At 48.6% G+C, this 70,064-nt stretch overlaps 3 protein-coding genes across 3 annotated transcripts; 2 read left to right on the top strand and 1 right to left on the bottom strand.

Moving 5' to 3' along the window:
* Positions 1–25,861: 25,861 nt before the first annotated feature.
* On the bottom strand, positions 25,862–33,647 carry SLC2A10 (solute carrier family 2 member 10). The gene is made up of 5 exons (XM_065754644.1): positions 33,578–33,647; positions 28,369–29,730; positions 27,252–27,374; positions 26,518–26,653; positions 25,862–26,056 (listed from the first exon to the last, which is right to left on the bottom strand). The coding sequence occupies exons 1-5, from the start codon at positions 33,645–33,647 to the stop codon at positions 25,960–25,962; spliced, it is 1,788 nt and encodes a 595-aa protein (XP_065610716.1). The 3' UTR covers positions 25,862–25,959.
* A 3,291-nt stretch (positions 33,648–36,938) lies between these two features.
* TP53RK (TP53 regulating kinase) lies at positions 36,939–38,389 on the top strand. Its single transcript, XM_065754494.1, is given in 4 exon segments — positions 36,939–37,050; positions 37,053–37,256; positions 37,259–37,657; positions 37,774–38,389. Coding segments are annotated over 4 exon segments (1,194 nt in total). The 3' UTR covers positions 38,253–38,389.
* Positions 38,390–43,938: 5,549 nt separating this feature from the next.
* On the top strand, positions 43,939–67,869 carry SLC13A3 (solute carrier family 13 member 3). The gene is made up of 13 exons (XM_065754104.1): positions 43,939–44,049; positions 51,675–51,940; positions 52,131–52,294; positions 56,254–56,320; positions 56,949–57,134; positions 57,722–57,847; positions 60,508–60,603; positions 62,355–62,459; positions 63,464–63,561; positions 64,712–64,824; positions 65,152–65,313; positions 65,628–65,765; positions 66,323–67,869. Exons 1-13 carry the CDS (start codon positions 43,939–43,941, stop codon positions 66,506–66,508), a joined length of 1,818 nt encoding a protein of 605 aa, XP_065610176.1. The 3' UTR covers positions 66,509–67,869.
* Positions 67,870–70,064: the final 2,195 nt, after the last annotated feature.

Genomic DNA, 70,064 nt, shown 5'->3' with positions numbered 1-70,064 from the left:
AGATGTGGGTTTGTTAGGAAAAATGACTGCTTGCATTAATATTACTTCCAAAATTCTGTTTTTCTCCTCATTGTTTTGTGAAAAAGAACCATTTCTGGCACCTTCTGCAGAAAGCAAAAAAATAAGGAAAATGGGTTTCAAATTATGGCTTTGGTTCTGATTTTGGTTGGTTTTGTCTCCTTTCTTTCCTGCTATCTTGCTCCTCTACTTTCCTCTCTTTTGTGCACTGAAGGAGGGAGGAGGCAGAGGGAAGGACTGAGCACTTGCCACACAAAGTAAAAACCATGCGTTTTACTTTTGAAACAACCTTAATAAAAAAAAAAAAAAAAAAACTTGAAATAACCTTAATAAAAAAAAATGCAAATAATAATTAGGAAAATAGCTTTCTCAGAAAGAAGAGTTGAGAAAATTTCCAGACTGCTAATCTGGAAATAAATGCTTGTAAAATGCTCGAACACTCAGCATCACCCTGGGATTAGAAGGTCCCTCCTGTGGGGCAGCCTGGGTGGGAAGGGTCCTCTGGCTGCCACCAGCCCAAGGGACAGGGACACATTCTGCCTGGGGCCGACACTGTACTCCCAATGCAAGTGCTGAATAGTCTCCTGGTTAACCCCAATGGCCTGAATATCTTACAGCTCTATACTGGGGACACTGGGATACAGGTAGCTCCCAGGCAAGGACCAGTATAGAGGAAAGGAAAATAAACTTCTTAGTTTCAAACACATTTCTGAGCATGAGCCACATGCATGCCATATGTCTGTGCACTGTATGAGTGCACGTTTGTGTGTAACCCATGTGCTTGAATTCAGTTAGCATCAGCAAGCACTTGTGCACAGGGTGTGAATATGCAGGTGTTGTGCACGTGCTTTGGGCTGCGCTGCAGTTTGGGGCTCAGGTTGTGAGCTCTGGAGGCCCTTGGTGCAAGCTCATGTCTGCCTCTGTGGCTGCAGGGGATAGATGGGAGTAAACAAACAGCTGGGATTGTATGGCTGGGAGGGTGGAAAAGCTTCACTCTGGCTTCATCTTCTGAGTTTTGTTGGGAGGATATTCTTTGTAGTGTGCAAAGAAGGAAAAGAGGCAGCAGCTAATCCACATATCCCTGCAGCTCTTTTACCAGTTGTGTAAGAATTGCCTTGTGGGGGGGAACTTTCTGCCCCCAGTAGGTGAAGCTTGTGCTGCTGTCTGAAGTTTGCTAACCCGAAGATGAGAGATAAAGGCTCTGAATTCAATTCAAAGTGTCGATATGTAACTTCATAACAAATGAAACATTTTTCAATTAGTGGTAATATGAAACAAAAGAGTGGGAAATAGAAATGGCAATCTTTTTAGGTAACCTGAAGGCCATTTCCAAGAGGCACTGTGCATTAACAAAACAGTGAAAATTTTTACATCACTATTTTCCCCTGTGCCCATAATAGCATAAAATAAAAAGATTTTAGATAAGATTTCATTCAGTGAATCAATTGTGAAACCACACAGAGCCTTAGTGGGCATTCAGTCCTCAATCTAATGGAAATTTTTACGAGGATGTCGATGCTAAGTTGATTCTTATAGCGGAAAGCACATACAAAGGATCCAATTACAGCTGGAAACCTTTTGCTTTCTAAGAGATGTTATTAACCCCTCAAGCACTGAATATGCAAAGGGTTAGTGAAAAGTTTGCTGATGAACTGGATGCTGGCTTATATTTCATTGCTTCCCCCCTGCCCCTGTAAGCTCATTTTTCCTCTTTCCTTCTGTGAATAGAAAATAATACCTGATGCTTGTGGTAATTAACAGTCATAGTGAAGCATGGAGCAAGCATACTGGATCCTAGAGGGAAGACAGAAGTTCTATTATCTGTAGGAAATGTCTGCCTATAAGTTTGTAACCTCAAAAGGACATCATGAATATGGCTAGCATAGATAAAATGCTTGTGTCTTATGCCAGGGAGTCTTCAACATCTGGGGAATTTGTAAGGTGGAAATAGGACCAGAAGAAGGGTCATAGCATCACCTCCTGGAACCTGTGCCAAAGCACCAGTGTGTGCACTGGGTTCCTCTGGTCCATCCTTGAGGCCATGTGCCAGAGCTGACACTGGCAGGTCAGGGGGTGCCCCCTGGTTATGGCTCTCCCCTCTGTTGTGTGAGCAGCAGCAAACTTCACAGTGGGTTTTAAAGCAATACACTTGGAGCCTGAATGCGCAGGCTTCGAGTTCTACTGTTACAAGCCCATAGGCAGCTTTTCCTATTTTATATTAAAATTTTCATTACTTCATTGACAGTGCAGAAGCACTCTGCCTCCTGAAGTCTCAGACGTGTGCCTCCTGCTGTGAGTGACAAGCACAGCTCAGGAGCTGATCTCCAGCAAAGGGCTCACGAGAGGGAAGACTGTGAGGTGTTTGTCCCAGGTCTGCACACACCACGTACATAGATATGAGCAGCTGTCCCTAAACGTGCATTGTACCCAGAAATGAAAAAGGGAAAATGTGTGGCTGGTTGTACGAGCAAACTCAGAGCTGTTCCCACTTCTGGTCTGGTCTAACATAACATCATAGCTGTATGATGCATGGCAGGGAGTGACTGTGGCAGAAGTGTTTATCAACTTATCTCCTAACTGAGACCCAGGAGATGGAGGACCAGCCACAGGTTTCAACTCTGCATCAAGATTTCAAATGCTTCAAAGTTTAGGGAACATTTATTTTCTGAATGAGTGGTGATGCAGTGGCACTGCTGCCCAGGGAGGTGGTGAAGCCACAGTGCCTGGAGGTGTTCAAGAACTGTGGGAAAGCAGCACTTGGGAACATGGACAGTGAGTGTGGTGGAATGGATTGGGGTTGGACTTGGGGATCTTAGAGGTCTTTTAAAATCTGAATGAGAGTTTCTTATGAACAATACAGGCCTAGACAAAATGCAGGCCTCAGGTTGGCTTTGTCCTCATCACCTGTGGTGCTGGAGAGGAGGAAGGCTGGCATGTGAGCTCATCTGCTTCCATGGGGACTTGTTGGTCTCCTATTTCCCACTCCTCTATTTCTTTGCCTTGTCTGAGTCATGCATCTTGGGCCCACTTATGCTCCTGTGATTGAAATGTAAAACAATCTTCAGTGTAGCATGTACCTATGAACCTCATTTTTCTGTTCAAAATGGCTTGCTGGGATTTTGCGTCAAGCCACTCATCAGGCTTAATTTGGGCCAGCTTACATGGCCCAGTGTTGCTGTTTTAAGCTTAAACATTTTAAACAGTGCTGTCCTTACTTGGGCGCACCAGCAGCATCAAAGTCTCTGTCAACACTCAATAAATAAGATATCACACAGGCTGTAACTTTTAACGATAAATACTGCCTGTATCCTGTGATATGCTTTTTGGAGGAAGCGATGAAGCACATTGCCTTTGTATCCAAGGTGTGACTATCCTGCAACTAAGAGCTGCTATATTTAGGAGGCAGCCAACTGCAGCAGCGATGGGGAGTGCTGAGGTGGCTGTAACTGATACCCCAAAATGGAGGTCAGTAATTTGACCCTTCTGCTCAGCAGCCAAACAGCTGAGCCTTGTTGTTGTCTTCTTAGACTAATTACAAGAGCAGGAGGGCTGATGCCTGTTTAGAAGTGCTCTCATCAAATTGCTATAAATTACTTGTTTCTAAAAAATATCTTGATAACAAAAATGCTACGTTCCTCATGTGCGAGACAGACTCAGTGTTTCTGCCGAGGCGTCATGCATGGCTGTTACTTTCTCCATCTTTTTACTTATTTTAATTTAATAGAGAAGTTTATTATGAGGAAAATGCTAAAAATTGAGATTTCCAAGCAAATATTATCTTTCAGATATTCTTTGAATATTCTCAGTAACACCATGAAACAATCTACTTGAATTGAAATGTGTTTTATAAAGTCAAACAGCTTTGATTTCCCTGCCCAGTTTTGGATTGAGAGATGGAACACATTTGTTAGAATTTGGATTTTTCAAGCAAAACATCAGAAGAAGTTCTGGTAATAATAATAATAATAAATAGTAGGAAAATATCTTTTTGACATAGCCCAGTCCCAAAACTTTTTTAAGTGATCGGAAGGGTCTTTGGGATTGCAGCAGACATAATATGCAGTTAAAAAGCCCTAGCAAGCTCCTACTGAGGATGGTGTGCAGCTGTGCAGCCCTGGGGCTGCAGCTTATGGCAGTAGAACCCAAATAGGAGAGCAACTTGCTCATCATCAAGGTGCCCTGGTCGCTCCTTCAGTGTCCTTGCAAGAGGTGATGGGGATATTTCTCAATATTTTGCTTTTTTATGCATCTGAATGAATCCACTGCTGGAGTTTTCATCACTTAATTTCAGTAACATTCTAGATATGATTTTGGCAACAAGAGAACCTCATACTTAGCTATTCTACCCTGCACCATCCCCAGCCTTGAACAGGATTCAGGTGCATGGACAAGAGTAAGCAGAAATTCTCCAAACAGCAAAACCTAAGTGTGATAAATGTGCAAGGATCACACATGCGATTTCAGAAGAAATATCTGCTCTGCTTCCATCACACATTTAGTACACTGACTTTTCACATTGCTGGATTTCTTATTGGGCTTGTCTATCCTGTGCTTTGAACGAACTTCAGCTCTAATATTGTAAAGTGCACCTTGTGCTGCAGCTTTGCTGTCATTAATTGCCCTGTGTGAGCGTTGCTTTGTTGAGTTGCCAAGGTATGTAGGATATAATGCATTGAGCTTGTTTTCTTTTCCTACCCTCCTGGCCCTGAGCCAAAGAAACGCCTTCACCTCATCACCTGCAGCTCTCCCTTCTAATATCTCTTATTTTAAATTAACCCTCACATTTTCTCTCAGGCATGGCAGGAATTTTACAGCTCTAGCACTTTGGAGAGATGGCTTTGACAGTGCTAGGACTTGTCCCTCCAAATGTCAGTGGTCTCAGCTTCCTTTCTGCTGCATGTGCATAGGTGAAAACGCTGATTCCCAATTATATATAACCCAAATACAATGGGTTGTACAGGGAGAAATACTGGACTAGGACAAACTACACAGAATAGCAGCCCAATTGATGTCTAAGTGCAGGGGTGAGGAGTCATGCATCTGCTATACAATTACAGTACGTATTCAGCATGATTTAACAAACACTATTTAAGGAGAAATGCATTGAGAGGTGGAAGCTGTCCTGTCTGTTTAGGGCCAAGACACTGCCATGGGACAGCTGAGCAAAGCTCACAAGGACTCTTCTCTTGTCAGACTCAGGTTGCGAAGAGTTGGTACCAGAGATACACAGACCAAAAGTGAGACAACCCACAACTCATAGATAACAGACTCAGTTGAGGATTTAATCTCATCAGCAGCATGTTTTGTTGGTGGCTGGATTCCTGTCCCATGGATGAGATGCTAAGGGCTGTGCTTCAGCGAAGGTGTTGTTAGCAGAGACCATGATCTGCCCCATTCTCAGGATATTTCCCTCTGGTTCCAGGATTGTTGTGAGCCTGGGGTGGGCACAAATGGAGCCAGAGCTCAATGTATCTCCTGTCTATACACACTTGCACTTCATCTTCCTACTTGATAATCCTGGCAAAAGTCTTGCAAGGAATCGAGGGTGTACTACTGGTGGCTACGCTGAGTTAGCTTTCTAATACTGACAATCGGGACGGGGTTGGATTGAACGTGGGTATGGAAAGTTTTTCTGTACCATGCTGGGCAGATATATGTTTGGATTCTCTTCTTGTTTATGTATTTTTCTTGGCCCCTGCAACCACATCTGCATTGTGATTAAGAAGTATTTAATTAACATACAAAAATAAAATTAAAAACTGTAATAGTTATTGTAAAAATAAAACTGTACCAAACCACTCAGGCAAACAGCACCCTGGGGACTTGGTAAGCTTGGAAAAGCTGAAAAAATACAACTACAACTGTAACAACTTCTCCTGAGAGGGGTACAACAGGCTAGAAAAATATAACCCACCCTCTACTGCAGCCAGCAGCCACCCTGAGGGCACAGCATCAGGGAAAATGAACCACACACCTAATGCTAAAGCAAGAAGTGCCTTCCCCCTGCTTGCCACCAAGCCTAGGAGCACAACCAGCCAGTAAAGCCAACGTGGGGTCATGATGTCAGGGGATGTGGCCCTTCTGCTTTTTGTCTTGGTCACCCAGGTGCCAGAACAGCATAGCGGGCCCAGGATGTGGACCACAGCTCTTACACTCCAGTACAGTAGCTCTTCACTGCGTTCTTGTATTTTTTAGCCTTTTTTTTTTTTTTTTAAACCCAAATAGAAGTTTTTCCTTTTCTTTCCTGGCAGAGGGTGGGATTAAAACGCTTTGAACAGAATTAGTAAGAGAGCATGAGAAGCAGAGAAGGGCTTAGAGCAGGAAGCCCAGGTCAGGGAGATGGGCTTTGCAATTAGTCCTGCATGCTGTGAGGCTGGGTCTTGTCATTATCTCTCAAAGACCACAGTCTTATCTTAAGCCCTTTGAAAGCCCATTCTGCCCCAGGCCTCTCTGCCCTGGGTGTTTCCACTGTCCAAAGGCTCGTGGTCACCCTGGGGGACAGCAGTGGTGCTGGACACAGCCTCCCTGGCTCTGGGAGGAGCTGGGCCATGATGTGAGGGCTGAGAATGCGTCGAGGACCCTTTCTGTTTGGCAGAAAAATCATAGAAACATTGAGGTTGGAAAAGACCTCTAAGACAATCTTGCCCAACTGTCCACCTATCAATATTGCCCACTGACCATGTCCCTAACTACCACAACAGAGAGCTCTCCTGTGCCCAAAACTGCTTCTGTTATCCGATGACTTCTGGCCCATCATGGTGCCTCCGGGCTCATTCATGCACCAATGTCTCTTTCTTAACGGAGTGATTTAAACCTCTCTAAGTCCTGAATACATAAACTCTTCTAAATTGCTATAGTCACATTTTTACTCCCCTTAAAAAGCAAGTGTAAATTCCTCGTGGCCAGCCACTTTTTATGGATCCCTTCAGTGCTTTTCTGAGTTGCAAGGTCCTTGGGCCCCAGCCATGAGTATCAGGTTTGCAGCAACTGAATTATTTTCATGATTAAAGATAGTAAAGGGTTTACAGGCTCTTTTTCATAGAATTCTCTCTTGGTTGCAGTTGTCTTGAGCTCTGTTGTATTTCACAGAAAATGAGATGGGAGTTCATGCCAAAGCTAAAGGTTCATTTCAAAACCACAGTAGAATTGTGAATATAATGATATAAATTAGGCTTTGTTTTTTCTGCTAGTAGCTCTGGTAGCAGAGTGCCTATCTCCCACACCTGGGAACAAACTGTAACATGAACAATTCTCCTCCTTGCAGAAGAACTAAATTTAATGCTTCTTTTCTCTACAAAAAGAGTCATCACTTATCCATGCCCACTCCTCTTCTCCCCACTTTGTGCACTGGAAATCATTATATTTTGCATAGTTTTTCACCAAAGTCCTCAGAATTTGTGCCATTAGCTTATTTTACGAATTTCTGCAGGCTGGAATGCTGCTGCTGGAAGAAGATTCAAAGCTGAGTACAGAACAAATAAGAATGGATGAACCCAGGACCATTGACCAGAACAAAAGTCAGTCATTAGTTGTGACAAAAAATAGTAGTGCTTAATGATGCCCCCAGTAGTATACCTGCAGTATTGGGTGCTTTCCAGTTCTGCTCTGGTCTGGAAGCTGGTCTACCAGATGCGTGAATGGAAACTGCCAAAGCCATGTTGTCCTCTGGGGTTTCCCCCTCGGCATCACACTTATGGGCACTGAGCTAGTTATGGAAGCCCTGGAAAATCACCCTTCAGACAGAGCTGCATCCTCTCCAGACAGGTGCTATATTTGGCCTTACTATTCCATGCTACTAGAAAGCAGAGATTTATGAGCCAACTCAATGATATATGATGTTTGGTTCTGGTCCTGACGGCTTGCAGGATCTTGGACCTTAGATTGTTTCTGATCCCTTGGTCTAGCAGTGTTGTGCTGGCATGGCTCCAGGGCTGAATTTAACAAGTCCTGCAGCTCAGGTCAGTAGAACTTTTTAACTACTGACAAATGTGATCTTCCTCTGCTTCTTACCCTTGAGCTGTCTCCATTTATTTTCCTGTCACTGAAATCCCTCATTACTCCTTGTTCAAGCTGTTCACAAACCTTGCTGCATTTCTGCAGCCATTTTTTTTTTCTTCAGGCTGAAACTTTGGTCTGGCCTTATAATTATAGCATTATTAATGTATTTTTATCATTGTTAATTATTTTTACATGCTGAAATTGATTCAATATGCCTGGAGCTGCCATGCTAGAACATGCCTTGATTCTCTTCCAAGCTGGAGCCCTTGCACACCAAACGTGGAGAGTTCCAATGGCTTTAAATCACTCCAAACCTCACCAAGTGATTTAAGTTATTGGAGTGCATTCAAGTTTTTATAAGCCCTCGAATGTGAACCCTGCTTAGATTCTGGGTATGTACAGTGCAGTGGGATCTAAAATGATTTGAGTGCCTGACATATTTTCTAAGCCCTGTATGGCTGGGGAATAATCAAGCTTGACGGGCAGTGCACTGTGCAGGGACCTCGTATGATGGTAACTGTCACATTTTAAAGATGCTTCTAATTCCTTTAAATTCAAACATTCCTACTTCATTTAATGGACTTTGATTAGAGCACGCTGTGTGGCTTGAAGGATCAGCAGTACAATGCATTTCACCCCTGGGCTGGTGAACTGACTCCTGCTGAATGTGGATATCAAGGCAAGCCATGAGCAGCAAGGCTGTGGTCACAGAATGGCAGCTGTGCCAGGAGCCAGGGTGCTGAGCAGAGGGCTGATCCCCACTCAGATCTTCAGATGAGGTCCTAAACCTAAGTCGTATGGTGTCCATCTTGCTCTTCCTGTAATATCATAGAATCATTAAGATTGGAAAAGACCTATAAGATCCCCACATCCAAACCCAACCCACCCCACCATGCCCACTAGCCATGTCCCTCAGTGATACATCTTCACAGTTCTTGAACACCTTCAGGGAGAGAGGCTCCACCACCTGCCAGGGCAGCCTGTGCCACTGCATCTTTCAGAGAAGATCTCTTTCAGAGAAGAAATTTTTCCTAACATTCAGCCTGAACCTCCCCTGGTGCAACTTTCAGCCATCACCTCTCATCTTGTTGCTGTTATCTGGGAGAAGGGACTGACCTCCAACTCACCACAACCTCTTTTCAGGTCATTGTAGAGAACAGTAAGGTCTCCCCTGAGCCTCCTCTTCTCCAGACTGAACCATCCCAGTTCCCTCAGCCATTCGTCCTAAGACCCAGAAGGGTTTGTGTTTCAGAACCCTCACAGCTCCATTGCCCTTCTCTGGACACACTTCAGGGCCTCAATGTCTTTCTTGCAGTGAGGGATCCAACGCACCATGTCCATGCCCCAGACCAAGAAGCCTTTGGGGGATATTTTCTGAGCAGGAGAAGTGCAGGAACAGCAGAGGCCAACAGCTGGACATACTGAAACTTTAGATTATCTTTGTTTTAAGATTTCCTTTCCATCAGAAAGAAGCTGTAAGAAAGTAGGTCTTTGTAAGTTCAGGAGATAAACAAATGATGTTGGAATAGATGAATTGCTGCAGGACAGCACGAGCTGCAGTACCAAGATGCTGACTGCAAGGCTGGTGACAGCAGAACCCAGAGTCCTGCAACATATTTACTCATTTCATATTTTGGTTTTTATGGACAACTGCAAAGCATCCCCACTATAATTCCTTCACCTTGCAATCAAATAGCAAGCTCTTTTTATACTCACAAAGGCAGCTGTTGAGCACATTGCTGTAGTTTGGATCTTGCCTTGATGAATTGTTTCATTTAGTTTGATATCATTAGGTGCATTATCACAGCTTCTATATATGAACTTGTGCAGTAAAACATCTAAGGTTTGTACCCCTAAGACTAATTTCTGCTGCTCTTATTCAGCAAATGACAGCCTTGAGACCTGTGAGTGCTGAGGACCTTAGAAAATTCAGATGCTTTCAGTTATGTGCCTATACGTGGCTTTAATGATCTCATTTTATTAAAAAGGCCGTTTTTAATCCTAATGAACTCAATTCTGCCCCAATAAAATAAATGTAAATCCAAAATAACTTCAAATCAAACAGAAAATCTGAGTTTAGCCACCTATCACAGAGGGCAGAGTTTGGCCTATTATCCTGCCCAAGTCCCATTTCAGCAGCAGGAGATAAAATTATCCATCATCTTAACAGTGACAGTGCAAAACACTAACCACTGTACATTCGAGAAACAGGTTCTTATATCTTAAACAACACATAATTCTCCTTAAAACCTTATTTTATTAAAAAGTTTTAAGAATAATATTAAATATATAAACAACCTTGTTAATTAGATTATATAGTTAATGTACATTGGAACTATGACTTATTGCAGAGTTACTGACCATGAAAGCACATTTTGATCATTCCAGTCTGTAATCCCCTCTTAATCCATCCCCAGCCTGTCAATCAGTGCAATACAATCAGGATATTTATGATCACATCAGGCCAGAGATCTGGAAGAATTTAGCAACTTTGCAGAGCTGAATCCAGAAAAGAAGAAGGGGGGAAAAAATATTTCCACTGGCAAAATGAACTGTTGCCAGGAAAAACATTATTGTTGACTTGGCCCATGTAATTGAATTTTCTACTCAGAAGTAACTTACAAACCAGCAACTAGGAGAAATTATCAATACTGGGAACTCTCATAATAACAAAGCAGAGAGTTTTACCTGGCACAGCACTTTTTTATATCACATTTTTCTTGTTTTCTTTATTCTTTTCTTTTTAATGTAGTGCTGTGGTTTTTTCCTCTCCTAGTTTTTGCCATCATGAAATAATTCAAATCACTGAAGTAGAAGGAAAAAGCATCCCTTTCTCAGGCCCCCTGCCTCACTCCATCCACCACAGCCCCCATTCCAGTGACTGAGCACCTCCCAGCATGAGCTGCATCCCTGGGCACAGGGAAGACTTCTGGATGTCGCTGGGACATCCAATTCCCTGCCCAGGATGGGGGTACCCTCAGGATCCAGACTTCCTTTAAACGTTGGATTAATGTCTCTATACTGCTGAAAGGGATTTGAAATAAGGCAGCATTTATGCAGCATTTATACAGCAATAGGGACAGCGTAGTGTAGGTCTGCAGTAGAAGCTTAAGGATAGTCTTATTTTTGAGGCTGGAATGGTTGTCTTATGGATTATTTCATAGAATAATTAAAAGAATCACTGGAAAAGACCTCTAAGATAACCAAGTCGTCCAGCCTACGTCCACTAGCCACGTCCCTCGGTGCCCATCCCCATTGCCCTGAACACCTCCAGGGACAGTGACCCCACCATTCTCTGAGCAGCTGTGCTTGCTCTTTCAGAGAAGAAATGTTTCCTAATACTCAGCCTGAACCTCCCCTGGTGCAGCCTGAGGCCATCACCTCTCATCCTGTCACTTACTACACGGGAGAAGAAACGAACCTTTGGATACACTCCAGGGCATTACCTTCTTGCTTTGGACATTTTCTTTTTTTATTTATTTTTATTTTTATTCTTTGTTTATTGGAAGAAAATGAAGAAGCAGAACATTTTAGAAAGAAAGATGTAAGATAAATGAGAAAGCAGCTGCCCAAGCACCAGTACAGTTCAGTTTGGGGTGTGGGAATATCAAAGGAGCTTTAGAAACAGTCTAGAAATGTGCTCTCTCCATGAAAGAGTAAATCTTCCATATCAACCTATGATCCTACCTCCCATTGATGGGATTCAATAAATTACCTTCACAACAGACTTGTTATTCTCCTACATTCAAACAGTGGAAGAAACTGAAGCAGGAAGCTGAGCTGTACCCCTCCTCATGCCTTCCCATGGGGTATGTCTTCTTCTGTTTAGGGATACAAATCTGGGGTTTGGTTGCTCAGAACAGCCTACAACAACTTAGTTCTGCACTGTGTACTGTGAAGCAACAAAGGCATTTCTCTCCCCTCTGATGTGCAAACACTGTGATCGAGCTCAATCAATGCCTTTTTCCTCCAAGGCTGAATGAATATAAGCATGTTTCATACTTGTCACGTGGTCATGATTTGTTCTCCTTCCTGGATGGCAAATGGCTCAATTCCATAAAGCGTTTCTTCTGCGTGTACCAGTGATGGGAGCTGTGCTGAGCTTGAGCAGGCAGTTCTCTGCTGAACTTTCCAAATTCTCATTGGCTTTTTAATGAATGTCCCATCTTCAAGCTCAAGGCCGTGGGAGGCTGTGCTCAAAGAACAAGCTTGCTGGGCTCTTGATGTTGACTCCTCCAAGACATGTTTCTCACAGTTGCTACTTCATTGCCTGTGACTTAGAACAATCTCAGGAACATTCTCAATATGAGAAATGGGCACAAATTTCTTAGGTTCTTCAACTATCAAAGAGAAACAAAATAGAAAACAGCAGGGTAATCAATAATCCCAGTGGTTCACCAGGATCCATCTAATAGATTCAGTCAACACCCTGTCCCTGCTCTGATAGCGACAAAGCCCTTGAAATGGAGCATTGTCATGGGATTAGTCTTCAGCTTTAGAAGAAATGCTTTAGCAGCTAGCAGTGTGATGCCATCGTCCTGCTGGCAGTGCTCTGTGTCACTGATACCGTCTGACACAGTCTGTTCAGCCATGGTTTGTTCTCATTAAGCTGTTATACAAAGTGCCCCCTTTTAGGATGCTTTCCTCTATCTCTTTACAGGTGTTGGGGCATCTCTTTAACTGCATGGAGGGTCTTCAATTTTAATTGGGCATTAAAAAAAAATTAAGTAACCAACAATTCTGGACCCTGTGCTGCCCGTAGTGCAACATGGCCACTGCCTTGAGAACACAAAACATGTCAGTTGTAGTTTGTTTCTGTCACAGTAATGTAGTTGTATATGTGCCACTTTCCCAGGAATGTAAATGCTTCGTTAGTTCTGTCCCTGTCCTGAAAAATCTAATATGGCACAAATAAAGTGCGGTGAATGGCTTCATGGAAAGCAGATGTGAGTGGAAGCCTAGACTCCTACCAAGGCTTTAGGGGACTTCAAAGACCGAAAGAAAGAGCTGAACAAAATATTCAACTGTGCCAAATTTTCACTGTTCTTGATGAAAGAGCAAAAGTGAGGAGGAAAAAAAAAAAGAATCTGGCTCCTTGTTTTAATTTTCTAGTAGCCTAAGGCAAGACTTTTTGAAGGAATAAATTACAAGCAAGCAGGGAGAGAGACTGAATGGAGCAACCGACTGCTAGCACTGAACAAAGGGCATTCTTGGAAGGATCTGGTTATAGGGAACCTAGAAGTTGTCAGCTCAGTTATCAGGAGGCAGTCCCCCTCCCTGCTGCTTTTGAGCAATGCCACAGCTCCGCGTGAGCTGACTGCATGCAAATCCTGTCCCTGCGCGGCGGTCCTGAATGCTTGGAAAGTGTCCTCTGCTGAAGCGTTTTGTAGGACAGCCAAGGAGAGAATGCTTTGAAAGCTTGGCACCAGATGGGAACGCGACATAAATGATTGCAAGCTTTAAAGTTGTTTTCCAGAACAAGGCATTTGGGCTGGACTTGGAAATGGTGTAGAATATAGATGATTGCATTCAAGAGGCTAAAACACGCCAACTCTTAAGAAGGAAAAAAATATATATAATTCATTCCTGTTGTTTTGGGTGTCATGTAGTATATAAAGATGAAAAAAAACCAACCCATGCACAGAAAAATCAGATTCTTTCTTCCTCAGATTCTGTGTGACAGCAAAGTCGTGGCTTAACAAAAGCTGGTCAGAAAATGGAGGGAAAATATAAGAGAAACAGAGGTACATTGCTTGTGTCCATTTTTTGTGTTGCAGTCTTGCTTCACCTAAGATCTTTTCTATCTCTAATCCCTTCCAAACTGCCCATGTAGGTTCCACCCATGGTGAAGATGTGGCTGGCACAGCCTCATGGTCGATGCTGTCTAAAGAATGGATCTTACAGTGTCTCCTCTGGTGCTCAGCGCCCAACATCTGGAGGAGGCTCAGTGGGTACCAGTGGTCTCATTGCTCCTGTGCAGGACCGAAGCTTGATCATAAATGCCAGACCATCCTGGTGGAGCACAAAGTTCCAGGAGGTCCCCACATTGGGAACCCCTTTACTGCAGCTTCTCCTTAGGCACAGGACTGCCTTTCACCTTCCAGACCCAGCATCCCACCTGGAAGGGTCTGATCATTTCTTCTGTAGTCTCAAACACAGGTAAACCCTTTCTGGGAAGGAGATGCCAGGCAGTGCCAGCCCGTGATGTGGCAGCAAGACCTCAGTCCCCAAACTCACAGCATTGCTGTACTACCTGTGGCAAACACTGTCCTCCCCACTCCTCCTGCTTCCTCATTCTTCCCTCTCCACCTCCTAAAGACAGATAATTTTTCAGCGGTATTAACCCCCTCTTAGTTGCACAATACAAAGCGTAATTCATGCAGATGCTTATTGTGACTGAACATGACAATGAGCTAATGGTTTGCAGAAACCGTTCTGCGGATGGACGCACAGTTGTAAATTAGCTGCAGGACCTCAAGGCAGATTTACCAAATACAATTGTGCTGCCGCGTCTGAAAATAATTATGTTTGCTTGAGTTTGGGCCAGGCTGCCTAAAGATCCCCCGCAGTGCAATGAGCTGTTGGTGACTTGACCTGCACTTTTAGGTGCATTTCTGGATTTTTCTTCTAAATGTAAATGGCATTTTTCACGGTGGTTATATTTCACGGTGAGGGGGGAACAGAAAATAGGGCAGCAGAAATGAACAGTGGTAGAGAAGAAGGAAAACCTGGTAGGTGCCAACAGCGTCACTGATTTCCCACTCATTTTCCTGCAGTAGCCCAAATACCAGGCTGTATTTGTTCGCTGCTGAAGCCTTCGACCTCAGCCTGCCCTTCTCTCCCCCAGAGCTGACAGTAAGTGAAGAAATGCTGAATTCATTCATCTGCCCGAGATGCCTTTGAAGTCCACCACTAAAAGCTCTATTGTTTTATTAGCTGTTAATGTGGCACGGGGGAATTGCGCTGCGCACAGCGGAGCTGGGGTGTGGGGGGAGCTCTTCCTGGTAATTTGTCACTCTTCAGAAGCATGACACACTCTGCTCTGCAGGCATGCCGGGAAGCTGGAGTGTGGGGCTGAAGCTGGAGCTGCTCTGAGCAGAGTTCCACTGCAGACAGTGGGATCTCAGGGGCTGAGGAACCGGGACAGCTGAGGGCTCACCTCTGCAGCCCTGTGATGGCCAAGGTCACTGCTGCGTCATGGTTTATGGACCAGGAGCCAGCCATGCTGGCCACAGGCTGGTGCAGGATGTGAAGGTGCTTCTCAGAGGGGAAATGTGAGCAGAAAGGCAAGAGGTGGCAGCTGAACATTGCCTCATCCTACATTAAGGTGGTTTGCTAATGAGTGCTTGAAGGCAGTCCACCTAAATCCCTCTGCTACCCTATCCCTATTGTGCTGCTCCCGTTCCAGGCTGCACAGCACATGGACTCACGGCATGCTGCTGCCTTCTGCAGGCTCCTGAGCACCAGCTGCATGCTTCAGAAGGTGCTGCAGTGCCCCTGCTTGCTTGCACAGCTTCCCAGCCAAGTGCAAGCATGTGCTGGGAATGCTGCTGCAAGATAAGACTATTCCCCAGTTGCACCCTGCACAGCAAAATGGTCAGTGACCAACAGTGCCTGAAGAACCATTGCCTTCTCTTGGCTTTCATCACTTTGCATCTCACATCTCACCTGGGTTGAGGGGATGCCTGGTGTGCACAGGCACACTGCAGCTGCAGGCTGGCTTGTTACTGCAGTCATCAGGGGAATCCTGAGGACAGCACAGTGCTTTGCTTGACAGCCTACCTATGCTGCAAGGTGTCATTTTTATCATGAAGCTCATGAGGTGGGTATTCAGATAATTTCCTTCTGTGATGTAAAGCTGCTGCTGTTTGTTCCCGTAGCAGGGGGAAATGAGCCTTGCAGCATTTTCCCATGGCAGAGAGGGGAAGGGTCACGAGGAGCTTGTTCACTAACATCCATAGCGTAGTGTGTGCAATCAATTTGGTCTGCTGTGCCCCCACCTCTGGGCTCAGGCAGACACAGGCAGCGTGGTGGTGGAGCAGAAGGGGACAAGAACTCATCAGCAAAGAGGTCAGAATTCATTTTTAGCAGGGTCATGTAAAACTCAGTGCTTCACAGAGCAACCATGCAGAAGTAGAAAATAGCTCCCACTTCAAGATCCAGATCCTGCAAGGTTTGTGTGCATCCTGCACAAAGCATACACCTTGCTGAGCCAAAGCTATTGGGTTTGAAATGTGTATCTATGTTGAAGCATTTTAAGGTTTATTGTTGCTGGTGTCATTTTGGCTGAGAGGTATCCTTGTGAGATATACATTACAGAACTAAACCCAGTATGTAGCAGAGATTAAGCTGTTCCCAAATAGTTCAAAAGCTGGTGGCCTTTATAGGTTTTCTCCTCGAGGGGCTTTGGCATTCTTATCAACATCTTTGCAACAAGTGTAGTCCAAAGTAATTATCTGTAAACAGCAAAAATATGGCCCAGTGGTTACATGGGAGTTTGGGGACTGGCAAGTTCCTACACTCCCCAGTTTCCCAACTGGGAAGATGCCCTTCTATGTAGAACAAACCCCTGCAGGCAGCACGCACACACAATTCAGGTGGCTCTGGTGGGTTTTAGGCTCATTATTAGGGCAAACCCAGGACTCTGCTCCCCATCAGTAGAGGATTTGCTCCCCAGCAGCCCCAGCTCAAAGCCCTGAAGCTGTGAACTGGAGCCTCTCCTCAGCAGCTCAATAGATTGCTTCCTCACCACTCGTTGTCCAGAAGTTTGAGAGAGATTTGAACCCGATCCCAAATTTCCCTGCTATAATGCTTGGAAAATACATTTAAAGGAGGCATTTACCCAAAATGCTACTCCACAGAAATGGTTCTTTCATCACGTTCCCATTAACCTTAGATTGCTTTTAAGCACTTTCTCTTCCGTGGGAATGAAGCTGAGGAATATTTCCAGCTACTCCAAAAATTTTATTTCAGCTCATGGGAATTAGTCAAACCCGAGCTATCAAATAGAATCCAAACCTGGCTGGCTCTTTGTCTTCCGAAACCACGCTCAGCCCCATTGTTATGTCTCTGAATTCAGAGCCCTACTGCTGAGTATAAAGTAAGGATTTGGGGAAGCTCACCAGCACTTCTCGTGCCAGTGCAGAGCCTGCTCCTGGCTCACTTGCATTTGAGAGCTGTATTGTCCCTTCTGCAGGACAAGGCTCTAAAGCAGAAGGAGGGGATGCGGGTGTCCGTGCCATCTGCTTGGTGTCACCCATGAAGGGCACGTGCTGCATATCACACCTCCCTCCTGGGCGTGGGGTGCTCGCTGCCAAACCACTCCCACATTCAACAGGAGGTGTCATAAATTGGAGCCAAGCAGGGACTTTTCCAATCCCAAATCCCTGCAAATGCCTGAAGCTGTCGCAGCCAGCCGTGTTTCCAGATGGGTAAAATTCCAGGGGTTGATGATGGATTTGATGCATCTCAGATGATGACAGCGGAGGTGCTGACTCCCCCTTTAATTCCTTCCCTTAACAGACAAGGTCCCTGAACCTGACCCCCACTGCTGACATGTGCAGTGCTTGTTTCTCTTCGCAGCCTGTCTGCTTGGCTCTGCTTCCTCCCCCTGCTCCTAGCTCCCCGCTTCTTTCCTGCGGGAAAGATTAGGAAGGATAGGAAGTCGTCTGTGCAGAAGACATCCCCAGCCAAAGTAAATACAGGTCACAAGATTAGGCTTCATTGGAACTTTAAGCCTGGCCCAAGCTAAACAAATGAGCTGTCATGCACTGGTAAAAGATCCAGTATGAGCAAACTGGCATGACTGTGAAAATGGTAAAGCAGCTAATAGGTTTTGCAATATGGAAGTTTTAAGTTTTGTTTTTAATGCCACATTCCTGGGAGTCAAGTCTTGCACCGAGCTTCAAATGCCAGTAACTGTGTGTGCTGGCCCCACTTGCTACCAGGCAAACACCTCCCAGAGAGCAGCAGGATGGCCCTGCAAGGCTGCTCCCTCCCACAGACCCTTCCAGCAGAGAGGTGAGCAGGATGGGGAGAAGCACCCATCTGAGCTCCAGCCCTGGGATCTTGGCTGCTGTTTCTGTGAGCCTGAAGCTCTCTGTGAATTACTGTCTGGGGGAAAAAAGCAGACAAAAGTGAAACCAACACCCCTCGGGCCATTCACATATCTAACTCTTTGATGCCCAAATATCTACATAAAACCTACCAATAGTGTGATGGCAATGGGCACTGCAGGGATTACGTAGTTATTCACACACACAAAAAGGTAATTTAAATGGGAATTGATGCCACCTCCATTTGCACTAGTAGAAATACTTCCTCTTGCAATGAGCAGAACCTGTGCACATAGGGCTCAGTCATTGCCCTGCAGTGCAGTGCTGGCCATGTGAACTCCTCCTGGAGCATTTCTGGACTTGGCTCCTGCATGGTAGAGCCATTCGTGGAGAGGAGCTGGTGCTGTACTGTGCAGAAATCTGTGCTATGTTCACTATTCACCGGTCATCGCCATTGCAAGGAAAAAAGCAACAAGCATTAAATGTCTTGATGGAACAAAAGCCAGGCTTTTAATTTTGTTTTAATGTACCTGACAAAGCTTCAGCGTAGAGCCAAGCCAATCTCATGTAAGTGTGCAAGGGCTGAGACAATTTAAAAAGGAAAATATTTATCCCAACAGAGACCTTGCAGCTTATCAGGTAACTGCAGGCCGTGTTTAGGACATTTTTAACTGGGCATTAAAAGTCTTTTTGACACATGCTTTATTCCCCTACAATAGACCCTAACAGCCCCTCCGAGGCCTTCTACAGCCTTATGTGTAAAATGTAATGGGGATTGGTTTAGAGAGTGGAATTTGACCGGAGAGAGAGGTGAGTATTTGGGGACTACTTAGTCCTCAGTAGTACTTGGGGACTCTTTACTTTGTGGGGCACTTTATTACTCATTAGTGCTTGGGGACGCTGTGTTGTACTCGTTAGCATGCAGCACAGGCTGTCTGGGGGCTTTCTCCATTTAAGCATCTCTGTTGTGTGGCACAGCACGTAGACCTTCCTCCTCCTCCAGGAAGGAGCTGCAGGACCAAGGGCTGCTCAGGGCAGTCGGGGCATCCCCAGAGGTGTTGGCAGCAGAAAAGGACTGCGGAGTCCTGTTAGACACCGGCGTGACACTGCGATATATGGGAACCTCTGTGTTTGCACAACTGAGTACACACAGACAGGAGAGCGAGGAGTGCCTGCAGGGGAACCACTCGTGCTAGTGGGATGCTTGTGTCACTCCAGGTGTTAGCACGGACTGGGAAGTCCTGCCTTCAGCACTGGCCTTCTGCAGAGGGCAGTGCCATGGTGCTGGCAGACCGGCCATGATTTGCTGTGCATGGGCAAAGAAACCACCCAAAATCTTAGATTCGTGGAATCATTAAGGTTAGAAAAGACCTCTAAGATCACCAGGTCCAGACAACAGCCCATCACCAGTATTGCCAACAGAACCATGGCTCCGAGTGCCACCTCTGTGTGTTTCTTGAACACACCCTCACTTCCCTGGGCAGTCTGTCCCAGTGCACCACCACTCTGGGAAGAAATATTTCCTAATGTCCAATCTGAACCTTTCCTGGTGCAGCTTGAGGCCACCACCTCTCACCCTATTTCTGTCACCTGGGAGCAGGGGCAGACCACCACCCCACCACAACTCCTTTGGGGTATTGTAGGAAGTGAGCAGGGTGGCTCAGGCTGGTGGCAGTTTTTCTCACTTTCACTTTTCCCATTAGCTTAAATGATTCCCAGACTTGTGAACTCAGCAAATGAAGATTGAGTTTTCTCCAGCAGGCAAGGTTTACTCCAGGTCTGGAATAGTGCCCGAGCTTCCCAGCGGTCAGGAAAAAGCTTGTGGGGAGCAGATGAGCGACTCCTTTCGTATTTTCCATCCATTGGGAAAAGCTGCATCTGAAAAAATAATAGCTGAACTGGAAAATAAAATTAGACAAGTATGAAAAAATATGGAAACCGTCTCTGACCTGGTATTGGAAAAGAGACTCAACTATTAGAAAGGAGAGAAGCTGCGAGAGGGAATGGACAAGATTTGGCCTCAGTTGGGAATATGGAAGGAATTATTTCATTCTTTTTCCCCTTCTATTTGTTCCCTCTATGGCACTCTGTGTGGCTAACCCTCTGTCTTTGTCATAAATATGTGGCAGAGACAAGTTTTTCGGAGGTCCCCACCAAGCCATCTGTTTTGCATCTGTGGTTATGCATATGTAAATATTATTATTAATAGTAGCAGAAGCAATCATAATGACAGCAGGAATAGAAACACTATTAATAGTGTGAGCGCTGACACTGGTGTTTGTGCTGCTGCTGGCGGTCACGCTGCGTGCTGGGACGGCTCTGCCTCTGGGGAGGACCAGCAGGAGGATACTGCCCCACGGAGCCATCGGTGGGCACAGCCACAGCTGTGTCACCACGGGGCTGTGCTGACCACACACCATGATTCCCTGCAGACACCAAGGACCTTTCCGGGGTGAAGTGGCTCCCGACTGCTGCCAGCTCTGCGCTGTTCCTGCTCCTGTAATAAGAGGGGAAGGATTCACAGTGGGGTGAGCACATCCCAGCAGATCTGAAGTACCTGAATACAGCTGGAAGAGCTCCATGGAAAAGGTAATTGTGTCATTCCTGCTTATTCAGGGACTGATTGGGACCCATTAAGGTTGGGGCATAGAACTGGCTTCTGCATTGCCCGGGTCTAACTCCCAGCACAGGGTATCTCATCCCTGTGAGGTCAGTGGGATTCTGAGGTGTGTGACCTGTGCTAGGAGAGGCACAAGCCAACAACAAAGCACAGCTCAGCACACCATTCTCCTTCTAGTTTCTCCCTGGATCGAGGCAGTACCTTTGCTCTAATGGAAGGAATGCTATTTTGTTCAGCTCCGGTTGTTTTGCTGGACCTGTAGCGCATTACACAGCCCATCCTCTGGTTTGTATTTTTTCCAGTTATCGTGTTTCATGCATCCTGGCCCTCTCATGCAGCCCTGCATCCCCCCAAGCACACAGAGCGGGATGTGAGCCCTGAGCTTGCTGCCCTCAGGTGCAGAGTGCTGTGGGATGCTGTCCCTCATTCCCTGCTTGGCACCCACATCCCATTACCATGGCTGGGGTTAGGGCTCGGGCCGGTGCTGCTGCCCACAAACTTCACATCATCAAGTTTCTGAAGTCAGGCTGGAACCCACCATTTTGGGGAAGGAAATAACCCTTTTTGGGCCATAGCACATCACAGGAGCACAGGCAAGGGTGGGGGCAGCTGCCATTGCTTTTTAGAAACCCACTCTTTGGTAGAGCACCGTAGCTTCTCCCAGTCCTCCTCCCGCAGTGTTGTGGTGAGTGCCCCTGTGCCCATCTGCCTGCATGTGCTGGGGCAGATGGAGTCCTCCTCTCTCTCTTGGAAATCTTCATCCACAGCCATTTAAAACATGAGAAAAAGCACCTGCAGACTTCAGGTGTGCATTCCCCCCACTTGCTCTATCTGCTTCCTGCAGTGACAACAGCTTCCCAGGGCACAAAGAAACCTTTGGGTAAATTCAGGATTTCCTTCTGGTTGTATCCCAAGTGCCTTCTGCTCCAGTAGCTGCTCATCAGTGTCATTGTCCTTACGTTGTCCAGGTCTGAGAGAGGCTTCCACATGAGCTCCTCAATCCATGAGGTGCACAGCTCTGAGTCTCTTTCACAATCTCACATGGGTCACTGAAATCACCAATCCTCACCCATATGATGCGTTTGCCCAAGGTTTGCTCTGCTTAGCAGCACAGCCCCTGCCCTCGTTGCCCAGAGAGCTGCGGGTGCCCCATTCCTGGGGGTGTCCAAGGCCAGACTACTTGGGGCCCTGGGCAGCCTGAGCCAGTGGGGGCAGCCAGCCCATGCAGGTCTTGATCTTTAAGGTCCCTTCCAAGCCAACCATCCTGTGATTCTCTGGCTTTGAGGTGCAAGTGGTGTCTGTGTGTGGGCTGGCAGAACAGCACTATTCCCCAGCAGCTCCTCCAGGGGCAGGGAAGCCCCTTTCCCATCCGTCCCCACACTGGATGGGTGCCTGCATCATTTCAGCACAGCGCAGTGCACACACAGCGCACCCACCTCACAAGAGAGCTCATGGCACAGGCATCTGTCACCAAAACCTGTCTGCACGAAGGGCTGTCTGCACCACCATGGGGAAAGAAAGGCATGACAGCACAATTAGTGAGAGCAAATGAAAGGCTGTTTGAAGAGGAGGAGGTGGGAGGAAAGGGGAGAGCTGCATAAATCCCTGGTGGCGTTTTGGGCTTGACATCAAAACCCCTTAACAGTGTATTACTTCAGCCCCCAATGTGGACAGATGTTGAGCTGTGGCTCAAAGGAAGTCAGAAATCTTTCCTTAGAAAAAATTTGGCTAGGAAACTAAAGAAAATATTGTGAAAGAAAAGGAAATAAAAGCTCACTAAAGGAGATTTATCACTGCCCCAAGCATTTCTGTATCCTCCAGTCTTATGAGGTCTTGGCCTCAGGGGAGGGAAGAGGAGAAGCAGGCTGCCGCTGCTCTAATGGGCCACTCATTCAGAGTGGAGACATTTTTGTCCAGTTTGGTGATGGAGGAGGATGACCCACCCCAGGAGCTCCTCCAGCCCACCCTGAGATCACGCAGTCTGCAGCCTTCCCTGGCACATCCACCTCACGTGGCCCTGACCCTCTGGCACTGCCCTAGCTCAAGCTGGGTGCAAGTGACACTGCACATGGTAGGGATGCCTCCCAGCTCTCTGTCTGAACTGCAAACAACATCCTGAATTCTGCACCAGCTGTGAAAGGTTTGGGTGCTGCAATACGTTTGTGTTTGTCCGCACTTCAAGCTCCTCAATCATGTCTTTTGACCACTCAGTCCTGCCAGGTTCTTCTGGCAAAGTATTTCCCAAAAGAGCTTGGCATCACCCATAACTTGGAGGTTTTGATGTCCATTCCCCTGCCAGTGCCACAAAAGAAGATGTTGAACAAAAACAGACCCAACAGAAATCCTTTCAGAAAGTCCATTGCTGAAAAGGAGGTTCTCATTTGTCATCTAAAAGTGTCCATAAAACCCAGCATTTGCTGCCTACAATACAGAAACAGCTCTCACTAATGTTTTGGTCTCTGGCACTGAAGACCCTCAAAAAGTGCCCGAGCTCCTCATCCTGCCCTGTCCTTCCAGGTCCCCTGCATCTATCTTTGCTATTAAACGCTCTCCACCGCCAGGTTCTCATGTTTGGTTAATGTATTCCCTGCACTGAGATCCTCATGCCCTTTTTTAGCTCTTTTAATTTTCTGTCTGCACTTTACTTGCTGTGTTTGATGGTTTTTCCTGTTCTCCTCATGTGGGAAACCTTTCCACTTTTTAAATGCTGACCTTCTCCCCATGAAACCTCCTTAACCTTCCCAGCGAGGCGGGCAGCGTGTTTTTTAGGACCTCTTAGTTCTCTTTGAGCCGTGGCACATGTTTTACTTGGGCTTTAATAAAGTATTCTTTAATCGCCGCCAGACTGCTCGCAGGCTCCTTGCTCTCTGTCTGCTCTTTCTAGCTCTGTTGCTGCTATTGACTTATCACCTTATTTTTTTCATAGTTCCTTTTCTTAACATTGCAGAGCAGCTCGCTGGATTTATTTGGTGTGCTCCCTCCCGCTCCAGCACTAAATCGGCAGTGCTGTGGTCACCAGCAGGGAGCAGCTCTCCCACAAACACCTTGTGAACAGGTCCTGTGCACAGCCCCTGCCCAGACCCAGAGCAGCAGCTCCCAGCACTGCTGGATCCTGGAGCCTCATTACTGCATCCAAAAGTACTTTTCCTGAAGGATCCCTGAGCAAATCCATGTGCAGGTAGGTGGAGTCTCCCACTATTACACCTGACCCAAATTTCAGCTTCTCTAATCTCATTTTATATTTTCTGATCACTGCACTTATCCCTCTTGGGGTCAGTAACACAGGCCTTGCTCTATCTACATTTTTTCTATTGGGATCTGGGATCTTCCATCTCAAGAGCTCTGTAATGATGCGCACTGAGTATTCAAAGGGCAGCTCAGAGTACCATGGAATTGTTCAGGTTAGAAAGGACCCCTAGAGGTCATCTGGTCCAGCTCCCCTGCAATGAACAGGGACATCTACAGCTCGATCCGGGTGCTCAGCTCATCACCATCCCCGTTATGCTGCTGCTGCCATTCAGAGCAATTAGAAAACCTGCCATCATTTTATTTCGGTAAGCTTCTGGGGTACGCACGGGAACGCCTCAGTTTCGCCTTTGCTTCGTGGCTGAGTAGCGCTCCCACGGGCCCGCCCGCAGCACGTGTGCCCGGTCCCACCTTGTTTATTGCAGCTGCACCATAGGATTCCCCGCTGATCTCACTGTGCACTGACCACATCCATCCAGAGCGCGGGTTTGAATTCCTGCACCCCTGACTTCCCCCCCCGCTTCCCATTCGTGCACTCCCGTGCGCTTTCGGCCGCTTTCAGTGCCACCAGCACCTGGGCCGAGCAGCACGGCCCCGCGGGCGGCCCCGGCTCTGCCTCCCAGCTGCGGGCATCAGCCCGGCGGCGTCCGGCGGTGCAGGCGGCACTGAACGCCCGGCCCGGCCCGGCCGGTTCCGCGGGTTCGTGCTGCCCCCTGGCGGCGGCGGGACGCGCTGCACGCGGCGGCAGAGGGAGCCCGGAGCATCCGCTTCCCGACGATCCGGGGTTATCGCTGCTACAGCCCGGCACTGGTGGGGTTTTGAATGCAGTAAGGGGAAGAGAGCGTCTATTTTCTGTTTTGCAGGAGTCCCTGTGTGCCTTGTGGTGACAGCGTATGCCGTGCACAGGGACTGCAGAAGCATCAGGGCCACTGCTCGATGTCCCACCGTGGGATGCCCGCTGTGGGCAGCTGCAGAGGGGGCTGAGGCCAGGGACTGAGGGCAGAGGGTCACCTTCCAGTGCCTCGTTGAGTTCTCTTTGAGACATGGCTCTGGGTGGTGCAGCCTTGTGGCACTGAACAGCCTAAGGCACATCCCGTGTGTCACCTTGGTGCCAACCAGGGGCCCAGCACAGAGGCCACTGGTCCCTGAGGAGCTACGTCTTCGGGGGAGCATGCTAAGCTTTGGGACATGGTTCCTGAGGGGTTTGGAAGAGGCAGAGTTCGTTGGTCAGCAGCACGGAGGCACCTGGCCAGCAGGGTGCCACTTCTCCTCTCCCACAAGATTTGGGAGCAAGTGGGGTGATGGACGGGTAGTTTTAATACTGTGTATGTGTCAGGAGGAGTCAACAGGGCTTACAGGATTTATCAAAGAACATACAATTGTAGGAGATAGAAAAATTGGGGCAAGTATCAGAATATTGCAGTATTTTTGTACATACAAACCCTGGTTCTGAATGTGGAACATTCTCTGTGCACAAAAGAAAGTATCTCAATATCCACAGTGTGCTCCTATGTATCTGTGGGCAGGGACCATGTGAGATGAGGTGGGTGAGCTGCTGGGCCTGCGGGGTGTTCAGCTACATCAGCCTCTTCTCAGAGCACAGGTTCCTGCACAGACATTATAAAGGCTGGTGGCATGAACGTATGCTGCTGAGTGCTTGACATGTTCCCCCTGCAATCCTGACCCCTCTGGAAAGCACCGAGTACTTCAAAGCACATATCTCACTCAGAAATGAACTGCATGGGTGGAAAGTGGTGTCAGCAAAAATTGTGTTTTATTCCTGCATACAAAACCATTCATCTCTTAAATGATAGCAGACACAAACCATGAACAATAAAGGATGCCAGAGGAAGGACACGCACTCCCTGCACGGGACCAGCAACTCTCCAAGGACACAAGGGACAGCTATGGCTGTGTCCCAAGATCTAAGGCACTGCAGGGAGGGCCGTCTCAGCACAGAGGTCACTGGCTGCAGGCCCCAAGGAGGAACGTCCCGATGTCAGCTCCCCTCTGCTCCTGGTGTCAGGCACTGCTGGCACGCTCCACTCGCTGGTACAGCCCATGTGCACAGCTTGCTCCTCTCGCACGCCTCGGCTTGCAGCCACTTCCTTCCCGCAGCCTGGGGGCAATGCTGGGGGTCAGTTGGGGGTGCAGCTGCTCACACCAGGCTGAGACAGGCCTGGGCTCAGAGTCACCCCTCCTCACCACCTCCTGCCCATCCTCACCACCGCTGCACAACCTCCCTCCATGCCCTGTGTTACACTGGGAAATGTCTCTGTCCCAGAGGAAAAAAAGCAGTCCAGGATCTCAGAGGAAAGGACCACAACACTGACCTCTCCTGAAGTCTGGCCCTGGCTATATCACACTCTGGTCCTGCTCTCCCCTGGCCCACAAGCCCTGCTTTCAGACCTTTTCCTCCCAGCACCACCAGTGGCCTCCAGCAGCACAGCACTGCTCCCACAGCCCACAGCTTTCACAATGATCTCAGCAGCACTGACCAGGCTCAGTGCTGTGGACCTTGGGTCTGCTGGTGGGAAACAGCCAAAGCCAGCACTCGGGTTGGTGCAGCAGCACACGTACCATTTCCTGGAGAACTGCTGGTCTATCTCCTCTAATGACTGTCCTTTTGTTTCCGGAACAAAAAAATAAATGAATATGACAGCCATCACTCCCATCAGCCCATAGAGAAGAAACATCCACGAGAAACCAATGGCATCTGCAGAAAGATTCAAATGGAGGGTCTGTCAAAGGGAAGTCATACCCTGCAATACAAAGAAAACTGGTGGCTTACTGTGGAGTGGTCATTGGTGCTGGCAAGAGCCCTGCCAACAGCAGAAAAAGCCCCTCCAAGGGCATGAAAAGCCACTCCAAGGGCAGGAAAAGCCCCTTGTCTGCTAGGACAAGGAAGTGAGGAGCAGTGAGGGAGAAGGATGACTCACAGCTGCCTTTCCAGCAGCAACACGGAGGGAAGGTGAAGGTGGCTGAGCTTCAGGACCCAGTAGTGCCAACTGAATGCCTCAACTGAGAGCTCTGCCAGCAAGAAACACTGCAAAGCTACTGGTGTGAAGCTGCAAACTCCGTGGTTTCCTGATAGCCTGGTGTTGCAGTACAGCCCTGTGCATGAAGGATGGTTTTTACAAAACAGGTGATGGAGGGGTCAGAATGGGGTCAGCAGTACCTGTCTGCTCTCAGAGGTGGCAGGGTCACTGTCAGGACCCCAGGTTTCAGAGTGCCACTTAGTGTCCCCTCAGCTCGTGGTGGCCACCTGCACTAACCCACCTGTGGGACGTGGAGGGACAGGTATGGACACTTACCAATGAGGTCCAGGAAGGAGAGGCTGATCAGTAGATTGGCTGCCCAGTTAAAGCTGTTGCAGAAAGCAAAGGCTCTTCCTCGTATTCCAGCTGGGTAGATCTCACTGAGGACCAGCCAGGTCACTGCACAGATTAGAAGTGAAAAAAACAGTTGTATGGTTAAGAAACTTCTTTGGGAAATGGAGAAGGAAGGTTTCAGCAAGGTTTTTGACCCAGAACCAAACTCTGGCTTCACCCAGCACCCACTGCTGTTGCTCATGGATCCCAGAGCCAGGTCGCAGCAGGGCGCTCTGAGGCTCCCACGGTCAGCACTCTGTGCAGGATGAGATACCAATGGGGGGTCCAGTGTGCAGAATTTAAAGTGAGGACTTGGCCATTGAGCAGATGGGGGGAAAATGACATATCTGCCACCAGGACATGCTCTTTGTAAAGAATGGAGAAAGGGATAGAGAGACTGTTGCATTTGGGCTAAAATCAGAGCTGAAAGCAGTATGCAACTTAGAGCAGTCTCTCCTATCCTGGGGTTATTTTGCTTGAAATGATTTATGGAGTCACTGCCAAACTCATGGGACTTGCTGTGCACTTATGTTTTTCCTTTGGTTAGATCCTGTTTTCTCCCATCAAAGCATTTAAAACAATAAGTGCTGGAAAACACTGGAACTCATGTGGAAGCAAGAACTAATCTCCATTCTCATCTGATACAAAATGATTTCAGAAAAAGTCCAACTCATACCAAGAAACTTTCTAGGAGTTTTCACTTCCAGCTCTGCTGCCATCTTTCTGAAGAAGCCCCTCTATTTTCCTCATCAGGGTGCTGTGAGCATTAGGTAGTGCTTGTGGGATGCTCTGATTTTGCAAGGAGCGTGACAGGAAATAAAGAACATTACAAGGGTAGTGATAGCATGGGAGATAAGGGGATTGTGATGCCGCCCCAGTCACACAGCAGACAGAGCTGCAAGACCAGGAAATGATTCAGTAGGCTGACGGGGTTTCCAGTTTCCAGACACTCAGCTGCCTGGTAAAGCTGAAGCATAATGAATGTTTCAAGCAGACTATAAAGATCAGCCCCAGTTTTACTCTCTGGGTTAGTGCAAGGATATATAAACACCATACTTACTTGGTCCAAATCCAATTGAGAATGCGCTCACAAAAGCCATCATGCTCAGCAGTGTAATCCAATTTAAAACCATATGTTCTGTCAGGGGAGCACCGCCTAAAGGAGGGTCTGTGCTCTCCTCTGTCTCTCTTTTGGACTGCCCTGCCAAGTCCATTTTCTGAGAGTGGGAAGAACCAGTAATGACCTCACTGCTTTGAGCACTGGCGAGAGCTTTTATGAGGCTTTTGGTGGCAGAAGAACCAGGGCCCGTCTGCGTGTTGCCTTCTTCTAAGTCTGGTGGGACGTGGGAGGACAGAAGTTCCAAGGGGTGCTGGGGCAAGCTGTGGGACACGTTGGGGCCTGCAGTGGCCGTGCAGTCCCTGGTCATGGCCAGCGGGGCGATGCAGCTGGTGATGCCGATGGTGGTGACGGAGATGGCCATCACCACACCGCCAGCGATGAGCAGCGCCCTGCGGCCAGCTTTGTCTGCAAAGGCCATTGCCACGAGCGTGGCCACCACCTTGATCGCCCCCAACCCAACAGAGGCCAGGATGGCAGAGGAGTTGCTCTGAAATCCCACCGAGTGGAAGATTTTGGAGGCGTAGCCCAGCACGTTGGGCTGCCCAGTGAACTGCTGGAAGAGCACCAGGCCCAGTCCCACCAGGGTTCGTCTCCTCATGTTGTTTCTGGTCCTGAAAAGATCAAGAAATGAGTAGTGCTTCTCCCTACAGGGCTCCTGCTTTGCTGTCTCTCTGTCCTCAGTGGTCTGCATTTGAATGAGACCCTTCTGGCAGTCTGAGTCCCATGTGTTTAGTTTAATAGGGTTCACTGGGAGAAAGAGGATGCTGAGGAACTGCATGGCTGCTGGGGCCATGGCAAGTCCAAACATGTACCTCCATCCCTCCTGCGTATCTGCGAAGACGTAATTCAGTGCATAGGACAACAGGATGCCTACAGTGATGCCCACTTCATACAGAGACACCAGCAGCCCTCGCTGATGCGCTGCCACCATTTCTGAGACATAGATGCAGCAGGCCATGGACGACACAGAGATGGCAAAGCCCACCGTCATGCGCCCGATGACCAGCCCAATAAACGACCTTGTCAGTGTGAGAATAAGGCTGCCAAATAATAGGACCACATTGCTGACCAGAATCGCTCTCCTCCGTCCATGGTGGTCAATGAGGATTCCCCCGACCAGAGAGGCAAGGAGTGCTCCTATCAGGAGGGAGCTCACAAGAACCTCCTGCTTGAAGCAGCCGAGACTGAAGTCTGCCTGCAGCTGCAGCAATGCTCCGGAGATAATGCCCAGCTCATAGCCAAATATCAGCCCACCCAGCAGAGAGACAGTTGCAGACAACAGGAGGACCAGCAGTGCACGACCTGGAAAACAAGTAAGTAATGTGAGGTTCAGTTTTATGGCTCTAGCAGAAAGCTATCAGCACACACAGTCTGAAAGAAGCTCTTCCAGGACACCCAAAGCTTTCTATCTACGAAGCTACAATGACAAATTTCCCTCAAATTAATAGGTCACGTGCAGAGGTAACTGCACACACCCTCACCACCCACCAGACCTGCAGATGTTCCCATGGGCTGCAGTGGATTTGGATTCAGAACTGTGAAAATAGATCTGCATTAGCAGTCTTGTTGTTAAGACTTGTATTTAAGCAGCAGGCAGTGGTTTGCTTTTCTGGAGTTGTACATGGGACCCTCCAAGGTCTCTCTTTCTTGGCTGTAGTTACAATAACTTTTCTGGGCAGTGAATGCAGCTTCTACTCGCTGGGTTTTAACTTGCTCTGCATCACCATCATAAAATGTCAGTCCGTGGTCTGCAGCTTAGAACACTTGTAGGAAAAGAAGCATCCCTTGTTAGCAGGGCATCCCACAGGTCTGGGACAGAACTGCCCTGGCCTAGTGCTTACTCTTACTGCCCATTTGCACTTATCCTCCAATTTCATACCTAACTCCTCTTTCGATTCTTGTTTCTGGAGAAAACAGGTGCTGCTGCCCAGTGCCCTTCAGGCAATGCACCTTTCCCCTGAGCTCATCCAAGAAGGCCCTGCTCTTTGCCAAGCGGTCCCTGGACATCCTACATTGACCCACAGAAGCTGATGCTTCTGAACTTTACTTTTATTGTTGTGAAGCATTTATCACAGAAATACGAAGCTACTGAACAACCCTAAGATCCATAGGGGGTGGCACTACACTTAAGATTTAGTGAACCACCATCTTCTTTTCTATTCCCCTCCCTGAGCCCAGGCAAATGGATGCCCAAGCTGGTTAATGATGTTTCATTTCTTTTCTTTCCACTGTGTCTTTCAGATAACTTATGAACAGCAGTAACCATGGCAGACCCTTTCCCTTTAACATCTCCTCATCAGTGAAGTGGTATCCTAGAGGTAGTATGTGATTATGTGGCCAGAAGAACTACCCCAGTGTGCAGATTCCCTCTGAACTGCAGCCCAGTAACAACTCCAGGCTCTAATATCTCACTAAAAATAAAATCTTCAGACCTCGGGATTGTAAGGTAAAGAGCAGGAATGCAAAGCCTGCAGTGAGAGCTGATGAATGCCACATGCACTTCAACCTAAGTTGGAAATTTAAGGAAACTTAATTTTTTTTTTTTCTTTTTAAGAGAAGAGCAGCATTAACTGTTTCACTGCTTGGTACTTTAGAAGGAGGTTGATGTGCTCTTCACAGCTGCAGGGAGGAACAAATGTTGGCATGAGGCAGCGGGAGGTAGGGACTTTTTGTCAAACTTTGCTAAGGCAGTGATGGGGATTTAAATGATATTTCTTGCTGTCTAAGAGGGAAACAACAGAGAGAAAGCCTCTTGCTGACAGGAGCACGACCCCAGCTCCTGCCTGGCCCCTAAGCACTGTGTCTATCCTGAGTACGAGTGAGTGGATTCAGACAGCTCTGGTGGAGTCAAGAGAAACCAAAAGAGCTTTGGTGGAGACGAGGGAGAAACCAAAAGGGTATGGAAATAAATCTGACTTGTAGGAAATAAATAAGAGTGAATGGATAAAGCAGTTGAAAGTGCTGCTCACAAGAGTTTTTCTCCTATCTAGTCTTGCACTCCTGGCATTACTTTGTGGGCATGGCCCTGATTTCTTCACCTCTTCCTCTCCAGCGCTCAGTACTGAGCATTCCCAGCCAGGCAAACTTTCTCAGGCTGATCCAGGTCTGCAGGATGAATTCCTTTACGACCTGAAAGCTCCCTGTTGTCTGCCTCAAATACAAAAAAACGATTCCTTGACCTTGCCTTTCTCATATCGCTGAGCATGCAAGTTTCCTAAGTACTTAAGCTTACTTAAAATAAGAAAAAACAGAAGTGCAAGCAAACCAAACCAAACCCAAAGCGACCAACCCGCCCCAAGCAGCCCTACAAAAACAAGGTGCTTGCTGCACACGCATCTCACCCTGCAGAGAGGATGAAAGGGCGAACATGTGTGAGCCACGAGTTGCACTGCTCAGCATGGCAGGGGGGAGCACACACAGAGCCCCTGCTGCCATGGGGACCCTGGGGCAGTGACAATGACCTCTTTCTCCCAGCCCAGTTCTGAAGGCGCAGGTAGAGCACACTGACATGCAAGTTTGTGCTGTTACACACCAGTTTCCAGCATGTAATACTATCTGTATTCACACATTGGCTTTGTTTAATTAGAAATACTCACTGCTTCAGAAGACCATATGTGGAAAGAATGTGGACACAGCCACCAGACCATGGAAAACTTCCCTCACCATTGCCTACGGGCTTCCCCCCCCCCCCCCCCCAAGCTGAGTTCAATAGGAAGTGTCTCTATTCAGCATGCAGTCACAGCTCTAGGATGGCCAAGTTTGTATTGGTATTTGTTTGGTATCCCTCTGTTTCCTTTGTGCTCCTTAGGCCCCTTCGACCCCTCGCCAGTCCCTCCCGCTATGCCCTGTGTGACTGCCTGCCCTGTTTGGATTGTTCCTTGTACACGTACCACGCAGATAACCTGAAAAAATATTTGCTCAGTGGGAAGTCTTTTCACAAAGTGGGCAAGCCACTCGTTTCAAGCCACCAGCTTGCTGATCCATTCAGCCCTGCTGTAAATACCAGCGCTGACTCAATCAGACGCTGCTAACTTAGGGGGCAGTCCAGAACGCTGGTCGGGATCCAACTGTGTACAGTCTACTCTGAAGCTGTCGAGGCACCTGGGGACTCAGAGCTCGTTAGGACAGAAAGTCCGGTGGGTGCCACACGGGGCTGAGCCGGGCGATCCCGTGCCCGGGGTTGCGCTGCAGGACGGTGCCGGTGCCGGTGTCGGTGCCGGTGCCGGTGCCGGTGTCGGTGCCGGTGCCGGTCCGGCCGCAGCGCAACGCCGGGGACGCGCTCCGTCGCCCCACCGCCGCAGGGCCACCTCCTCCCCGCCCGCTCTCCCCGCACGGCTTTAGGGGCCGTGTCACGGGAAACTGGGGCTGGAAGTGCTAAAAAAGAAACAGAAAACTTGGGCGGGGGGAGAGAGAGGGAGGGAGATGCAGCCCGAAAAGTCGCTACGCTGAAAACTTCCCCTCGTCCCGGGGCACGCCCGCCGCTCTCTGCGGGGCTCTCCGCCCGCAGCCCCCCCCATCCAGCGCGGCCCCGGAACACTCACCCATGGCGCGGCGGCCGAGCCCCGGGAGCGGAGCGGAGCGGCGGGCGCGGAGCGGGGCGGAGCGGAGCGGGGTCCGGCGGCCGGAGCGGGGCCGAGCAGCGCCACGTCGCTCTCGCCCTGCCCCAAACCGGGCCAGCCGGGCCTCGGGGAGGACTGCGGGGTCCCGGCACGGAGCGGGGCTGGGGGGGTGGGGGGGGGGGGGGGGGGGCGAGCGGCGTGCGGTTCCCCGGGGCGATGCGAGCGGCCGCCCCGTTCGGCTCCTTCACCCGGGTCGGTGCGGCTGGAGAACTCTCAGAGAAGTGTGCTGCACGCGTGTGATGCTGAGCGGTCTGAAAGCGGGACACGGCGTTGGCAGCCGGAATGGCAGCGCTGTCCCGGCCACGCCGTCCCGGTCTCGGTCGCACTGCAGCCAGGAGCAGGAGCCTCGCGCACCGCGCAGTGCCGCGCGGAGCTTTGTCTCCGCACTAGAAGGCCTTTATTAGACGGCCCTCGGTAGTTTGATAGAGTTTTTAGGTTTCTGGGCTGGAAAGCCCAAGAAGGGCTGCGAGGAAAGGACTGACCATTTCTCCAAGCTAAAAAGAATAGCATGGCTGACTTTGAGCTCTTACCTTTCTTTTCTGTTGAAAGGAAAGTATCCGTCCCTTGAGCTTGTCCCCTTCCAGCAGCACAGTGCTCCATTAGGCAAAGTGTTCTGGTGTTCAACTTTCCTTGCAACTAACGTCCTCTTTCTGCTCAGTGGAACAGAATTCTTCCTGCTGGCTCCTGCAAGCAAGGCACTGGGACTTGAGCTTGGAGTCAGGGTTTGTTTTCTGAATCTGAGGCTAAATTCATATAATACAAATTCCAGTTTGTAAAATGATGATTTTAGGAAGCTTTATATGCCTAGAAGAGTTAAACCCTTGAACGCAATGGAAACATTCTCTCTCAGTGCTGTTCACTTAAGCCATAGTCACTGGGTGTGTTGTGATGTGGTGAAGTACGTGTGCGTGCTGAGATGTGCACGCGACGCTCCGAAATCTGCTGTCATCTAATGAGCGTGGGGAGCAGAGCAGGGCAGCGTGCTGTCACGGGCTCTGAGACCTCAGAGTCATGCAGCAGCGACTGTGCTGGAGGATTAGTGGGAATGACCATAACCCTGCATTGTGAGCGCTGCCAAAGCTTTTGCACAGTACCGACCGGCTCAGGCTGCATCAGCCACCACTGCACCTGTGGATGCAGTGTAGGCACAGCCCTGTGACACAGCCAGAAGCAAACAGGTTGGGTAAGGAGTAAAAAACACGTGGTGTCTTTAAAGCAGCTTTACAGGGGTCATCCCACATACTAACTTCATGAGGAATTTGGAGAAATATTTAAGGAACCTTTGTTCTGTGGTGCAGAGGTACATGCCATGTCTCTGGAGACCCATGGTACTCTTCCATTTTTTTTTTTTTGCTCCAGTTCATAGTTTTGAGATGATTGAGATGGGCCATACGGGATCACGTGCATCCTTTCACCCCAGTCTGTCAGATCTCGGGCCTGCAGTATGGGCAGCAGCTGATCAAAGGCTTAGCTCTTGTTTCTTCTCAAAGCCATACTGAATATTAAAAGCATTTCAAATCATCTGCCTGATATATAGATTAAAGAAATGCTTCCTGTTCATAGACTTTCAGTGGGAATACAGCAAGCAAAAATACCTCATCTGCAATGGTGTGTCTCGTTCAGTCTGACAGCTGCACAGGGATCATACACCTGATGAAGAATGGCTTCAGACACAAACCCCAGCCTACAGACACCCGTGGTGCTCACAGAAGGACCTCTACAATGAGATTTGTAATTCCTATTAAAGAAGCTTCAATAGCTCTGAAATTGTGGCCAGCTCTCATGACACTCAGATGGAGACCTGCAATTTTCTTTCTTCCCCGAGACCCCGCAGTCTTCAGAATCAGTTGGGTTGACATATCCTGGCCCCATGATCTACAGCCTGCCCGGACAACTGCATCTTTAACTTCACCCCTCAAATGAACTCAGCGTGAGAAGGAAGAAATTATGTTTTCTCCTTGGTCACTCAGCATTTGTTTATCTGCCAGCATAAAGCCACCCCTGACATTTTCTGGAGGCTTCCTGTTCTCTGGCAGGGCAATAAACATTATTAGCAAAGGCAGCAGGGAGGCGAGGACCTGGGGAGCACAGCAGAGCTTTATGATATGTTTGCAAAAGGCGGCCAAAAAGATTACATCAGTATGTGCAGAAATACAGCTGCAGGATTGGCACTGTGCGTGGCTGTGGGTTATGGTCCTCTGAAACCACACCGTGAAAAACTGCTGTGATGTATAGCGAGCATAACTGGAAAAAATCTTTCCTTGTGGGTTTTAAAATACTGTACTTAAAATATTCTCGCTGTAACATTTGTAGTTCCCAGGCATTGTGGGCCTGCTGAGGGCTGTGCTTTGGTCCTGGAGCTGTGTGTGAGAGGGGCTGTATCCACGGGGCCCAGCTCTCACCTCATGTTTCCAGCTTTGCTCTCTCCTGAGATGCTCTCCTCCTCATCTTGAGGCTGTGTGCCTTGGCAGTGCCATTTCTCCATCTGATCCTTATCACACTCTTGGCTGCTGGATGTCAGAGCAGTGAGGGTGCATTCCTGCTGTGCAGCTGAGTAACAAAACACCCTTCCCAAGCCGCAAGTACGTGCTGCCTGATGTGATGGCAGCCTGCACTGGGTGACACAGCCAGGTGTCTGCAGCCAGCTTTGCATGGCTGTGATCACTGGATCTGCTCCCCGTGCCTGAGGGAAGGAGCAGCTGAGAAAGCCCTCATGATCACAATGAAAACAGCAGTGCAAGAGGAAAGAGAGAATCCTGTCCTGGTGCAGAAGCTTTCCTTAACCCCCACCTGACCCTACCCTGACCGAGCTCCATGCCTTTCACTTGGACCCCATCGCTGTCCCCTCCACTCCCTGTGAGGAGCAGCATGGCCACCACGAGGCCTCCCCTCAAGCCCCCTCTTTTCTGGGCCAAATAAACCAGCCACCCCTCACGTCTCTCAGCCTTGTTGCCATTGCAGTTTGGAGCACTGTGACTGCACACACAGGAGCCGTTATCCTGGAGCCTGCACTCGGCAGCGAGCACACCCATCCTCAGTGCTGGGCTGGAGGACCCACCCCACACCTTTTCCATCCTGAAAAATCCAAGGTGTGGAGCGAGAGCCCAGGACTGGCAGGAGGGATGCAGGGAGCCCTGTGGCACGGCAGCAGTTTCCATCAGCTTGGTTTGCTGCACTGCAGTGTTTAACTCAGTTACGTTGTTTTAAAAGGAGCTTACAAACACTTGTCACCAGAACAAAATTACATAATTAAACCATTTACCAGGGACTCTGTGGCTTCAGTGAAATTCTCTGGGGTCATTTAATTTTTCAATAAAAATATTGTATGATACCATAAATATTGTAAATGGCTCTGGATCGCTTCTGAGAGCCATGTCAAATGTTTATTGCAGTCAGAAAGAAACAAATAAAGGAAATCACAGGGAAGATAGCATTCAAATAAATAGAAGAATGGGAAAAAAATAGAGCAAAAATATTTTTTTTTGTATTTTGGCAGATGTTTATGGTCAGCATGGGAGAAGACTGGTGAGTTTACCACAGTAATGAATGGAGGGCATCACAGGTCCTAAACACGTCTGTTGGGGCTGTGCAGGAGTGACTAGATAAAATTAGCCCACAACGCAGGGGAGCCTCTCCTTTCTTTTGTTTGTTTGTGGCATTGGCAAAGCATAAATATGGGGTGCAGGAATAATCTGCTCCCCTGGCCCAGCAGCCAGGATCCCGCAGGGGGAGGGCAGCCCAAGGATGCTGCGAGCAGTCAGAGCACGGGATGGGGCACTCTCACCGGTGACAGCTCGGGAATGTTGTTTGAAGCCGTCCTGAAGCAGTGTAAATATTTGCGAGGCGCGATCCCACCGCGTGAGCAGCAAGTCTGGAATGTGGTAATAAAACATGGACACTCTGGAAAAGAAACAAATATTGTGGAGGAGAAAACAAGGACAAAATGGACCCGTGGCACCGCGAAGGGTGCCGCAGCAATCGCTATTTTCTTTTACAAGGTCTCTTAAATGCGCTCTGTGCAAAGCAGCGCGTTTGCACTGTGCCACGCAGACCCGAGCGCCGCTCCCCAGGCAGCGGGGCCTGCTCGTGCTTCACCCACGTGGAGCCGCGGGCTCGGGGACACCCACGGAGCGAGGACACCAAGTAACCCGGGGTCGGATGCCGGGCTGGGCACGCGTGGCCGCGCCGTCCCGCGGGGACGGTTTGGCGGCGTGACGCAGGAGCGCGCGCGGAGCTCCGCGCTTTCCGGCGGCGGCCGCCGAAGATCGCCGAAGCGCCGAGCGACGGCGCATGCGCGGTGTTGCGGCGGGGCCCGGTAATGGCGGCGGCGGCTGAGGACGGCGGCGGAGTCGAGGCGAGCGCACCGGAGCCCGGCGAGGCCGAGGCGAGCGCACCGGAGCCCGGCGAGGCCGAGGCGCCGCCGCTGCCCGGGCTGCAGCTGGTGCAGCAGGGCGCCGAGGCGCGCGTGTACCGGGGGCGTTTCCTGGGGCGGGCGGCCGTGGCCAAGCTCCGCTTCCCGAAGCGCTACCGGCACCCGGCGCTGGAGGAGCGGCTGAGCCGGCGGCGCACGGCGCAGGAGGCGCGCTCACTGCTGCGCTGCCGCCGGGCAGGTGGGCGCCGCAGGGCCGGGCCGGGCCGCGCTGCCGGTGACGCCGGGCCGGGGGCTGCCGGCTGCACGCGGCCGGGGTTTTCATTTGTTGCCTTGGTTCGTTTCGTTTTGAATTAGGGATCCCGGCTCCGGTGGTGTACTTCGTGGATTATGTGTCCAACTGCATCTATCTTGAAGATATCGTTGGCGCGGTCGCCGTTCAGGACCATATCTACGCCGTGCAGCGGAGCGGCGGCGATGCCAGCAGCCTCCTGGGCTTGGCGGAGAAGATGGGCCAGCTGCTGGCCAGGATGCACGACGAGGACCTCATCCACGGGGACCTCACGACGTCCAACGTGCTGCTGCGGCCGCCCGCCGAGCAGCTGGACTTGGTGCTGATTGACTTTGGGCTCAGCTTTACTTCGGGCCTTCCCGAGGATAAAGGAGTAGATTTGTACGTGCTGGAAAAAGCTTTCCTCAGTACGCATCCCGACACGGAAAGCGTGTTCGAGGCTCTGCTGAAGAGCTACGCGGCCGCCTCGAAGAAATCCGGCCCAGTGCTCAAACGATTGGATGAGGTGCGGCTCAGGGGGAGGAAGAGGTCCATGATTGGGTAACGGAGCGGTGCAGCCGTGCAGAATATTCCCGCGTGGATCTGCGAGTGGGGTTATTTATACTTCCAGTTAGTTTTACTGCGCAGATTGCTATTTTGATAACAGTGTCTTGTATTAAATAAATTGGATTGAATTTCTAACTGTTGTAAAATTTACCGAAATAACTCTGAGGTGTGAGCACGGATGAGGACGCAACTGAAGGTCACACGTTTCAGTACCTAAGGGGAGCCTACAAACAGGAGGGGAGTAAACCCTTGGAAGGGGTAGGTAACAGCAGGACAAGGGGAAATAATTTTAAGTTGAGGGAGGGAAGATTTAGGTTGGATGTCAAGGGGAAGTTCTTTACAATGAGAGTGATGAGGGGCTGGAATGGGCTGCCCGGAGAGGTTGTGGATGACCCTTCCCTAGAGGTGTCCAAGGCCAGATTGGAAGGAGCCCTGGGCAGCCTGGTCTAGTATTAAATGGGGAGGTTGGTGACCCTGCCTGAGGCAGAGGAGTTGGAGATTCATGATCCTTGAGGTCCTTCCAACTGAGCCATTCTGTGATTCTGGCACTTCTTACCTCACTGTTGAATGGCTCTGTTGAGAAGTGGCTTCACACATGGGCCCGTTTCTTTGTGTAGGTAGATCACACCCTGTAATCTTTTCAGCCCATGGACTGTGGATTCCTGGGAGGCAACAGAGGCCTGGGGTACCTCTGGAGCACTGACGAAGCATGATTAAGGAAAATAGTCTTCCTTAGAAGATTTAGTACAAAGGGTTTAAATCCATTGTCGTGGCCTCTACAAGTGTTGAAAATAACTGAAGACTGAGAATTCCAGGACATGGGTAATGGCTGAAATAGAACAGTAAACACAGTTCAGCTGTTTTGTTCAGCAGTAATATTGAGTGTTAGTTTCCAGCTGATATTCTGTCATTAACTATGTACGATTGTTAATGAAGAACGATTTTCTGCTGAGAAACTTCAGTTGAAGCAAGAAGTCTGCAGCGGATTTCTGTTTTGTAGCTTTATATGGCGATCCGCTTGCACTGCGATCGGATTTTTAGGTGATTTTTCCTTACAGTAATTGATTTCTGGAGCGGAGCGGACTGAACGGGCCCAGCAGTGCCCGGTGGGGGTGGTGTTGTCGCCGCGCTGGGGGCAGTGAGGCGCATAAGACGGCATCAGAGAAGGCACATTTAGTTCTTGGCGGTGGCGCAGCGGTGCCGCCGCCGCTCCTTAACTCGGAGTCCCCCGGTTCGCGGCCCGCGTGCTGCAAGTGTCCTAGCGCTGCGGGCTGCCCGTGCCCGGCGCGCATTCACTCCCTTGCCAGAGGAGCGCTGAGCGAGTGCTCGGCTCCGGCGTGGGGCCCGGGTTCCACCGGCTCAGGTACAACAATTTCCCGTTTTATTCCTTTCTTTTTTCCCGTTCTAAGGGATGCCGCAGACGCTCGCTAACCTGAGCACCGCGGCTCTGCCCCACTCACAGCCCTGCAGCGCGGCGTGCTGGGCCGCGCAGGGAGCAAATGCAGCTACGCAGAGTCACTTGAAACTCCTGCAGGGTGCTGGACCCGTGCGACGCAGTGGGAGCAGGTGGATGTGAGCTAATGAGCCCCTGATCAGAGCTCTGCCGCCCAGACCCCCAGCACGCCGCCTTCCCTGCCCACCTCCCCATCTGTACAAACACTGCTCTGCGTGCCTCCCGGCGGTGCCAGGGCTGTGCTATGTTTGCAGAGCCCTTTGAAGCAGTCTGTTTCTAACTACAAGTGTGTTTATTAAAATGCAGCTCTCTCTGCGGGAGCACGGAGTAGAAACAAAGCTGATGAACTGCAAGTTCTTATGGCTAGGATGCTGTAGTGAGTGCTGAGCTGTCTGAGTGGAAAAATCCCAGCAGGTGCATACTGTGGTGGTGTGCTCCCCCCATGCACACACTTCTTACCCCAACTCCCTCCTTCAGCCCTTGCATGGGAAGACTGTGAGCAACAGCACTCATAGCACTTGGGTTAAAACAGATTCGTGACCACAAATCTGTCTCAGACTGGGGGGCTGATAGCAGACACCTAGTTCAACAGGGAAGGGACAGTTGACAGTTGCAAAAAGCAACTTATGACCACGAATCCATCATCTGATGCCATAAATAGCAAGTGGCCCAAGAGCCCCTGAGCTCTCCTGCATGGCAGCATGACAGGATCTTCCCTGGAGCAGGGGTACCCTGGAGGTTGTGTCTGCACAGAGATTCCTTACGCGTTGATGTCAAGACTCCTTGCCAGTACAGATCCTCAGTAAGTGACCAATCGTTTGCTTTAGGCTTTGATAGCTTTGCTAAGATTGTATCTTTGATTGTGCACATATAATTCCCTTAGACATAAGCTACTGACCAAGTGTGGGACTAGGTGTGGATCCAGCTCCTTCCCTCTGTGGTTCGAGCAGTTTAGAAAGCAAGGGGGTCAGCTCTGAACTGCATGACTCAACTGGGGGAGCTCCTGTGTGTTTGGCTTTACCCTGCCCTTCATGCAGTAAGCAGTTGAGTGTATCCAGACATCTGGAATCTTGTTAAGTTGCAAACTTATTTACAATCAAGCTTTGTTAAACATTGTATATATCTATATTAATAAATATATTTGAACTTCTGTCTCACTAGTGTTGTGTAGTGTCACTGCTTCTGTCTGTGACATCCACAGAGAGGAGGCTCCAGACCTGCAGAATACCCACCTGCACCTCCCTGCAGCCCTGCCTGCCACTGGTAGTACCCTGGAGCTGCTCCTTGGGTCACAGCTATGTGTGACACAGGGAGAACAGGTGATGTTTTGCCCCAGCTTACCCAGGTGGACTGTTTGTACCAGCCCTGGGGGGTATGCTGGCCTTCACACATCTGAAAGAGGTCCTTTCTGCCACCGGAGGGGACACAGAATGGTAGGAACATGCAGGGTGAAGGCTTGCATTGCACACAGCCGCTGGGTGTCTCCCTACCATCATCGCCAGCGCTGGAAAAAAAAAGAGTGCATTTGGGAAAAAAACGGTCTTTCAACAGAAAAATATTTGTAGCTGTGAGCTGGTGGACAGCTGGTTGGTCTGCTGCTTCCTACAGCTGAAATGCTGCTACTTTGTTGTTGCAGGAGACCAAGGACAGGCTGCCACAAACAGCTTCGTTTCCAGTGTTTCATTGTTCCAGCAGTCTGCCCTTGGCTTCCCCCAGAGCACAGTGAATACGATGGGAGGGTGGGGTGCAGACAGGCTGGGAAAGGGGGAAAAAGGAAAGAGGGAATGGCAAAGGAAATGGATGTAGAAGAGTTTCATAGGAAGAATTTGCAGTGCTAAGGTTTTGAAAGGAACTGCTGGTTATTGACAAGATTGCATTTTGGGGGTTTGAATGCTGCCAGTGATTCCTCATGTGAAAAAGGGGAGCCAACCTCCCAGCTCGGGTTCACCAGCCCGGTGTTACTTTTCTCAGCAATAACAATAAATAGTGCTTTGCCCACTGATGCCATAAGTACAGAACTACAATAATGGGATCTCTGGAGACCAATGGGTTGTAGACCTCTAAGTCCACTAAGAAGAAAAACAGTTGTAGAAGAAAATGCATACTGCTATGGCAAGAAATAGGAATGAGAATGCAGTTGCATAATCTGGGTATACTGTTACATGACTTTTGAACAGTGCCTCTGCTGCGCAGGCAGTTGCTGTGTGCATATAAGAGCTGGGCATGTAGGTGACACAGCGTGGGTTTTTTTAGTCTGAGCCTTGATGTCTGCAGGAAATGGATATTTCCCAGTTTTGCAAGATGCAAAACACTGATAACCTTTTGCAACCCTCCTCTCCTGTCTGTGCTGATAGGAAACCAAGTCAGTACCATAAAAGCTCATTTGTAGCCCAGAGTTCAGTGTGCGAGGGTCACTACAGGGAGATAAAGCCTCTCCCAGGCCCAGGCACGAGCTGAGTCCCACCACTTCTCTTCCCATACCAGGAGCTGGGGGGCCCACACAATGCTCTTGGCTGGGGAACGGATGGAGAAGAAGCCACCTGAGCAGGGATGTGACTCATGTCTCAGTGGGGAGATGTGCTCCTGCTCCCCTCACCTGCTGCACTGCAGGAATCTGTATCATTGTAAGAGAAAGGACAGGCTGTGGCTTATTGCTCATTTGCAGCTTTTTTGTGCTTGACAGTTTTCACTTTCATGTTGATCTTGAGAGGTCCAGCACGTGGCACGCACTCGTACATATGCTCCCCAGCTGGCTGATGGGCTGATGAGTGGGCTGAACTTGTTTTAAGCTGTCACACCATTCTGATGCCCTGAATTTTGTTTTCAGCTCCTCAGTCATCCACCTGCCCACCCTCTCCATCCTGCACCGCTCTGCCAGTGATGACAATATTGTGACGGCAATGAGGCAGCACAGGAACCTCCTACTCATTTTCCTGTTCCAGTACATTTATATTCCTGGTGTTTAGCAGGGAAAGGCCAGCTAAAAGTCCCCATCACTTTCCTTCGGTCAGCTCTGGGCTCCAAAAGAAGGGCTGTGGGGCTGGAGCCAGGCGGGTGCCGGATCCTCGCTGTGCCAGCAGCCCCAGCAGTGCCCGGCCAATGCTTTTGTGTCCGTTCAGCTCTGAAAGCAGCCGTGGTGCTGATGCTTCAGCCCCTGCCTGGGGTGGGTGTGGGATGGGCTGATTTGTTACCATTTGTGCAAAACTGTCCGTGTTCTGTTAAGGAAGTGGAGGGAACACATGGGGCACGGCTCTGCTGGGGGAGCAGCCCTGGCTCTGTGCTGTACCACCACTCTCTGCCTCGAACTTCTCGCTCCCTCTGTGCCAGCGATTCACGGTGGCTGTAAGCCGAGAGCTTTCCCCGCTGGGCTGCCTGCCTTCCCATCCCATTCACTCGCCTCTAGCGCCTTTGATGAGGCGGGAGTGACCCGCATGGAGGTGGCAGCTCTGCGGAGAGCCGGTTAACTGCGGGAAGGGACAGGTCTCATGGCTGAGCAAGGTTTCTATACACCCTCCGTGTATCTGTGCCCGACTCGCACAGGTTCTGAATATGTTTTAAACGCACTCCGACGATGCTGGTGGAGCACTTAGGCAGAGTTTTTGCCTTCCCTTCTCTCCTCCCTCCTCAGCTGCCTTTAACTCCAACCTTGATGCAAAAAGCAGAGAACGCTGAGCTCCCTCCGCATTTATCAGAGCTTCAGCCCCGGGTGCGTGCCCCTCTCTCAGCGCTGTGCACGGCAGTGCCAGGAGGGGCTGCAGCTCCTGCGTTTCCCCTCCGGCTCAGCCTGAAGCATCCCCTCCGGGTGACCGCAGCCCGTCGGGCTGTACCGGCCCGGCTGCAGTCATATGCTCCTCACTTGATCCCTGAGCCTCACACCGGCGGCGGCCAAATCTTCTTCGTCTTTCCGGTGTTTCCATGGTCCCGTCCCGCTCCGCACCGCCGCGCTTTTGTTGAGCTCTCATTTATTTTTAACAAGCGAACTGCTTCACGCGGCACCGCGGACACGTCGTCGGACATCCGAGTCCCCGCTTCGGCTGAATAACAGAACCACACAACCACGGCAGAGCCGCCGTCGGACGGGATCCCGCCGGGCACCCCGAGCCCCGGGGCGGGGCGGGACGAGGGTGCTCCTCCCGGCGGGCGGGGCGGCCTCGCCGCCCCCTCCCGCATCCATCCCGCCCCGGGATAAAGGCGCGGCGCGGGGCGCGGGGCGTGGGGTGCGGGGCGTGGGATGGCGGCGCTGGGAGCGTTGGTGAAGAAGGCGTGGAGCGTGCGGCGCGCCGTGGTGCTGCTGGGAGCGCCGCTGGCACTGCTGCCCGTGCTGCTCAGCCTGCCCGCCAAGGTACGGCGGGGAGGGGGTACCGGAGCCGGGGGGGAGCGGAGCCGAGGTGTGCACCTGGTGCGTGGAGATTTTAGGGATTCGGGCTGGATGAGCTCCTGTCGGTTATGCGGGCGTCGGGGAATTGGAAGGAGGCTACGGTGAGGAACCTGCGGTGATGTGTTCTGGGAGGCTTTGGGTGAAATCGATTTGGGAAGGTTTGGGCTTTGGGGCGTGAGTGAGGATGAAGGGTTTTGCGGCTGCCCCTCTGTGCCGGGAGCATCCTCGGGTGGAAGTGCACGGGGATGTGAGGTCACTGGGGAACTCGTGCCGCTGGCTTCAGTGCGTGGGGTTTGTCCGATGTTCTGACTCAGATCCACTTGAGAACGACTTTGGTTGTATCAGAAGATAGGTGACGTTTGGTGCTTAGTGATTACTGAATGGTTCAGATGCAGCAAGGACGAGTAGGTGGCATTTATTGAGTGCATTTCTCTGGTCAGCCCCATCTAGAGCATGGTGTCGTAGTTGGCAACCCTTCCCATGGCACAGGGGGTAAACTAGATGGTCTTCAACATCCCTTCCAACCCAGCCCTTCTGGGATGCTGTGATTCACTTCTGCCTGCGTGGTGCTTTCCAGTGAAGCCTGTACACGCAAGACATCAAAATGACTCTATGACCACTAATTTACTTGATGGCACAATGTAATATAAGAGAAAATTGTTTATTTATTTATTTTCTAATTAGCATTACTTGACTTAGTCCTTAACAGGAGTATATTAAATGTCTGCCTGAGAGCAGGAAGCACGTTGCATGGCAGGTACTTCACTCTGCAGATCCATAAGCAGCTCATTAATATTTGTTTGTACACTCATTTGCTGTGGCTAAAGAAGTGACCTCAGTGACATTCAGTGCCATCCCGTGCCTGCCTTGGCATTTGGGGCTGCAGCTGGAGGGCCTGAGCCATGCAGCAGTTAATGTTGAGAATAAATCCCTGATGGACCCAGTGCAGTGGGAAGGCAGAGGCTCCAGATGCTCATGGAAGAGTGTGCTGACACCCAGGCTACAAAGATTTGAGTGTCTGGGGAAGGAATGGGGAAAAAAAATATCTCTGCTCATGTTCAGGGGGCAGCGATTCCTCTGTGCTTTCCCCATGGAATTGCCCCTTGCTGTTCAGCACATAGGGAATGTTGCTGTTGTGTCAACACAGGATTAGGCTCAGCCACCCGGAGCCAAGCTGCAGGGCTGTAGGAAGCAAAGGGAAGGGCTTGCATTTCTTGCAGGGCGTGGAGAAGGGGGAGCGGGAGCAGGGGAAGGTGAGGGAGCTGCCTCCAGCATTCAGCAAGCTCCATCCCAGGGGGAAATCAGCTCACTGGTCTGCTGCTGCTGACTGGGACTCTCTTCCAGACAGGCACCCACAGCAAGGCTGTTGCAGGAGGAGCTCCTCAGCGAGGTGCAGCTTTTGGAGCAAGCTTTGTGTTACTGAGTTCTTACACATCTGGAGCATGAGCTGAGTGGACTGGAGAGCCCCATGCTCCCATTGGGAAGTTGTGCTGCATGCTGAGAGAAATTCAAAGGGCATGAGAAGCATTGGACCACAGCTTTGAGATGAGATTTTCCTCATGTGGGAGTGTGTTTAGAGGTATCTCCTGCTGAAATCTCTTCTCATGTCAAGTGAGAATTTACCCTCTCCGCAGTGAGATGCTCAGCAACTCTAATCTCTCAAGAGACCATGGCATATAGAATATCCCAAGTTGGAAGGGACCCAGCAGGACCAGAGCCACAGGCAGTCAGCTGAGACTGGCTTCAAGGGCAGCATCTCACTTGGATCTGGAGACAGATATCAGAACCAAACGCTGATAGAACAGGGAACCACAAGTAGGATGTGATTTCTTGGATCTGTCTGTGCTCTTGAGTGAAACTCCGTAGTCTATGTGTAATGGGTTTCCCAGTGAAACCTGCACCTCAGTGAGCTCTCCCTGGAGGCAAAACCTCTTGAGGAAAATGACACCTTGGGTCTGGCCTTGCTTATAACTGCTGAGCTCCAGCATCCATAGCTGCAGTACTGCGTGTCAGCTGTCACCTGTGGTGGGGGCTTTTCAGGCTGCTGTACCCTTGTTTTCAGGCTGCATTGGCACCAACATTATACTAATGCACCTTGTTTTCATAATATTGTAGAATGATGATTTTTAAGGTCTGTCCAATCCAACAAATCTCCAACCCTGGCCATGGGTTGACTGCCCCCACCAGATCAGGCTGCACAGGGCCCATCCAGCCTGGCCTTGGGCGACTCCAGCAATGGGGCAAATCTGATGTAGGCTAAAGCCTTGGGGAAGGAGACTCCAAGAAGTTATTTCCTCTGCAGTCTCCTTTCTCTTCAGTAGAGAAATGAAATTTCGGCTTTGTCAGCACGTTACCTAGACACCCTCCCCCTGCCCCCAGATGTGCTTCCCATACTGCTTTTGGAACAGTGAGCAAGGAGTCGTGCCTGTCACACCACCTAGCCCAAGGAATAGTCCATGTGCTCCCCACGAAGCACGAGGGGCTGTGTCACCTTCAGCTCCGGGGGCTGCTGAAATGGCGGAATGTTTGTCCCGGGTGCGGAAGTGCTCACGACCCCCTGGCTCGTGGAGCAGTGAATGATTGCCAGGAGCTCTGTGGGGCAGGCGGGGCTGGAGGAACTGCTGTGCTGGAAGGGGCATGGGGGCACTTTTAATGAGCTGTGCAAAGAGCTTGTTCCAACAGCTTCTAATGAACTCAATGTCTATGGTCTCTTGGCTTGGTAACAGCTGAGGCAGCCAAATCTACTAAAAAGAGCTCTGAGCAGGGTCCCAGTGCCTTCAGAAAACAGGCTTGACTTCCTCAGTGGACATAGAGCAATTTAAAATCGACTTGGATGTAATGAATCCTCCTGATGAGAACAAGGAGACTTTAAGAACTTCCAGAAGAAAAATGACTTTGCTTGCGTTCAAAAGCAAAGAACATGGGGCATCTCCAATGGAAGGCATTGAGGGAATGCCTGATGCAAATGTAGGGGATGTGGTGAGCTGGGGACACGGTGTGCAGAAGGGGGGTGGGGTGGGGGTCTGAGTCTTGGAGCAGTGCCCTCTGAGCTGCTGGAGCACGGGGGGCTGCTGGTAGGAAGCAGGGAAATGGTGGTGGTAGCCCTATTATGTGTTGTGCACAGAGTCCATCTCTGGTACATATACATTTGGTGATTTCGAAGAGCCAAATTCACAAAACTGGATGCAAAGATAAGCTGCTCTTTTAATCTCTTTTAACTTCAGTGAGGAAAAAAGAGTGATAACTGGAAGCTGTGTGACTATGTGCACTGCAAGCTTCAGTCAGGGCAAGCCTGGTTCAGAGTAAGCTAGCACGAAGAAGTTGAAAGCAGTGATGCTCAGGGTAGGGAAAGGGAAGCTGGCAAGAATTAATGTTGATTGGAAGATAAGGACCACAGAAGACATGAAAAGGAATGAGGAAGAAATCCCTCATCATAGTGCTGAGGGTAATGAGAGCAATATTTCAAGACTTGTGGCACAAGAAGATAGGCTGCTGGGATTGCCAGGATTGCTGACCACAGGCTGGGCTGAGCTGCAGTCCCTTGGGAATCAAGATTCCCCAAAAAGGGCTTGAGAGGTGGCACCATGTAGTTAACTGAACATGACTATGGTTAGCCATAGCCAAGAGGCTCAGATTGCTGTTTGTATGTACAGACGTTAAAGTTGGGGACAGGCAATGAGAATCCACAGGCTGCTATCTGCTGAGGCCTTCAGCAAAATGCCCTTGCAGCCTTGCTTCCGTAGTTCAAAGATGACTTTGACAAAATGGACAGGAGAGCATGCCACAGTGGTGAAAGACTTCATGAGCATGGTGTATTTCTTTAAAAGAACAGAGCTGTGTGAGGGCACAGTCGTTATAACCACAGTTCAGAGAAGCCCAGGTAGTGCATAAAGTAAGATGCAGAGGATGGAAGCTTCCAGGTTACAGCAACATGACACTAAGAGTGAGGTTAATGGCTTGCCATCACAGAAAACATTTTTTCCCTGTTTTAAAACATGGTGGATCTTTCTTAAAAATGATGCAGAAATGAAGCTTCCTTCATGCGGGAGCCTGCTACCCTTACGGTGTCAAACTGACACTGGGCTGTTCCAGCTTTGCAGTCCATCTGAAGCTGTAGGATCTATCACTGCCTCCAGGAGTGCATGTGAGGCTCGGACCTGTGAGGCAGGGGAGGCTCTCAGGAAGATGCCCGTTTTTGTCATTAGTTCCCTACGTGACTGTGGTCAGTTTGTCCACTTTCCCTGAGCCTCAGCTGTCACATTTGTAAAGCAGAGAAAATGATTCTATTTTTCTGCCAATTGCTTATACTTTTTTGAAGTGTTTTGTGTTTTTAGGGTGTACTCCAGAGCAAAAGTACCTTCACCAGCATTCCCTGCAGCTCTAACAGCTTATGTCCCTGTGTTAAGGGCCCCTTTCCATCCACTCTGCAAATACCCAGAGTGAAAGAACTCCGCTGGCAGGAATGCTGGTAAACAGGGCTTGTTTTATGTCCAGATTACATAATGTTTGCAGGACCTGTGCTGGTAGAAATTGGGTTCAAATACCCATCCTTTGAACAACAGGCAGTGTGACTGGGGGCCCTGAGATACCACCAGAGCTGCAAACTGGGGACAGTTTGTGAGCAAGATTTTAACAGCTGCTGGTACTGTTAGCACTAAGGAGCTCTGAGTATCATGGGTATGATGTTCCTTTTTTCTGAAGGAACCTTCATGTTCCTCATTTGCTTGGTCATAGGGTGGGTGCTGGGGAGAGCCAATGAGAGGTGATGAGGCCGTGTTGGCCATGGGACATGCTCTGCAAACCTGAAGCCTGGCTGTGCCTTTATGCAGAGCTCCTTCAAGCACCAGCTCTACCTAGGAGCTTGCTGGGGCTGGTGGTACCAGGTCCAGCTGAAGCTCCTGCCGTGCCTTCCAGCTTGGCAGTGGGTCTGACAGCTTGTCCCCATGCCTTGGTGCTGTGCCTGGGTGATCTGTTCTCCTGATCTGACCCCTATTCCCTGCCAGCACCTCACCTCCCATCTCCCTCCCAGCCTGCCCATGGGAGCTGTTGGGGCTCTGCTTCCTGGGCTGCAGCTCAGCAGGACCTGGTGTGGAAAATTCCTGGTGCCTTCAGTGCAGCCAAGGCAGCATCTGTCTCTGGGTGGGCAGAGGTCGCTCCCAAGTGTCTTGTGCAACAACGGGGAGAGCTGCTCCAGTCCACAGCCGTCAAACACTTCCCTGGAAATCATTAAATGGTTATAAAATTAACTCAATCACAAGACCCATATAAAAGCCTCTATTTGCTACCATTTCCCCCTCTGAACTTTGATAGGCTTATTTTGAAAAAGAAAAATATATATATACAAAATGAAGCTGCCTGGAGGTGAGAGAGGATTAGAAGGGAGCCTGGTGGTGACCCAGCATGAGGGATGAGGAGTGTGGGGGTGACGGTGCTGGCACCGCCCCCATCCTTCTGCAGCTTTCTATTTAATGTGATTTGCTGTCAATCCATGTGGGTTTCATCACTGAGCAAAGCCCTCCATAACAGCATTTTGACCCTATTCAGTTTTACCCCTTGGCTTTTGATCTTGCAGTGAAGATTACTCATTAGATTCCTGCTGCATTTCATTGTCATGTTTCCCAGAATGCTTTGCATACATCTTCGTGCACCAGAAAAGAACTCTTCCTTGGTTCATAATTAACTTTCTAAGTCAGACTTCATCTGTTTAATGAAGCCAACAGCAATCTGCTGGTTGCTCCCCCTGTATCCAGGTGTTAAATACAAAATATGTCTGTTTTGAAGTACAGTGGTGCAACTTTCCAGAAAACCAAAGAACACTTTTCCACTGGGAGACAAACTCATTTATAAGGCCATTAGAGAATGAATGGGAAATGGCTTAATGAGAGTAAAACTATTTCTTTGGATACAGAAAGAGGCAGAGCCAAGTGGCATTACCAGTTGCCATGGGGGTGAAATGAGTCATCTGGAGTGTGAACATTTTAAACATGATCCTTCACTTTTGCAGAATTTAGCACTGTTGGGTTTGTTATCCTGGTCCCATTGGGGCAGATGAAATTAAGCCATGGAGAACTCCCAGGACTTCTGGGTGTCTGATCTGAGCTCTGGGAATGCAGAGCTTTTATTTCTCTGTATCTTGTGTGCCATTTCACTATAGTCTAAATTTAAGGCTGCGAATGTTCTTTGAATCCAGAATTTAAGAACCTGGTATGGAACAGTGGCATCTTTGTGATTCATATATTCAATAATAAACACAAATTGCTCTCAGTTCTTTGGTATTCACTTTTCCACGTGCATGAAGCACAAAACTGATGTGAAATGCAAAATCAGAATTCCAAGGACGAGTAACCGGTTCTGTCAGTTGGGCCAGTTTTCAGATGCATGCTGCATTTGGATTAAATGATACACACTGTTATTTCTCATGGTGAACTAGCAGTCCTGCAGGTGGCCTGGCACCTTTTGGCTCAGCCCTCCCTTGCTCTCGTGCTTGCTGCAGGCTCAGCACATCCACTGGGCTGAGCTCTGTCCCAGAGGTTGTTCACACAAATGTGCTGCCTCAAAACCTGGCCGAGCCCAAAGCCTCCTGGGGGGCCCTGGCAGTGCCAGCCTTGGGGCAGAGAATGGAGGTCCAAGCAGAGGTATAGAGGGGTTTTTGAGAAACAATCCAACCTGTTTGACAAGCTGAAAAAGAGTGGGGAATAAATAGCTCCGGGGCTTTCAAAGGGCTCTCAGTGGTTATTTATAGCTGTGTGGGCACCCTGCCTCCCCTTGCTGCCAGTGACCCCTTCAGCCCCCCATGGCTTTGTGCTGGGCTCCCAGTTCCCTCCCAGGCTCCGCTCCTCTGCTTGGGGCTGTTGTCCCAACTCCTTTCCCCAGCTTTCCAGGACAAGTGGCTTTGCTCTCACTGTGCCTGCCCATTTGGTGAATGAATGGGCACTGGGAGCACTGGGTTTCCGCCAGCCATGGGCAGCACTGGGCTTGGACAAGCTCCTCAGGAAGTGGCACTTCCTGATCGGAGTGCTTGATTTACTGATTTCGACAGGGACAGAGACAGGGAGCCTTGGAAGGATTTCTCACAGATCTCTCGGTGGCTCTGATCCAGGAAAAGAAACCTTTCTGTGTGCCTCCTGTTGCTACTGGGAGAGGACTCAGTGCATCCATCTCCCAAAGCTGTTTTCTTGTAGCCGTACAAAGTTGGAGGGAAAGTGCAGATGTATTGGTGTAGCAGCTGTCTGATAGTCAGACAAATAAAGGCATTAACAGCAGTGCATCCTGAGCACTGGCATCCCAATTCATGTGGAAGGACAGCTCCTCTCCAGAGCTTCCTGGGTAGAAGTCTCTGTGTACTGCCATCCTCCAGCACATGGGAGGTTTGGGAAGGACTTGGGGTTTTATTGTGCTTTCAGACGATCAGTCCTAAACCCCCATGCAATCTGGCAAGGGGAAGACATTGCTCTTCATGGAAATGATCTGGGGGAAAATAAGGTATCCTTGGAAGAATAACTGATGCATATTGCATGTCTTGGTACCTCCAAATGAAGACACTTCTCAAACACATCATGTGTTGCTTTCTCTCTCTGTTTCTCTTGCAGGAAGGAAGATGTCTCTACGTGATCCTACTGATGGCCCTGTACTGGTGCACGGAGGCACTGCCCCTGGCTGTGACAGCTCTGCTGCCCATCGTCCTATTTCCCTTCCTGGGCATCCTCCCATCTAACAAAGTTTGCCCGCAGTACTTTTTAGACACCAATTTCCTCTTTCTCAGTGGTTTGATCATGGCGTCGGCCATCGAGGAGTGGAATTTGCACCGCAGGATTGCACTCCGGGTGCTGATGTGTGTGGGAGTGCAGCCAGCCAGGTGACTGCTGGGGCAGGGGGTGAGCATGGGGGGGACGTGGGCTGCAGGCAGCTGAGATGCAGCTCTGCACACAAGCTGCTCTTTCATTTGATTTTAAAATATCCCTGCGTGTGAGCTTTTCTTCCTGTAGCTAGATTATGTTAGAATTTGCCAAACTCCAATTCAGCTTTTTCTTTTTTCTCTTTTCCAGACTCATTTTAGGGATGATGTTGACAACATCTTTCCTGTCTATGTGGTTAAGTAACACTGCCTCCACTGCTATGATGCTTCCAATTGCAAATGCAATTCTGAAAAGCCTCTTTGGGGAGAAAGACACATCTAAGGATATGAACAGGGAAAATGAAGAAACCCAAGGTAATTGAGACAGGGCAGAAGTATGAGCCAGCTGAGGTCTGACCTGCTGCCATCAAACTTGCCCTGGTGCTGGTCCCAGTTTAATATGTTCTTCATTACTGTGGTGGAAGGGCACTGACATACAACTCCTTCCCCTTCCTCATGTCATGCAGTAGGCAATGCTTCCAAGTTGGAAATATCTGGAAACTCCACAAAGATCCCCACTGCTCCCTAAACCCACCCCTGGCACAAGTGGAAAGCCAGCCCTGCACACCCACAAGGATGTGGTGGTGCTGATGTCCATAGGGTGCCGTGTGCTCATGCATGGGTTCTGTCTTCTATTTCTCCCCTCATAAAAGAGGGTGCTAAGAGAAGTGACAGATGAAGGGCAGGACTCCCGGTTGAATATCTAGTTATAAATTGTGCTTTCTTGGTCTGGCCTTACGTTGCTGCTTGGTCGTGGCAGTGAGCAGGTGGTAGATGGGCTTGGGCAGGGTTATGTGGTCAGAAAAAGCCTTCCTCCTGCACTGCTTTCATAAGTCATTCCTCAGGAGCTCGGGATTCTGTCAGGCAGGAATGAAAAACAGTGAAACAGAAATGAAACATTGAAGTCCCTTTTGCAGCTCCTACTGGTAACTGGAACACTGTAGGTTCTCTTTTTAGCACTAATTAGCTGTTCTATCTCTGCAATTTAAAGACAATAGCATTTTGGTTTCCACTGAGTCCTAAGGCAGGGTAATGAGTGCGCAGAAGAACTGGTGTGCATGCTCTAATAAAGATATAACTAATAATTCATCCTTAATGTCTAGCAATTGTGAGATGTTTGCACTCTGGTCACTCTGTCACATTTGCTTTGTGAATTTATGACCATGCACATCAATTAAAATCAACCCCACTGACCTTCTTGCTGTGATTTCTCCTTCTGCAGAAGCATTATTTTACGTGAACCTCTTTTTAACCTTCTTGACTTCATCCTTTAACATAATTTGAGTGTGCATTTGGGAAAGTAGAGTTTGAGAACATACAAAATCGAGACCCCTGTTGTCCTGGACACTGGCAAGCACAAAGTTAATGTCCTTGGTTCAAAATGTTTAGGACTGTAAGAGAAGCCAGCAAGGGGAAGGGCTGTGAGTAGATGAATGAATAAAATGACACTTTGCAAGAGTCTTGTAACTGTGTGATGATGTATTTTTATTTTGAGGTTGACGCTTATAGAAGTAATAAATACAAGGGAAGGAGAACTCATCTGTAAAATGTCCAACATCAAAATGCAGATATTCTTGTAGACTTTTTATTTGAACTTCAGTATCCCAGGGTAGGCTCATCCTTTTCTGTAATCGTTCCGAATGGCTGAGAAAAACAGTGCCTTGAAGAGGCCCTAAGCCTGACGCAAGTCAAAACCAGCGAGTCTGCTGTATGCCTGGAGGAGGAGAGGTGAAGGTGAGCTTTGTGCAAGGCTTTCCTGTCCATCAGGCGTTGCCTGCAGTTAGGACTGGCTGCACCTCTTGGATGAGCTGTTGCAGTTAAAGTTTTTTGTAGGTCCGACCTGCCCCGGTGTAAGAGGACGGTGTGTTCATTTAGTAATCAGCTCAATTTGTATGATCTAAGAAAACTGCAATCTGAGGGCCAAAACAGACAGAAAATCTTTTTTTTTTTTTTTTTTTTTGCAATGTAGACTGTGAATGGAAGTGAACTGTTAGGATTATGTGTGATAACACTGGTTTGCATATCTGCTTGGATACATTTAAATAACAAAGAAGTGGTGTGCAGGAGGCTAAAAAAGAGAAAATAAACACAACTTGATAGAAGGAATCAGTGAGATGAATTTGTGTATCTAAAATTCTGACTTACACATTCTGTGCAATTCTGTCTGATACTCCATCCCTAATCCCAAACCATGTGCTCATTATGTGCCAAGCTGAAAACTGCTGTCATAGTGAGCCTGACCACCTCTCCTGCTCTCTGCCCACTAACCTGTTGTCGCTGATATTTCATTTCTCTAAGCAAATTAAGTATTTCCAGATGAAAATAATGATTATTTTTAATGATCTATATATTTTTTAATCTTTTCCCCTGCATAGAAGAGTCTGAATCTTCTGCAGATTCAGGATGAACTGCAGTCAGTGTTTGTGATGTTTCCTAAGGTCACAGACCTGGAGACGATGTCTCTATTGGGGCAGGTAGGAAATGTGCATTTATGGTCATTGCTGCCATGGCTGTGTGTGTAGGATGTGGTCCCAACACTGCTACCTGGACCCTGTAGAGGGTGGTAATACTCTTCCTTGTCCCTTTTCAGACTTTTAGGAACTGTAGAAATGTTATTAAACCCAAACTTCTCCAGGACAAACTTTTCTGCCTCAAAGGTATACAAGATATTTGGGCAAAATGGCCAACAAATCTCTCATACTGCTCTATGCAAGGTGTGTACAGCCAGGTCCCAGCTCAGTGTTTTTTGACCTCCTCTGGCGTATGGACCTGTAGAAATGTTCAGCCCCTTTTTCTAAGCTTCATAGGAGAAGATTGCCCTGCAGCGTCTGCCTTTTCTTCTGGTTGCCTTTTGCAGACCTTACTTGAGGGGTGCTCCTTGTGAGATAGGGTGGAGTTGGGGGTTAGCAGGGAAAAAACTGGAAAATTGTAAAGAGGTGGAATGAAATATGTATCTTTGCAGAGCCAGCACTAGACTTGAATGAGACATCAGTGGTAAGAGACCAGCTAAATCCAGTGGGAGATCAACAGTCAGCCATGGGTTAATGTTCTGCGAATTACATCCCTCCATCATAGTACCCTTGAGATGAAAGCTCAGCATGTGTGCATCCAAGCCAATTAACTCAATTTTGGTAAATTAGCCACGTGTAAAACACGAGTGTGCAAACTGCCTGGCTCACTGAGCTGGAACGAGCAGCTTGTCATTGGTGCTCATGTGAGCAAGTCCACAGACTTTGACCTCTGGCTCCTTCCATTCACTGCTTTTGGCATCTGGTGCACAGCAGAGCCGACAGCTGGGGCCTGAGGAAGTCGGGGGCTGCTGGGGTGAGCGTGGTGGGAGGGGGACATGGACAAGGCCTGAGGGAAGGTGGCAGAGGCCATGGTGACCTGGGCTGAAAGTGGTTAAAAGTCATAAAATAGTAGAATATCCTGAGTTGAAAGGGACCCACAAGGATCGAGTCCAACTCCTGGCTCCACACAGGCTCCAGTCCTGCAGAGGGTACGGAAAACGACATTTAGCAGCACACTCCCTGCTCCCACCCATGAAGACCAAGCCACAAGCCAGAGCTATGAGTGCTGCAAACCTTACTATGAGATATGGTTTAAGAAAACCCACAAGATTGTATTTCTGGTCTGTCCTACGATCTCTGAGTTATACCTGGCACACTATTGATGTGCAACAGTGTAGTGTGCAGCTCCTAGTTAACTGCCAAGGAGAATATGGGTCATTCTGGTCCAAACAGATCCTTTCCCTGCTCATCTTCAGTGGAGTGGGTGACAAGCACACTGTAGCAGAGCCTGTGTGAAATATGCAGGAGAGTTCCTGAGAACTGGATGTGCAAGGACATCTCCTCAGGAGGCCCCAAACTTGTGTTGAGGTCCAGGCTTTGAGGAGTGTGCCCTGGGGGTACGTCAGCCCCAGTAATTCTTGTTCCTAAGTGTGAACTGTGGTCAGCTTCCCCAAAACACCCAAACTGACAACACAGGAGTGACACCCTCAAGCTCCTGTCTGCACTGCAGTATCCCAGAGTCTGATGCAGTGACAGGAGTGAGTGCCTGTGGGGCTGCAGGAGAAGCTGGGTGCTGTGTTATCACCAGGCTTATTTGTCCCCTCTGATCCCATGACAGTGGTGTGAGCTTTCCCTTTGTTTGCACTGACCCTTCTCTGTAAAGGGCAATTTGTCCTTCTTTTTGTGAGCAATTCCACTGTTTGGTTCAAGGAGAATTTTCTAGATGCTTTGAACTGTTTTAAAGTCCTAATCTTTCTTTTTCAGCATCTTTACAGCAGAATAAACTTTACACTGTACCAACTGAGATGCAGTTTCTGGCAAGTACTGAGGAGTAAGTTAACTATAAAGTTTGTATTAGAGCTCTGAGACAAAGAATTATCCCCTGAGCCGACCAAGTTTTAGGAATTTGAAATTCAGTCACTGAATTGTTTTGATTACACCACAGCTCCCAATTGCTAGCAGACTGGCCAGAGAACTGACCCCCTTCTCTGTGTGGCCGGCATTATTCTGTACATCCAAATCATTGTAGGGATTTTCCAGTCGTTCCTGGAGCAGTAACAGAAGGTGCTTCCTGCTGGGAAATGGTGCCTTGGCTTTCCCAGGAGCACTGAAAGTGGTGTAAAACCCACCAGGATTTACACAGCACTGCTGGTCCTGCTTTGATAATGACAGTGGGAATTAAACAGCTTTTCAGGAATATGATTTTCTTTCCTTTTGGTGCTATCTTTTGTTTTTGTTTTTGTTTGCCTGATCAGTCCTATGGACTCTGTGCTGATTTTTACTAGTCACTGAGGGGCTGAGCAAGGCATGCACACCTCAGCCACTTGGCTGAATCCTGCTGGGCAGCGTTAGCTTGGCTCTCTAAAATCTGGGAATTTTCCTTCTGTCAAGGCTCTGAATTGGTTGCACTGTATTTAAACCAGGTCTTTCACCGGATTCTCTTTTGGGCTGTTTTAAAGCAAAGATCTGGCGGAGGAGAAGGACGTTACCAGTGATGCTCTCTCAGACTTAAAGAAGGAGGAAGAGTACAAAACAAATATATGGAAAGGCTTCCTCATCTCCATCCCGTATGCAGCCAGCATTGGGGGCACAGCAACGCTGACAGGAACCGCACCAAACCTCATCCTTCTGGGACAGCTGAAGAGGTATGGGAGCTCTCCTGGAGAGCCCTGCCTGTCTGCCAGGGTAAATCCTGCACAGCCAGGAGATATTCCCCAACCCTGTGGGAAATTCCCTTCTGTGCCAAGAGCTAGCTTGGAGCATTCATGCCCTTCCAGAACCTTTAGGGAAAGTCTGTGAGTGGATGAAGGTAGAGAGCAATAGTATCACCAGCCTGATGTGGGGGAGCAGATTCCCAGTGTAGTCAGCATGCTGTCAGCCAGCTCAGTGCACACATAGTGTACTGCAACTGTATATACTGCTTTATAGTAGAAAAGGAAAAGAAGGAATCCTCTACTTCTGGGCTGTTATCTTAGGCATTAAAAAACATCTCCTGTGTGCATAGCAGCATGGCTTTGTGCCTTCCCAAGTGCCTCCAGATATTTCCTAACATTGGCCTCCACAGGCAGCATGCTAAGACTCTCCCAGCCACTGGTACAGAGGGGAATGTTCCTAAATGCACAACGGTGACTTTGTGGGGTATTTTGCTACTGGTTTCAGATGTTTGCTTGCCCTTAAATTGAAGGGTGGTTTTCCCTTCTTGTATTAACTTGATTTTTTCCCATTTGCTTAGTTATTTTCCAGAATGTGATGTGGTGAACTTTGGTTCTTGGTTTATGTTTGCATTTCCTTTAATGCTGATTTTTCTTCTCATGGGATGGCTATGGATCTCCATCCTGTACGGAGGAATTAACCTGAGGTATGCTTATATTCACTGTACGTATATGCTCATTACATCAGCACTATGAAATATATCTTCATCATGATTCTCATACTTAAGTGTGGATATCATCCAGAATCTCGACAGTGGGGGGTTTCACAGCTAACTTCAGTATGCTCATCCTCTGTTTCTAAGCAGCTGCATGTGTGTCATATTCAGCTCAAGCCCCCCAGTCTTGTATGTGTTTTCTGAATGTTGCTCCCACGACTGTCTTTTATCTTTCCTATCAAGAGCATCTGCTTTCTGCTTCCACCCTGTTTGCTGCTGATAGCTGGCTGCTGCAGGAAGGGCTTGAACGCAGTGCTGATGAGGGCTGTGCAGAAAGGGGACGGGGGTGATTCAGGCTGGGAAGGGACTAAAGGAGGAACAGATCAGCAAACACTGAAGAAGCAAAAAGTTAAATAATAATAAGAATTTAAAAATCAATCACCACCATGTTAACATCTCTTACCAAAGCCCCTTTTTGGAAATGTGTCTTTGACCAAAATTTGTGCCACTGGCATGGATAATCCCACAGGCACAATCTGTATGTGGGCATTGCCACATCACACCAAAACAGCTATGCATACAAAGCAACACAGGATCAGCCCCCAGAGATCCGACATTCAGGCAGATGCTTGCTATTGAAAGAGGCTTCCATGGGTATATCAAAGTAAGGTTGAATATTCCCTAAAATATCCCCATTCTTTCCTCTCTGGATACAAGCAGTTTTGAGCCTTTGGCTGCATGCAGCAAGCAGTTGCCAGTAAGCACCAGGGGAATTTTAAAGAACTCTCAGAGTTACATACACTCTTCCTGACTGAAATACATACACACAGGGAACGTGTTAACATATTAATTCAGTGAAGCATCATTTTTGTATGTTGTTTTACTCTCTGAGCTGCACTGGGAAAGGTCAGTGGCAGAAGGGAAAGCAGGGCCAGGCTTTGAAGGCCAGCATGAAATCTTGGTTGCCCTGGAATTAATAGCATAAATCTCCTGGAACATGAGTGCTGAGGTTTGTTCCTAAAGCTGATACTTGGATTTGGAAGGGATTGCTTCACAGCAGGGCATCATTTTACAACATGTTAATCTATAATTGAGAGTAACATGTTTTACTGGTAGACCTTTGCTGGTACATGCAACCCTGTGTGCATGCTGCTTAGAACAATGGCAGCAGTGCCACACTGGTTAATTTGGAGCCCTTTTTCCCTCCTGTAGACTCTCATTTGTGATAGGAACAAACTCACAGCCTTGCTTCCTCTAGGGACAATGCAGAATTTCTAGTATTTAGAAAAGCCTTTAATTGTTATTTTGAGTTAAAAATGTAGGGAGAAAAAAAAGAGAGAGAGAACAGGTGTCCAAATATTTACAATTTCTCAGAGACAGGAAAAAAAAAATCAATGGGAAAGTTTCAACCCAGAAAATGCCAAAGCCTGCTCCTTAAATTACTGGCGTGGGCCGGGGGATGCTCTGCCCTGTAGTCATGTGCCCAGGGCTCACACCACACTGTGCCCCAATTCCTGTGTCCTGTGCTAGGAGCTGGGGCATGGCCCTGGTGCCAGCACGGCAGGTAAGGTAGCAGGGAGTTCTGCTGGCCAAAACCCCCAGCAAAAAGTCACATTTATACTTGGAGGACGTGATGCTTTTTGTTTGGTTTGGCTCGTCTCTGCCTGTGTGAAGCCTGGCTTTATTGGGATAGCTGCGGCCGCGCTGAGAGCAGTATTCCCCAGTGGCAAAGTGCCTCGGAAGGGACAATGCAGAGCTGCACAAGCACAGCCAGTGCAGCAGTGTTTCTGCAGGAGTTTCCTTGGCTGCTCTGGGCAGGAAAACACAGACAGATGGACGCCTCAAAGCAGGCTGGCACTGCTCGAATCTGGAAGGCTTAGCTGTAGGCTGACTGAGTGAAGATGAAGCTGCCATCCGTAACACTGTGCAACTCAAAGGACCAGGTACATCTGTTTGAGATTCAGGACATTCTCAATAGCCATCCATTTGTACAGTAGACTTGGCCAGGATTTCCCTTTGAAACAGAGAGAATGAAGGGGTTTGGTGGATGCATCTGAGGTAAACCCTTGAGTGCTGTAGGTTTAATCAAGGTCACAGGCAGGACATGATGGCAGAGGAAGTGTGAGGTATGAATATGTTGTTTGTGTGCACATACTACAAAGGATCAAACAGCACAAGCGCTCAGTTGAGCACTCCGGGCTAAGAGGCTTAGCCAGGAGCACATTAACATTCCCGGCCATGCAGAAATTCCATGCATTTGTTGATTCTCAACAGCATCCTAAGACTGCCCAGGAAATTGCAAGTGAGTTGAGAAGTGAAGGGACAGGTTCATTTTCCACGTCACCCACTTCCTAGTGTTCCACTCAAGGACTTATCTGTCAGAGATGAAACCCTGCAACACTGGGATTTTCTTTTGGCAATCACAGCCCATGCTGGAGGAGGTGGTTTAGAATATAAATGAGAGAAAAATTCCTACCCTCTGTGAGGCCTTCTTTGTGTGAGAGCAGAGAGAAAGTGGATCTAAAACTGCTGCCCTTCAGGACCAGACTTTCACTGTTGATTTACATACTCGAGGCTTTTCCACTGGTATTCAGTGCCATGGTCCTTCCTACTGGGTTAGGACATTTAAAAGTGTAACTGTTTCTTGACAGGGGCTGGAGGACAAAAAAGTCAAATCTAAGAGTGGATGCGGAAGCCCGAGCCAGAGAAGTGATAAAGGAGGACTACCAGAAACTGGGCCCAACAAAGTGAGTCGTAAAGTTAGGACTGAAATGAATAAGAAATGAAGTGGGGAGGAAATGTCCTGTCCTAAGAGTGGTGGGCTGAGTTATACTTTTAGAAAAATAATAATAATAATAATAATAATAATATTTCCACTCAGTATCTGTGACCTGCTGAAGTTTGCTTTTTGGCATGCTCTAACCTCTTCGCCTTTGCTTACAGGAGTAACTGCAAATAGCAGCTTGCCCTCAACTCTTACCAAGAACAAAGTTCATATGACAGAGTGGATTCATGCTAGGCTGTTTAATTATTGTTTGTAAATTTTCTTGAACCACAGCTTTATGTGTGCTTTATGTAACTGACACAGGCCAGTTTTTGGAGGTTTCTGCCTCTCTGTAGTTGTTCTGCAAAGCAGGAAGTGTTCACTGAGCAGACTGATGAATCGTATCAGATATGAATCATATGGATTGTGGATATGCAATAAGAAATCTTAGGAGGTGCTCAAAGAAGGCATACATAAAGAAGTTAAATCCATTTCATGGAATAGATATATATATTTAATAACTCCCTTCAACCTTATTAATAATGTGAAGGAAGAGCACAGCGCTTCTAGTTAAAGTTTCTCAAAGATTTTGTCTTCTGGAAGAGGTGTGCAAATTGATAGGGCTCATGTATCAGAGAAAGAAGTGTGAGAAATGAGAAATGCCAAAGTAGGGAAAATTTGAGTGTCAACAAGAATCAAATCCAAGGTATGTCCAACCCACCCCTGGCAACCAAGGCTAGTGGAGATTTTTGAAAGGTAGGCCTTACCCTCATAATGTCTGTGGTTCTCAATCTCTAAAATAGTATTCTTACACTCATAGTGGTGCTGTGAAGGTTCAGCGATGTCTGTGTTGTGCTATTGACACTGCAATTATTGCTGTGTGTGGAAAATGGAGTGGCTCTTCAAAGACAATTGCCTGAGCCTGTGCTGTAAATGAAAGAAATTGGTTTAGTTGTTCCATCCAGTGCATTATGAAGCTGCCTGCAAAATGTCTCAAGGAAGAATCAAAGTCCCACTTTGAGGCCTAGGAGCGAGAAAGTCCATTAAGCCATGCTCAACCAATTTAATTAGCAGCCCTGTAACTTAAAATCAGTGCAAGTGGTTTCTTCCCAACAGCTTGCATGCCCTTCCTTGTGCTCTCAGAGGTCTTAAACAGTGTTTTCAGGCATTGCCTTGGTTAAATATTGACCCCACTAGGATCAAGCCTAATATTTGGTGCATGATGCTCCCGTTCAAAATTCCCCCTGCTTTTTGTCATGTATCTAAGGGACACTGCTTAGGTTTTGATTTTGAAGATCATTCCTTTCTCGTGTATATTTGAATCTTAGCTGCCCTTTTATGTTGCTTAAAACTGAGTGAAACTATTCTTAACTGATCAGTATTAGCCCAATCTGTGCCTTAAGAACATGCCAGACATCCCAGAGGGCGGTGATGAGAGGAATGGCCATGAGCAGCTCCTTGGCCTTTCTCTGCCCCATCTGGACCATCAGTTTTGCATACATGCACTGTGACATCTTCCCTGGGCCTTCATGGTGCCCATCTGGGCTGGTCTTTGTGTCTTCCACTAAGAGATCATTGCTGGCAAATATCAGTATCTGCATGTAGATGTGCAACCTTCTGGAGAGAAGCTGCATTACTTCTCATCCAGCTTCTGCAGCCGAAGCTCAGTACTGCCTGTCTCAGCTCCAGCCTTTCAGCACAACCACATTTTAATTGCACTTCCTTTCATTTTAGGTTTGCAGAACAGGCAATTTTCTTCTTCTTCTGCATGTTTGCTATCATGCTTTTCTCCAGGGACCCCAAATTCATTCCAGGCTGGGCCAGCTTGTTTGCACCAGGGTAAGATTTTGTTTTCATTCCACTCTTACATTTTTCAATGGCATTTCAAAGTCTTTGAGACTCCTGGGTTTCTGATTGCATTGCTGAACACTGTTACTCAGGTTTCCTGGAATAAATTAAGCTGAGCTTCAAGTCCTAGAGCCAGCTTTATTGTTTCTGTGTCCCAAAGGATGTGCATGAAGCCCAATGGGAATTGGTACTGCAGATTCTTACATATGTTTGACTGAGGCCATTCCTGGGTGTGAGTGTTGGGAGTGCTGTCTGTACATACATAGCACATTTACAGTGAGATGCTGATTTCTTTATGTAACTTCCTGATTTCACTGGAGGTCTGGAGAGTGAAGAGAGATGACAGGAGCTGGTCCGATGTGCTACTCTCTCTGTTTTGAAAGTTTATCTTCCCTGTGTCATCCATCCATACCTTGAGAGGACAAACAGAGCAGTTGGGGAATGCTGAATCTCAGGATATTTCTAAACAGAAGAGATGGTCACACACGATTTTTTTGTTTGTTTTAGTAGAGCACTAGCTCTACTAAATGGTTCCGTAAAAGCACAAAATAATTATGGACTCTTTCCTCATCAGTTCATAGCTTCTTACAATCGAATACATGCTTAAACTCTTCATTGGACCAATTCTGCCTGTCACTGTACACTGAGCATTTTGCAGGGAGCTCACATGGGCTCTGCTCCTCCTGCTCCCTGCAGAGACCTGGGGAAGTTTGTCCCCACAGCCCCTCATGGACTGAGCTCAGCTCTGCAGGCAGAACACTGGAGCATCGCTCTTGAGGAGGAATTTTCATTCTTACTTTTTACATTTGCAGGGCCTTGGGGCAGTTTTTGTAGAGGGTTCACAGCTTGACAGGAATTAAAAAGAACTGTGAACAGCAGCTGTTGTTCAAACCTGGTGGAAACTTGTAATCTTCTTTGGTAAATCCCCATTCTCATAAACTTGGTAATTGTACAGGCCAGTGCTTCTTACTAGTGTTTCTGCTGCTTTTGGGCAGGTTTATCTCTGATGCGGTTACAGGAATCACCATTGTGATCATACTGTTCTTCTTCCCCTCACAAAAACCTTCCCTCAGGTGGTGGTTTGACTTCAAAGGTGAGTAGGAGACCCCCCCCAGCATGGACCCTGCTTACACCTGTGCTCAGGGCACAGAGCAGGAGCCGGGAAGGTCCCAGCTCAGAGCTGTGCCACCCGCTGGGCCACACTGCCTGACGGCTCCATTGGGATGTATGGAGGCTGTGCCTGGAGTGCTGGGGAGGGTTAGCAGTTGCTGCCCTCCTGCCTATTGCAGAAATGACTCAGTTGCTCGTGTAGCTCTCAGAGATGATGCCACATGTGCTAGAGATCTGTGTTGACCTATGACAGCAGAGTGGCCGGTGGCACCAGCTTGGTTGCTGGCCCCAGACAGCTATTCCACTTCAGGTGGGAGTGTGAGCAACTGTGAAGACAAAGCTGAGCAGCCCATCAGAAGTAAGGCCTCTTCCTCAGTGCCCAGGATAAATTAGAATTTAAACTCCTAAAGCCCAGGCTCTCCAGCAAGTTTTGGTGCCAGAAATCTTTTGAGGTCTTGGGTTTGTCCCTTTGAGTAGCAGTGAGATAAGAATTTCAATTCCTAAACCACCTGTGATGCAAGATGGCCTTCACGTGGAGATGCAGCTGGCGAGGCCCTGGGGGCCAGCTTGCCATGTCCCTGGGAGGATAGTGCAGCACCCACTGAGCTCTGTCACACACGCTGGTTGTAATGTCCAGACTCCTCTGGATAAAATGTGTGCCCTTGTTCAACAGAAAATTACAGACCCATTAGTGCATCCTTTATGGGTTGTAGGGGAGATGTATTTTTTCACCATAAAACTTGCATGTTGCAGTGGGAAATTACTAACATCTTCATGATTCAGATGGTAGAAAACTTTCTCCTTCCGTGGTCTCTTATCTATTGAGGACAATGTTCATGTTTGTTTCAGAGAGAGAATTAACCTAATGTCGGAAGTTCCCTCAAGAAAGCCTCAAAAAAACCTTAAATACTTGAGTTTCTTTTCATCATGTTGAGACTCATTTTTTATATTAAGTGAAATCATCTTTGAATTGTCTAGCTTGAGAGAATCCACGTGTATATTTTAATCACCAGAAACTCATGGTTGGTGAGCTTCAGTGCTGACATCAGGCTGATGGTGCCATTCTGTCAGATGATGATGGATATGTTCCTCTTTGGGTGGGTGCTTGATATGGGGATGTTCTACTTTTCTAGCACCAAACACTGAGACGCAGCCCTTGCTGACGTGGAGGAAGGCTCAGGAAACAGTGCCTTGGAACATCATCCTGCTGCTTGGAGGGGGCTTCGCCATGGCAAAGGGCTGTGAGGTACAAACCAGCAGAGCTCTGTTCCTTGGGGTTCTTGTTTGGCTCTGGAAATTTGCATCTGCAGGGTCACAGCACTAACAAGACATTTTTCTCTACTGAAGACATGTTTCACAACTCCACCTTAGACAGCAACACACAGCAGATAATTAAGGAGAGGTTAATAAATCTTGCAACTCCTCTCCAACTGCTTGTTGTTAAGTACCTTGCACATAGGTGGTTGGGTGGGTGGGTGAAAGTTGTATGTAGTTTGCAGATCTGAGACAGGATCAGTTCTTGTGCAGATATGCAAGAGTCCTGCTCTCCAGCTTGTTTTTTTCCCTTCTGCAGGAGTCTGGTCTGTCTGTCTGGATAGGAGGCCGCCTGCACCCTCTGGAGGGTGTACCCCCACCCGTGGCTGTCATCCTCATCACGATTGTCATTGCCTTATTCACTGAGTTTGCCAGCAACACGGCCACTATTATCATCTTCCTGCCCGTCCTGGCGGAGCTGGTAAGCAGCCCAGTGCTCGGAGCTGCTCTGTGCAGGCAGGTTTGTGGTGCTGGGACTGGAGCTGGCACCATACAGTTCTCCTGCTCCTGAAGCAGGGCTGCAGGCACTTGGAAATCCTTGGGAGTAGTAAAGCAAGTGCCTGTAGCATGTAGTGAGTACTGATGGGTAATACTTCTTCAAACACTGTCGGTGAGATGTGTGATAACCTGTCACAGGGTGTGGGAAATGGCTCTGCACTACTTGTATCCACTAATGTATCTGCTTTTCCCTCCGAATCCCCAACATACCATTTCTGCTCCCTTCTGTTTTTCAAGGCCATTCGTCTGAAAGTCAATCCACTCTATTTAATGATACCAGGAACAATAGGATGCTCCTACGCATTCATGCTGCCAGTCTCAACACCTCCTAACTCAATTGCATTTTCTTCTGGACACTTGATGGTCAAGGATATGGTAAGTTGCTTTGGATATACAGTATGCTGAAAACAATCAACGGGGGTGGAGTGTTTAAGAAAGTAACTTTCAGGTGTTACCAGTTCAACATGTAATGCAGTGAAAAGTCAAATCTAGTAAGGCAGTGTTGGAAGGCACAGGGCTATGGAAGGAGCCTATATAACATCTGACCCTGTGAAATTTGGAGCTGCTGTGGCTCCAAGTGATGACAAAAGTGGTCTTAATTGCACTCAGCATCTGTCGGATCCTGCTCCTGTTCCAACTAGTGCCAGCAGCTCAACTTTCAGAGGTTACTAGGTGAAGGAAATGTTCCTTCACCAGCTAGGTGAAATAAAGCTTATGAGCAAAATTAGGCTCAGTCCCAGTTTCTGCTCACATTCCTTAGGCTAAACAGAGACTACGTTTTTGGTGGATATGTGACTTAAGAAAGCCCACTTAGAAAATTGCTGGTATTAGTAGCAATTAAAACTTCCATTTTATAACATCTGTAGTCAAATAACTTCATGCTGTAGATGTCCAAACTAAACTCAACAGTTGTCTTTGTGTCTCTTTTGTAGGCGAGAACTGGGTTGCTCATGAATCTTATGGGAGTTCTACTTCTTAGCTTGGCTATGAACACCTGGGCCAAGAGTATCTTCCAGCTGGGGACCTTCCCTGCGTGGGCTAACATCCATGCAGAAAATGCCACATCACTCTTGCCAGCTGTAGAAAATGTCACTTTAAGTGCACTAAATAAAATATGAACAAAGCTACCCCAGGGGAAGGACTCACTCACTTAGGACTCGGGCACTGGAATCGTCTGCATACGCACAGGAAGAAAGCCACCTGGCTGCCCACACCGTATGAGACCCTTGGGTTTAATTTTATTTTTAGAAATACTGGTCAGTGTCGCAACATCCATTGGTTATTTTCTCTGAAGATCCTTTCCCCACCTTCCACAGGGTACCTATCAGATACTCCCAGAGAATTTCATCTGTCCATCATAGGTGGTTGTTACCTGGACAACCCCATAAGCATCGAGCATTTGTGGGGAGATGCCTCTCCCCCCATGAAAGCTAGCAAAGCTCCAGCTTCTGATACCCTTCCTCGTTTTGGAGAGCAGCCCAGGATGGATTATTTACGTGCAAACCAATGGGAGTCAGTGTATCAGAATCTGGCCCAGGGAGAAAGCAGCGTGGGCTTCTGGCAGTGCCGTGGAGGCTGGGGGCTCCTTATGGTCTCATGAGTAATTCTCTCATGTAGGATGAAGACTATTTCTTCAGGCTTGTGCATGAAAGGATGATTCAGGAGATGTGTGGATAGGACTTGGTGCATTATTTCATGCTTTGGAAACAGGAAGGTGACAGTTTGTTTCCAAACATGTCCAATGTTTTGAAAACCTGGTTTTCAGATGCTGCCTGGTTCTTGGCACTGAGTGCATAGATGGAGGTTTGGGGCCATCAGTGGTGGACATCAGTGGTGTTTCAACTTTGGTGAATGTGGCCAGTCTTGGGTTTGTGAGACTGACCCACCCGTGAGCGCCTGCTGAGGTCAGTGGGCAAGCTGCACTGCAGTATCATCAACATTGCTGAAAAGTAGGCTTTGATTCTCAACATCTTTTATTTCTGATTGCTTGGATACTTTCAATGAAAGCATTGCAAATTGACTGTGATTTTAATCACCATTTTATCCTTAAAAAAATTCTGTAAGAATCTAAAAATATTTAATTTTAAAGATCTATCGTTGACATAGATGAGTGGAAAGATAAAGGATGTGATTCCTGATTTAGGGCAGGTTGGTGACTGGATGGATACTGGGCTCTGCTGGGCCCCTTTGATGGTGTGACCTTGCTGAGCTGGCACAGTGGCACCCAGCCCATCCTGCCTGCTCCTGTGCCGTTCATAAAGCCTGGAGCCAGCTGGGGTCCACCTTACGGCTGCACTTACTTAGGCAGGGACTTGGGACTGAAAAGAAACCACCAAAACCAACTGAACGTGGAACTTCGATCAGTCATGTTCCAAAAACAACAACAAATAATCCTTAATGTTCAACAAAATCCTTTCATTTAACAAAAGCCTTAATGATCGTGGAAAATGTACAATAAAGCACGTTTGTTAGCATGTCACTTCGTCCTGTTTGCTCTGTAGAGCTGAGCCTCCCTCTCCCATCCTTCACCCCACGGCTTTGGAGTTGTCCCCTGGAGGAGCAGGAGAGCTCTGTGCCAGCCTCCAGAACTCAGGCACTCTGCACTGCTGGTCCTTTGCTAGTGCTAAAATTCACTGAAAGAAACTTTCTTTTTTATGGTAAGTCAACCTGGTTATTCTCGAGGGTTCTGGATATGACCAGAGATATAAAAAGTCCCAGAAGAGGGCATTTCTCGTGCTGTATCAACCTTCTGTAAGTCGTTTCAGAGGAACCTTCTCTAAGAATGTCAAAATTCAGCAGCTGCCACAAAAGCCATTCACATTAGCAGCCCGCCTGTGAATTTTAATTAAACAGGAAATGCCTCACTCGCACATTGAAATTCAGCATCCAGAATATCTCTGCTTCACTCCTTTGATGTTCCCCATCCGATCCGGGATGAACATCCACATGTTCTCTTGAGACACCCGGAGGAAACTCGCTCTGGTTTATTTACAGTAGGAAAGTGTTATGCAGTGTCTTTTATCCCAGAAGCATTAGAGTCGAACTGTTCACACGGAGGTCCTCAGGGCCCTGCAGCAGTGGCAGGGCCGTGCACAGCCTGCTCACACCCAGCTGCCATCACAGAACACAGCATCAGTAAGGCTGGAAAGACCTCTGAGATCATCTAGTCCAGCTGCCCACCTACCACCAGCACTGCACACTGACAGTGCTGCACCCACCCTCCCCTTCCCCCAGGGACGGTGACTCCACCACTCCCTGAGCCAACTCGTCACCGCTCTTTCGGAGAAGAAATTCCAACGCGATGCACGAAGCTCAGGACAGAAAACATCCCATTTCTCCTCCACTTCCCCAGTTTTCCTTAAACAGTCGCCCATCCGCCGACATCCGTGGCCGGTGAGCTCGGAGGCACGCAGCCAGAAGCAGCGGGGCAGTCTGACCGCCAGATGTCACAGTTGCCTCGCAGAGATGCTGGATGCCCAGCCCGTGGGTGAACGCGCGTAGTCCCTCACTTGCATACATCTTCATTTTATTTGTTTGTTCGGTTGGTTTTGTTTTGTTCCCCGTGTCCTGGGAAAGATGGCTCACTGACAAGCTATCAGCGCAGGGTATGTACCATTTTACCCCCATCCATATATTCCAGCGTACAAGGAGTGCTTTGGAGACCTTGGGAGGCTTTCCAAACAGGTTTGGCAGAGCCTACAACCACTCGGTGCAGCATCCCCACAGACTGCAGCTCCCCTCTGCAGCAGACTCAGAGAACACCTTGCTCTGCTCCTTATGGTTGTTAATTATTCGTGTATTTATGTATTTTCTTAATGGTCTGTGATTTCTTTCTTGGTTCTTAATGGTCTACTGCTAATTTCTTCCTGCCCCAGAAAGCTACCTGCTCACCCTGGGTGGGGTCCCCAGTGCTAGAATCAGCTAGCTGTGGATTACAGTGAGAAAGATGATATCACCATCTAAGACATGGCCAGTGCAAGCAATTGCTGTTGGTGCTCCAAACTAAAGCGCTTTCCTTGGTGCTTGCCTGCTGTCTCTTGATAGGACAAAGGGAAATGGTTTCAAACTGCAAGAGTGGAGATTTAGTCTGGATATAAGAAAAAGTTCTTTACAATCAGGGCAGTGAGGCACTGGTACAACGTGTCCAGAGAGGTGGTGGATGCTGTGGAGATATCCAAGGTCAGGCTGGATGGGTTACGGAGCACCTGATGGAGCTGTGGGTGTCCCTGCACTTTGCAGGGGGATGACCATTCAGCCAGATGGTCTTTGAGGGTCCCCTTCAGCTCAAACCATTCTGTGAGTCTTTTGAAGGCTGGAGCCACCCAGAGTACCTCACTCAGCTCGCTGCACAGGTCTTTGTGCTCTGTGAACACCTCAGCTGTGCCTCACAGGAAGGAGCTGAGGGAGCACACAGCAATGGGCTCACGCTCAGCACTGCTCATCCTCCAATGGCTGCACCACCATAGGGACTGGCCACATCCCTGGGGAAGGAGCTCTGTCCCAGCTGAGGCCTGGCCCTTCGCCCTTGCTCGCTGTAGGGAGCATGGGAACTGGCTGGGAGCCCTGTGTTCCCACCAGCAGGAGGGCTGGAGGCAGCAGCATCACTTGGGGACGCCCCAGAGCAGGTTTGGTAGAGCCAGGAAAGGCTGCATGACCTTACTGCACTCTGTGAGA

Source organism: Cyrtonyx montezumae, unplaced genomic scaffold, assembly GCF_038088225.1.
Source record: "Cyrtonyx montezumae isolate F1298 unplaced genomic scaffold, pur_monq_1.0 scaffold_9, whole genome shotgun sequence".
Classification (NCBI taxonomy): Eukaryota; Metazoa; Chordata; class Aves; order Galliformes; family Odontophoridae; genus Cyrtonyx; species Cyrtonyx montezumae.
The sequence above is the reverse complement of the archived record's forward strand: the minus strand, read 5'-3'. Positions and strand labels throughout refer to the sequence as shown.

Excerpts from the sequence above, each read along its gene's own strand:
- SLC13A3 (XM_065754104.1), top strand. The coding sequence starts at position 43,939 with ATGGCGGCGCTGGGAGCGTTGGTGAAGAAGGCGTGGAGCGTGCGGCGC. Across the intron at positions 51,941-52,130 it reads GTGGGAGTGCAGCCAGCCAG|ACTCATTTTAGGGATGATGT; the intron begins GTGACTGCTGGG and ends TCTCTTTTCCAG. Across the intron at positions 63,562-64,711 it reads GTGGTGGTTTGACTTCAAAG|CACCAAACACTGAGACGCAG; the intron begins GTGAGTAGGAGA and ends CTACTTTTCTAG.
- SLC2A10 (XM_065754644.1), bottom strand. The coding sequence starts at position 33,647 with ATGGAGCACTGTGCTGCTGGAAGGGGACAAGCTCAAGGGACGGATACT. Across the intron at positions 29,731-33,577 it reads CCTTTCAACAGAAAAGAAAG|GTCGTGCACTGCTGGTCCTC; the intron begins GTAAGAGCTCAA and ends CTTGTTTTCCAG. Across the intron at positions 27,375-28,368 it reads CTCAATTGGATTTGGACCAA|TGACCTGGCTGGTCCTCAGT; the intron begins GTAAGTATGGTG and ends TAATCTGTGCAG.